Source organism: Electrona antarctica, assembly GCF_951216825.1.
Source record: "Electrona antarctica genome assembly, chromosome: 4".
Classification (NCBI taxonomy): Eukaryota; Metazoa; Chordata; class Actinopteri; order Myctophiformes; family Myctophidae; genus Electrona; species Electrona antarctica.
In genome coordinates, this window is record NC_136809.1 from 3305347 (window position 1) to 3377435 (window position 72089).

Below are 72089 nucleotides of genomic sequence, written 5' to 3' on the forward strand. Positions count from 1 at the left end.
GACCAGAGCATTAGAGCTATGGACCAGAGCATTAGAGCTATGGACCAGAGCATTAGAGCTATGGACCAGAGCATTAGAGCTATGGACCAGAGCATTAGAGCTATGGACCAGAGCATTAGAGCTATGGATCAGAGCTAGGGGTCATCACTGTGTCCTGTACGTCCGAGGCAAACACTTGGTCTTGTCCGAGGCATTTTTTCCCCCCTTTTTTTTTTACACGCCATTATAATGTTCTCATTTCATTCATTATAATGTTCTCATTTCATTCATTATAATGTTCTCATTTCATTCTGATAAGACCCAATTAGCCCTTCGCTAAGTCCCTCCCACCCCAACCCGTCCTTGTCCAATTGACACGTTAGCCGCGAGGAATCAGGACAAGCTGTCCTTCTCCCCCCATAGAGATGCATGTTAAAGGACGGGATTTCTGCAGGGCCTGCAGTATAGGCTATGCACTGGACACATTTGCATGACATTTAAATAAACTAGAAATTCAAGGATAGAAATCTACTTTTAACAACCACCCGGCAGGAGTTGTCATGTTGCACGGTAAGGCCTCAATCACACGTACCAAACAGCAATCAAGCAATCACGTTTTTTTGTTTTTTTTAGGCCACCACTATGCTTTTCCAATGGGAGTCACATGGTTTGACCAAACATTTTTGTTTGAGGGGCAGAACACCACCTTCAATCAGCAATCAAACACAAATGTTTGGTCAAACCATGTGACTCCCATTGGAAAAGCAACAAAAAAACGACCAAACATTTGTTTGATTGGTGTTTGATATGTGTGAATGAGGCCTAAGACTACGGCCATTAGTATTATTGCCGTCACCTGGGTGGGTCAGTCTTTAGCGAAGGGCTAATTACTGAATGTCAGTCTCCAGGTTTTCTTCAGAATATGTACGACACTTATTTTCTACGACATTATGTATGGAATATTAGGAGTCCAACTGGTACTAGTGGTTCTCAAATGTATTATTGGCAAGGAACCCCTTAACTCTGAGAGTGTTCAAATGGAACCAAATGGACCCGTACAGGTCCATTGTGGGTAAGTGGGTAAGCGCCGGCGGGTGTGGGTAAGCGGGTGTGGGTTAGCGGGTGTGGGTTAGCGGGTGTGGGTAAGCGGGTGGGGGTAAGCGGGTGTGGGTAAGCGGGTGTGGGTAAGCGGGTGGGGGTAAGCGGGTGTGGGTAAGCGGGTGTGGGTAAGCGGGTGGGGGTAAGCGGGTGTGGGTAAGCGGGTGTGTGTTAGTGGGTGTGGGTAAGCGGGTGTGGGTAAGCGGGTGGGGGTAAGCGGGTGTGGGTAAGCGGGTGGGGGTAAGCGGGTGTGGGTAAGCGGGTGGGGGTAAGCGGGTGGGGGTAAGCGGGTGTGGGTAAGCGGGTGTGGGTAAGCGGGGTGTGGGTAAGCGGGGTGTGGGTAAGCGGGTGTGGGTAAGCGGGTGTGGGTAAGCGGGTGTGGGTAAGCGGGTGTGGGTTAGCGGGGTGTGGGTAAGCGGGGTGTGGGTAAGCGGGTGTGGGTAAGCGGGTGTGGGTAAGCGGGTGTGTGTTAGTGGGTGTGGGTAAGCGGGTGTGGGTAAGCGGGTGTGGGTAAGCGCGTGTGGGTAAGCGGGTGTGGGTAAGCGGGTGTGGGTAAGCGGTGTGGGTAAGCGGGTGGGGGTAAGCGGGTGGGGGTAAGCGGGTGTGGGTAAGCGGTGTGGGTAAGCGGGGGACGTGCAGAGAGTGTTAGAGGGGCGAAAATAGCTGATCTACAAGCTCTCAACGCGTCGCAGTGCGACGCGTTGAGAGCTTGTAGATCTGCTATTTTGTGGCGCAACCCAGTACTCTTCAGCTAGTGGAGATGGAAACAAAATTGGACCCATCAGGGTCCATTTGGTTCCATTCGTACACTCTCAGAGTTACAGACCTGTCTATCTATTCATGTGTTTCTGGTAATGTTATCGTCATTTTGCATGTCCGCATGCAATAATTATTATAATTTTGACACAAAATGCCCAGCAGAAGCGTTCAGCATGGAGATGACCCGTGTATGGATGGATGTGTGAAATCCCTTCTGGACCATCAGTGACCCGTGGCTCAGCCTCAGTCGGGACAAATGCCTCGGGGGGGATTTTCCAACACAGCCTTAATTGAAAACTGGAAATCTCCTCCGTGTGGGTTTGCTGTTAGAGCTGGACAGACCGAGTTCATCGAGGGCTGCATGGGACGGTAGTTAGTATAAGTAAGCCTTAGGGGCAGGAGCCTATTTTCTGTTTCTGTAGCGTGAGGCAGCTTCATGTACAGTACACCCCCTGGACATGACGATAGTATGTCGCAGGGACTTCAGCCCCCTCTTTTACCCGTCTGTAAAACAACCGAGAGACTGCCCTCTCCAGACCACGAATGAATGCAGCATTTACTGCATGGTGAAAGAAATGCAAATGCCCTCCTCTCCTTTCCATGCCATACCGGACGCTAGTTTTTTATTCCTAGGATAGCTCAGGTTTAGGAGCGCTCGTTTTACTACTCTTTTACTACCGCAGATTTTTTAATAGTTTTTGGATTAAGGTTGGTGAGGGGTACGTTAATAGTTTTTGGATTAAGGTTGGTGAGGGGTACGTTAATAGTTTTTGGATTAAGGTTGGTGAGGGGTGCGTTGCTCCCCTGCTTGCGGTTATGTTTAGGTTAGAGTTAGAGATAGGGTTAGTACTAGTCATAGAGTACTAGTAGGCATAAACACTTGTGTGCGGTCCAAAACACAGCCCAGCGCTTCCTACTCCACTGACAACCAATCACAGCGCTCCAAATTCCCTCCCATCATAGGAATAAAAAACTCGCATACCGGAAGGCAGCATTGAGGAGAATGGCGTTGCGACGCGTTGAGAGCATGTAGATCTGCTATTTTCGTCTTTACGGGATTTCAGCCCCCATGCCCGTCTAACACTCTCTGCACGTCCCCGCTTACCCCCAATCCAACCCTTGATGCTGGGATGCTGAGTGCCAAGCAGGGACTGGTCACTGGTCTCAGGGCGGACACTCTAACCACAAGGCCACTGAGCTGGGACAGTAGTGGACTCAGGGCTCCATTTTCGTCACCGCTAAACCCCTTATCCCTAAACTTCTTTGCCTTTTTTTTTTTGAAAAACATTTTTGAATAGTTAAACTAGCCAATCTACATTGACACGTTGTGAGCTTGTAGATCTACATTGACACGTTGTGAGCTTGTAGATCTACATTGACACATTGTGAGCTTGTAGACTGGCCATTTTAACTATTCAAAAATGTTTTGCAAAAGAGTAAAAAAAAAAGGCAAAGAAGTTTAGGGATAAGGGGTTTAGCGGTGACGAAAATGGAGCCCTGAGTCTAATCTGTGGATCGGTGGCTGGTTTACACTGAAGTCATCGTTGTTTGTTAGTTTTATTTTTATTTTCTGTCAGTGTAACACTGTTACATACTGCGAGGACATGATGTGTATACATATGTATTGAGGATCATTGCATGATAAATAGCCTTATGAAAATTGTCACTATTTCCCTGCAATACATTTATGAACTATCAAAGTATTTGCAGTGTATTCTGTATATGTGTATTTCTTGCATAGTTTAGGAAGTAAGTTGTGGCATATAAGTATTCAGTATACTTTTGTACACCAAATGGGTATGGAGAATTATGCATTATTATTATTATTATATATATTTTTAAGTAACCCGGGACTGGCCTACAATAATCAAGGTCTGTGACTCAGTCAGTCCCCATTGTAGAGAGTACTGTACTGTACTGTACTGTACTGTACTGTACTGTACTGTACTGTACTGTACTCTACTGTACTGTACTGTACTGTACTGTTCTGTACTGTACTGTACTGTACTGTACTGTACTGTACTGTACTGTACTCTACTGTACTCTACTCTACTGTACTGTACTGTACTGTACTGTACTGTACTGTACTGTACTGTACTGTACTGTACTGTACTGTACTGTACTGTACTGTACTCACTTCATGCTGTGCAGCACAGAATAAATACCAGAGATGTTCAAGGTCAACATTGAGATCAGGTTTCTTGGGATGGATCCTGATCCACAGATATCTCCCAAATTATTATATGTCAAAACCAACATCAAAACTGTGTGGGAAGGAAGGGGAGAATGTTTAGGACTGTCACAAAGATGCAAAGTTATATTATAGTATATACTGTATATCTGATTGACTTTTATACCACTTCAATGGTATGAAAGATCTGTTTCTCATGTTATTTCACTAGTGTTTCACTAGCCTGGGCACCATTTCATTTAGGGTATATGATCCTGTCGGGAGCCGATGATATCGTTACGTCATGTTGTAGTGTTGTTTTGTAGTCGACAGGCAGGAACAACGGGGCGGCAACTTCCTTTTCCCTCAAACCGATTTTTCTCAATAAAAGCTACAGGCTACGAGAGCTTATAGTTTTTCATGTCAAGGACCCCCAAATTGACACTATTTAGCACGCGGACCCTCATTTGAAAAGATATGCCAGGGACCCCCATAAGAGAAGATCTTTACAGCTCTAGCAGTGATTCTCAACCTGTTTAATTTCAAGGACCCCCAGTTTGACATGCATTAGTCTACGGACTCCCATTTAATGGCATTTCGATCTCTGGGACCCCCAATTTATATTGTAAAATCAATGTTAATTTAACTCTGAGAGTATACAAATGGGTCCATTTGCTTCTATTTGTACACTCTCTGAGTTACAGACCAATAAGGGTCCATTTGGTTCCAAACTATCATTTAGCTGGGGACCCCCTGGAACTTTCTCAGGGACCCCTGGGGTCCCCGGACCCCACTTTGGGAACCACTGGTCTAGAGCTACATATTAAATCAACACAATCTGTCCCGTTTAATTCCATAATGCTTTCATAATGTATTTCCTTTGACTGCACGTTTATTTATAAATAATTAGTATACAGTAATTATCTCTGCCAGACCATGGCCACCTGGGATACAGAGATTATGTTGTTTTCCATTGTCCATTGTCTGCATTATTTCAGAACACTACCGACAATTAAACCTTGTTGATTAGGTATATATACTTACGGTCAGCCAATGCATATACGGCCTGTAGAGGGCAGTATTGTATATCGACAGTGTTAATTGCATAAGATTGATACTGTACCAGCAGGGACAGTGGCACCTGTTTCTAAGGGCTCCATTTTCGTCACAGCTAAACCCCTTATCCCTAAACTTTTTTTTTTTTTTTGAATAGTTCAACTAGCCAATCTACATTGACACGTTGTGAGCTTGTAGACTGGCCATTTTAACTATTCAAAAATGTTTTGCAAAATAGTAAAAAAGGCAAAGAGGTTTAGGGATAAGGGGTTTAGCGGTGACGAAAATGGTGCCCTTAAATGTCACATAATGCAGGAGGCAGCAGGATGCTGCGTTGTTGAAAACGAGCGCTTCCAAACTCGGACACTAATCACCTGTATGGAATTTCTTGACAGAAAGTATCTCATAATACATATCTACGGTGGATTTTCATGAAACAAACACTTTGCAGAGAGAAAGAGGATAATTCGAGCTTTCCGTACAGCTGCAATGTTGGTGAGTTTAAAGGTATATATTATTTTTTGGATAATCCTCCCTACTATAAAGTGTGCTGACCATATAAGGAGTTCCTCCCTGTCCCCAGTGAGCCCCTGGGGTCAAAAAACCCTAGTTTCGTTTTGGGCTTTGGGTGGCAAAGCCTTCATCCAATCAGGATGAGAGGGGCCTTCCTCCAATCATGATAGAGTGGGACAGGCCTTGGTGTACCTGCTGTTGGTCTGTTGTACTTCCCCCACTGTAGAGCGTGTGCATGTGCACATCTTGTTACCATGGCAGACTGTTTTTTTTCCAAATCACCCAAATCACTGAATGCTCCTTTAATGTTATTTAATCTTAATGTCTTAATGACTTTTCTGTTTGGATGTATGGCCCCCCCCCCCCCCCCACACACACACACACACACACAGTCTCTGTAGGTAAGGCATTCCCGCTTGGATGTATGGGGCTGTCGAGGCCAGAAAGTTGTTTTTCCCCCCCCCACTCTGTAGGTATAAGGCATTCCCGCAGAGCTTCCGGGTACGATGATGATGTCACGCGTTACTTCCCCCACAGTTGGACACTATAGTCCACTCAAATGTGAATCTTGATTTTCCTCCGCAAGAATTGAGATTCTCACACAATTCTCATTTCTTTCCATGAAAGTATTTATTGTCTTTATAGTCTGAAGATTAACTACATTCAAAATGTAGCACCTGGAGCCAATTAACTGCTATGGCTTTAAACAGACAACATCAAAGTGCTCGACTTAAAGGTATATTCATTGATTTCACTTAATTCAAATATCACTTATTTTTTTTGTTTTGTTGTGATAATCATCACAATCATAGAGTGTGCTGACCATATAAGGAGTTCCTCCCTGTCCCCAGTTAACCCCTGGGGGTCAAAAAACCTTAGGTTTCTTTTTTTGGCTAGGTGGCCCAGCCTTCATCCAATCAGGATAGAGAGGGGCCTTCCGCCAATCATGATCGAGCGGGGGCGGGCCTTGGTGTGTGTGCTGTTGGCCTGTCGCGTGTCTTATTTTATTTAGTTTCAGTCACATTTTAGTTACCTGGAATGTGTTAGTGTAGTTTAGTCGACTAAATATCATAATATTTTAGTCGACTAAATCTACAGTTGATTTAGTCAACTAAAATGTATTGTGGTGGGCGTTGATGCCGTCATAATGACTGTTTTTTACACTTGCTGAAAATAGCCGATCTACAAGCCCACATGTGAGCTTGTAGATCGGCTATTTTCAGCATGCAACCAAGTGTAAAATGACTTATACTGGATCTCTTGTCCACTAGTCCAGGGGTTCTCAACGTTTTTGGCCGGGGACCCCCGGAAATGCTTTGGCAAGGTCTCGGGACCCCCGTCCCGCCCCCTCCCGACCCCCAATATAAATTGACTGCTACAATAACCTTAAACCATTTTGGGCGGGAACCCCTTTTGGTGTTTTAAGCATTGTTATAATTTAGCTATTGAAAAATAGCAGATCTACAAGCTCATAGTGCGCCACCGAGTGGCGCGCTACGAGCTTGTAGGTCTGCTATTTTTGGAAAAAAGTGAAAATAAAATTTAAAAATAAATCTTTTCTTTTTTTTCTTTTTTTTTTAAATAATTTGGGGACCCCCTAAAATAATTTGGCGACCCCACGAGGGGTCGCGACCCACGGGTTGAGAACCCCTGCACTAGTCCCTTCCTAACATTTTAGTTTTAAATAGTTTTTATTTGTTTACAAAATTGTCAGTATATTTAGTTTTAGTCATCATAGCTTAGTTTTCATTTAGTTTCCATTTAGTTTTCGTCGGTGAAAAAAGGTAGTCGACGAACATTCTTCGTCTTAGTATTAGTCGACGAAAACAACAATGCTGTCTATAGAGCTACATATTAAATCAACACAATCTGTCCCGTTTAATTTCACAATGTTTTCATAACGTATTTCCTTTGACTGCATGTTTATTTATAAATAATTAGTATACAGTAATTATCTCTGCCAGGCCATGGCCACCTGGGATACGGAGATCATGTTTTTGCCCGCCTTGTCCACAATGTCTGCAAAGTCCATTGTCTGCATTATTTCAGAACACATACCGACAATTTAACCTTGTTGGTTAGGTATGTATTTAGGACACTAGTCCACTCAAAAATTGAGTTCACGATATTTCCATGAAAGTATGTATTGTCTTTATAGTCTGTAGTTGAACTACATTCAAAATGTAGCACCTGGAGCCAATTAACTGCTATGGCTTTAAACAGACAACATCAAAGTGCTCGACTTAAACCTCACTTAAAGTCTCTCTCTTGTAGCAAAAAACGAAAGTAAGTAAAAATGAATTGGACAGCCAACTTAGTGCTGCACCGTTCTTCACGGTCGATTCATTGTGCAGCAGCAGTATTTATTGGACACATACATCAAATGTATAAATTGACTGCTACAATAACCTTAAACCATTTTGGTTTTTTTTCTTTTTTTTTGGAAAATAATTTGGGGACCCCCTAAAATAATTTGGCGACCCCCCGAGGGGTCGCGACCCACGGGTTGAGAACCCCTGTCCTATTGGACACCGGGCAGCTCCTCTACTGTCTGCTCTCTGGCTCAGTATCCTATTGGACACCGGGCAGCTCCTCTACTGTCTGCTCTCTGGCTCAGTATCCTATTGGACACCGGGCAGCTCCTCTACTGTCTGCTCTCTGGCTCAGTATCCTATTGGACACCGGGCAGCTCCTCTACTGTCTGCTCTCTGGCTCAGTATCCTATTGGACACCGGGCAGCTCCTCTACTGTCCTCTCTCTGGCTCAGTATCCTATTGGACACCGGGCAGCTCTACTGAGAGCCAGAGAGCAGACGGCTCAGTATCCGTCGTCATATTCGTTCTGAGCTTGCTGTCGCGCCAGCATAGCCTGTATGAGAGCACTGGACCCCCCCGAGGAGGAGGCGCTCATGGGAGCCGGGTTCTGTGGCGGAGAGGGCACCCTGAAAACACCACGATCCTGGCTCTGTGGCGCAGCAGAGGGCACCCTGAAAACACCACGATCCTGGCTCTGTGGCGGAGAGGGCACCCTGAAAACACCACGATCCTGGTTCTGTGGCGGAGAGGGCACCCTGAAAACACCCTCCTCCTCCTCGTGTTGTGCTCTCCGCCTGGCCTGCATGGCCTGCATCACAGCACTGTCTGTGGACGAATCCGTCGTCCTGCTGTGATAACCACCGCCCTCCGCTCTGTGTCTGGCGGCTTCCATCGCCATGAGCACCGATGACGAGGCGCTGCCGCCGGGGTGGGCGGAGCGGGTGTTATCGCCGGGACGTTCTGAGAAAGCGGGCGTGGTCCTGTAGTGATCCTCCTCCTCCTGCCCCGTCGTCTCGACCCGTTGCCTGGCCTGCAGAGCCAGCGCGACGGCGGTGGAGGAGGAGGAGGACGGCCGTTGTTGCTCTGAAGGGAGGCGTGTCCTGTGAACGGCTCCGTCATATTCGTCGTCGTCGTTGTCGGCGCCCTGACGGGCGAGCATAGCCATGGCCAGGGCGCCGGAGGTGGTGGAGATGTAGGAGGGAACGCCACCGGGAGCGACGCTGCTCCCTCTCTCCTCGTCCGGTTGCTGAGCGGCGATCAGAGCCTGGAGCGTGACGTTGGAGTTGGACCGACCCACCGAGGAGCGGTCGTCACCCGAGCGCCGCTTGGTGTGCTGTTGGGAAGTAGAGAAAATATGAAGATTCGAATACAAAACGACTCGCCAACCTGCCCCGGGCGTCAACATTTTAATATCCAAAGTAACTAGTAACTAAAAGTTTTCAAATAATTGTAGTGAAGTAAAAGTACAAATCTTGGCTCTGAGATGTAGTGGAGTAGAAGTAAAAGTACTGGAAGTTGGAAATACTCAAGTAAAGTACAAATCCCTCAAAATTTTACTTAGGTACAGTACTTAAGTAAAGGTACTTAGTTACTTTCTGATACTTGTGCACATCTGACTCACCTTCTTGAGATTCTTCAGTTTGTTCTTCTTCTTGGGTTGATGTTTCTGGAGGTCCTGCAGCCTCTCCAACAAGAAGGACTTGTCCTTCCCCTCCTGGTGACAGGAAGAAACCACAGAGGAAGACATTCATGAACGACTTGTCCTTCCCCTCCTGGTGACAGGAAGAAACCACAGAGGAAGACATTAATGAACGACTTGTCCTTCCCCTCCTGGTGACAGGAAGAAACCACAGAGGAAGACATTCATGAACGACTTGTCCTTCCCCTCCTGGTGACAGGAAGAAACCACAGAGGAAGACATTCATGAACGACTTGTCCTTCCCCTCCTGGTGACAGGAAGAAACCACAGAGGAAGACATTCATGAACGACTTGTCCTTCCCCTCCTGGTGACAGAAAGAAACCACAGAGGAAGACATTCATGAACGACTTGTCCTTCCCCTCCTGGTGACAGGAAGAAACCACAGAGGAAGACATTCATGAAAGAAATATAAACAAGATAAGTGTGTGTTCTTTAGGCTGCAAGATATGTCGAAAATGTACCTTCATCGAGGTATCATCATGCCAGGTATACATTACATAACAGCAATTAATTATATCGGATATCGATATCGGCCAAAATGTTGTCATCGGCACATCCCTTTACATTACTTATCGCGAGAGATCGGCATATCCCACCGCGTGAGTGGAGATCGCAGTTGAGCACATGGTGCTCGATCCTCTCAACTGTGTGTGAGTGGTGACTGCCAGCAGCAGTGTTAAAGTCTATTAGTGCAGTCGGTGATGAGGTAGAGAGTCCGCAATTTAGCTGATAATGAGTTAATAATTAACCGCACAGACAGGGGGAAACGAAGGTTAATGGTACAGAATGAAGTATTAGTACATATCTGTACTCATGATTTGAACTACATGTACTCTAACTGTCTTGGAAGAGCCACCATCGACTAATCTAATATACGGCAACCTTCCCCGTGTTTCTTCACTGGTCCGATCCAGAAGAACACAGTTTGCCGGCCACTGCTACAGAGCTGACAATGAGGTTATATCTTCCCTTTTTCTCTGGAGTCCTGCCTCAGAGCAGACCAGATGTAGAAAACTGTCGTTCCCTTATGTCACCGCTAGGGACACGGGCATCAGTAAGCAGGAACTGGGGATGGCAATGAAGCACCGGCGTAATATTGTGAAATCCACAATCTCGACCGTGGTCGAACAATGATGATGCTAACTATCTACATGTACTCACATGAACTCAGGGGTGGACTGGCCACAGGACGTACCGGGCATATTCCCGGGCCGGTATATCATAACTTGAGGGGCCGCTCAAGTTATGATAATGCTAAAAACAGGCAGGCACGCCAATAGGCGGCAGGCCACCGGGAAAGGTCCCGGTGGACCCGCGGACCAGTCCGGGCCTGCTGCCATTCTGCCATCATGATAATGTCACTGTACCTGTATATCAGTGAGTGACAAATAAACCCTCTTCTATCTTGAATCCTTTTGCCAGCATCATTCTTGTGAGAGCAACAAAGGGTTGTGTAGCCTAGTTGTCTGTTGGTTTGTATCATTTATGTTGTTCTGTAAAAGTGGTGGTATTAGGGCTTGTGTGTTTGTGTGTGCCTCGACGGAGCGGGCGGTAGAGTTTCTGCTATCTGCACGCTGGTTGCGGTGGGCCGGTCTGGGACAAATTGTCCCAGTCCAGCCCTGAACTATATGTATTCACATTAAGTACATGTACTCACAGGAACTCCATGTACTGTCTATATACTCACATTAACTATCTGCTGTTTGAGCAGAGCGATGAGAAGCTTCCTTCCCTGGGTGAGCTGCCAGAAGATATACATGATCACTCTAAGAGAGAGAGAGAAGATAGAGAGACACTAGATATACATGATGACTCTGAGAGAGAGAGAGGAGATAGAGAGACACTAGATATACATGATGACTCTGAGAGAGAGAGAATATATATATATAGAGAGAGAGAGAGAGAGAGAGAGAGAGAGAGAGAGGAGAGAGAGAGAAGATAGAGAGACAGTAGATATACATGATGACTCAGAGAGAGAGAGAGATGGGAGAAAGAACGTCCATGTTAGACCAGGACAATGGCACACAGCCACATGTACACACACGCGCACACACACACAACCACACGTACATACACACACACACACACACACACACACACACACACACACACACACACACACACAACTACACACTATGGCAGATATACAGCTGACACGCACGCACAACCACACAGTTTTGATATCAATAATCTCCGTCTTTTTCACAATTAGTAGCGTCCTGAGCGCTACTAATTGATAGGGCAGAGAACTCCGTCCTGAGCGCTGGGCGTTACTAATTGATAGGGCAGAGAACTCCGTCCTGAGCGCTGGGCGTTACTAATTGATAGGGCAGAGAACTCCGTCCTGAGCGCTGGGCGTTACTAATTGATAGGGCGGAGAACTCCGTCCTGAGCGCTGGGCGTTACTAATTGACAGGGCAGAGAACTCCGTCCTGAGCGCTGGGCGTTACTAATTGACAGGGCAGAGAACTCCGTCCTGAGCGCTGGGCGTTACTAATTGATAGGGCAGAGAACTCCGTCCTGAGCGCTGGGCGTTACTAATTGATAGGGCGGAGAACTCCGTCCTGAGCGCTGGGCGTTACTAATTGATAGGGCGGAGAACTCCGTCCTGAGCGCTGGGCGTTACTAATTGATAGGGCGGAGAACTCCGTCCTGAGCGCTGGGCGTTACTAATTGATAGGGCAGAGAACTCCGTCCTGAGCGCTGGGCGTTACTAATTGATAGGGCGGAGAACTCCGTCCTGAGCGCTGGGCGTTACTAATTGATGGGGCAGAGAACTCCGTCCTGAGCGCTGGGCGTTACTAATTGATAGGGCGGAGAACTCCGTCCTGAGCGCTGGGCGTTACTAATTGATAGGGCAGAGAACTCCGTCCTGAGCGCTGGGCGTTACTAATTGACAGGGCGGAGAACTCCGTCCTGAGCGCTGGGCGTTACTAATTGATAGGGCAGAGAACTCCGTCCTGAGCGCTGGGCGTTACTAATTGATAGGGCGGAGAACTCCGTCCTGAGCGCTGGGCGTTACTAATTGATAGGGCAGAGAACTCCGTCCTGAGCGCTGGGCGTTACTAATTGATAGGGCGGAGAACTCCGTCCTGAGCGCTGGGCGTTACTAATTGATAGGGCAGAGAACTCCGTCCTGAGCGCTGGGCGTTACTAATTGACAGGGCGGAGAACTCCGTCCTGAGCGCTCAGGGTGTTAACAGCTATACTCACATGACGATGAGCGTGAGCAGGAAGTAGAAGATCTCGCTGCGGACCACGTTGTAATAGATCCAGATGGGCCAATGGGAGCTGGGTCCCTCCAGCTCCAACATCCACACGTTGACGGCCCCGATGGTGCTGTTGAGGCCCCGGAACGGACCGCACTGCTCCGATGGAGTCAGGCTAGAGGAGGAGGAGCAGTGTTGTTTTTGGGCAGCACATTCAGTCATAGTCTCTTGAATAGTTTTAATTTCATTTTTTAGTCACATTTTATAGTCACCTGTGACTGTTTTAGTGTTTAGTTTTAGTCGACTGAATATCATAAGACTTTAGTCGACTAAATCTACAGGTGATTTAGTCGACTAAAATGTGTTTTGGCGGGCCTTGATGCCGTCGTAATGACTGATTTTACACTTGCTGAAAATACCGATCTGCTATTTTCAGCATGAAACCAAGTGTAAAATGACTTATACTGGATCTCTTGTCCACTAGTCCCTTCCTAACATTTTAGTTTAGTTTTTATTTGTTGACGAAATTGTCAATATATTTAGTCTCAGTCATCATAGCTTAGTTTTCATGTAGTTTCCATGTAGTTTACATCAGTGAAAAAGGGTAGTCGACGAACATTTTTCGTTTTAGTTTTAGTCGACGAAAACAGCACTGATTCCTATGCCAGATTTTCCAATACGTTTCCCCAGGCTTTCACTTTTGAGCCGAATGCGAAACGAAAATAAAAGCCTGCGTATACCAAGGCAGTGATGTGTTCAATGTAATGAGTCCCATGATGCAGGGATGGTCTTTTAGATTTAGAGTCCCAGGGACATTTTATGAGTCCCACTTCAACAACGTTAGGAGTCATATTTTGCCATTTTTACAAATTGCCGCATTTAACTCCCATTTCATTTTTGGTTATAATGTGGTTATATTCATGTAGAAAACAGAAGAAGAAATTATTATTATAACTAAAGCTATAGCAAAATAAACTAGAATAAAAAACAGTACAGTAGTACAGTAGTGCATCCCATGGATGCAGAGGTCGTTTTATTGCGTCCCTTAACTATAAACTGTGTTTTGGGATGCAACATGTACCCTATTTTCATCTCTGCAAGGCTATAGGAACCAGCAGTAATGTGGTTCCTATAGGCTATAGGAACCAGCAGTAATGTGGTTCCTATAGGCTATAGGAACCAGCAGTAATGTGGTTCCTATAGGCTATAGGAACCAGCAGTAATGTGGTTCCTATAGGCTATAGGAACCAGCAGTAATGTGGTTCCTATAGGCTATAGGAACCAGCAGTAATGTGGTTCCTATAGGCTATAGGAACCAGCAGTAATGTGGTTCCTATAGGCTATAGGAACCAGCAGTAATGTGGACGTCCTCCATACCTCCAGACAGTGTAATCTCTGCAAGGCTATAGGAACCAGCAGTAATGTGGACGTCCTCCATACCTCCAGACAGTGTAGGCTATAGGAACCAGCAGTAATGTGGTTCCTATAGGCTATAGGAACCAGCAGTAATGTGGACGTCCTCCATACCTCCAGACAGTGTAATCTCTGCAAGGCTATAGGAACCAGCAGTAATGTGGACGTCCTCCATACCTCCAGACAGTGTAGGCTATAGGAACCAGCAGTAATGTGGTTCCTATAGGCTATAGGAACCAGCAGTAATGTGGTTCCTATAGGCTATAGGAACCAGCAGTAATGTGGACGTCCTCCATACCTCCAGACAGTGTAGGCTATAGGAACCAGCAGTAATGTGGACGTCCTCCATACCTCCAGACAGTGTAGGCTATAGGAACCAGCAGTAATGTGGACGTCCTCCATACCTCCAGACAGTGTATAGGCTATAGGAACCAGCAGTAATGTGGTTCCTATAGGCTATAGGAACCAGCAGTAATGTGGTTCCTATAGGCTATAGGAACCAGCAGTAATGTGGACGTCCTCCATACCTCCAGACAGTGTAGGCCACCACAGACAGAGCTCCCACAAAGGAGGGGAGGAAGAGGAGGCCGATGAAGATGGTCTGCATCTGAGCTGCCCGGTTCGATCGCCGTGGCGGTTGGCAGTTCTGGATCAGGCTGACCTGGTGGTGAACGCACGCACGCACGCACACACGCACACACGCACACACACAGCAAACACACACACACACACACATACAGGCATTCGTGAATTGTGTTATTTAGCCAAACGCCCTAATTATTAGACATCCCAAAATACAAACACAGCAAACTCTCCCCATCCCAGACTCCACCCATACATACAAAAGAGACAAGCCAAACAAAACAAAACAAAACAACATTCACATGACCCGTTCCCTCTCTGATACACTGTAGCGGTCTCCATTGGTTATTCTTGCTGTAGCTTATATATTATGTCATTTTAAAGTTCACAAAACCCCCACTTTAGTTAAACACAACATTAATTTAATTTTGTTTTGGGAAACAGCAGTTTGAATAACGGCCTCTGAGGCCATTGAATCTTCATGAAATATTCAGTAGGCCAATTTACTCCTGGGTCAAATTACTATTTTCTAATGAAATCGATTACTTTCCTCGGACGTCTTTTGATCTCATCATGTGACAAATAGGGTTGCCTGAAAAAGTCTTAAACCTTAAGCCTTAAGCCTTTTCCTCTAACCAAATGTATACAAGCCTTCAATATAACGAAAGGATTTTTAATGAATAATTGACCCAGGTCTGCAACAGAGTAATATGAGCCTAGGAGGCTGTGTAGAGGCCCTGGTATCCATCCATGGCATTGTAGTTGACTTTAGCTTTATGTCTTCATTTATGACTATGGCTTTATGTCTTTATTCATGGAGGTTCAGCTTACAGCCAAATTAACTCCCTGACTGTTTTCGTTGACTGAAACTATGACAAAAAATGTTCGTCGACTACCTTTTTTCACTGATGAAAACTACATGGAAACTAAATGAAAACTAAGCTATGATGACTAAAACTAAGACTAAATATACTGACAATTTCATCAACAAATAAAAACTAGACTAAAATGTATAGGAAGGGACTAGTGGACAAGAGATCCAGAATAAGTCATTTTACACTTGGTTGCATGCTGAAAATAGCAGATCTACAAGCGCTGTGAGCTTGTAGATCTGCTATTTTCAGCAAGTGTAAAATCAGTCATTTCGACGGCATCAAAGCCCGTCAAAATACATCTTAGTCGACTAAATCAACTGTAGATTTAGTCGACTAAAATCTTACGATACTTAGTTAACCCAACACCGCTGAAGTGCCCTTGAGCAAGGCACTGAACCCCCAACTGCTCCCCCTGGCGCTGCTTAGTGTGTGCAGGGCGTTGCTGAAAATGAGCACCTGTGCTCAGCTACTTCCCTGGGTAAATAAAGAATAAAAAAACTAAAAAAAAACTAGACTAAACACTAAAACATTCCAGGTGACTAAAATGTGACTAAAACTAAATGAAGACTATGACTAAAAGTCAAATTGATATGTCCTGCCAACAACACTGATGTAGACTACCCTATAGCCTACCTATTCAGAGCATGTCTTTATAGCACATATAGAACACAAATAGGCCAACATTCATTAGATAGACCAGTTTTCAACCAGTGCTTTTCATATCTAGGTCCATTATTTATTTGAGCCACGGAACCACCATTTTCAACAGGCAAACGTTGATCAAAATAACATTCTACATTATCTAATTGTGTAGACTTCTTGTAAATTACGTAATGCAGATGTTTAACAATCTTGAGAGCGTAAAATGAACTCTACGCTCTCAAGAGTTAAAGATCTGTAAGGGTCCATTTGGTTAGCAACTCTCCATCATTTAGCTGCGTGCGGACCAGCTGGAACCCCCTCCAGGACCAGGTGGTTTAAAACCCACTGTACTGGTTTAAGGCGAGACAAGGTAGGCGAATAGGGGAAAAAAAGTTAACTAATAGCTATCACAATGAAACTTCTCCAGTTGATTACTTATATTAAAACTAAGACTTTTTGTATTACAAGTTTTCTGAAATGATATGTTTAAATATGCAAATTAGGCATTATATGCGCTAATTTGCATACATTTCGGGACGATAAATCTGAAGATCGGATAAAGCCAGGTTCAAAATGATTGTTTCATTTTGTTGACATATTAGAGACAAAGAAAATTACAGAAGGGATTTTAGATATCTCTAATTATCACTCCACAAATCAGAAAATAGTGTCAACAGGCATAAAAAACCCAATTTTCGGCATGTTATGGTATAAAATGTGATGTAAATCAGGCTGTGAATGATATATCAACAAACCCATCTGTAAATATCTGCAGAATATAGTTAGGAATAAGACTGGAAAGTTTGGTGTACGTGAGTGCAACTGAAGTGGAGATGCTTTGTCCCAGGTATGAGGAAAACACATTTTGAGTAAACGGCCTTGTATTGTATTGTAAAATTCCAAAACGTTTTATTTGAATTGAGACAAAATATCTCATCCAAACCTTGGCAACAACATATAATGCCATATATCATTGGAAAGGTCTGGACCTCGAGCTGACTGTGGTTTGATCCAAATATGGTCACTTCCTTTGTACCAACAACCAATCATGAAAATTGAGAGGGTGGATTTTCACCCAGCAAAACGAGCTGTCATTGGCTAAAATAAACTACTAAAATAAACATCTAAATCTGTGTTTTGAATGTTTATTTTGCTTTAGTTTGAAAGAAAACATGTTTGGGAAGAAAAAAAAAAAGAGAAAAAAAAAAGAAGAAAAATCATGATTTCACCTATAGTCTCGCCTTAAATGGTTAAACACAGACTCTGCAGTCACACTGAGTTAAATTAACACCCCTTGTGATCTTCTAGTTACCTTCTTCAGGTAAAAAAGGATGAAGAATTTGAGAATCTGCATCACAGGCAACAGAGGAGCGAAGTAGATTCCAATCCTGTACAGGGGAAATAAGCAGTGGTGGAAAAAGTACTCAATTGTTTTACTTAAGTAAAAGTGTAAATACTGCAATGTAGATGTACTCCTTTACAAATAAAAGTCCTGTATTAAAAAATTACTAAATGTAAAAGTAGAAAAATATGGGCTTCAAAATGTACTTAAAGTACTAAAAGTAAAAGTACTGTCCCATTTCACAAGTTCAAATGTGTTCAAACTATTTTGAAAATAACCGAGCTTGTACATCTGCTATTTTCAAATGGACGAAATGTATATAGGGTTGAAGTGGTTAATGTATGTTTGGAAATACTCAAATAAAGTACAAATACATCAAAATTGTACTTAAGTACAGTACTTAAGTAAAAGTACTTAGTTACTTTACACCACTGGAAATAAGTTCCATCATATACTAGCCATGAGTAAAATGATGTCCTATTACTGACAGCTCTGGGTACGAGCTACTGTTGTTCAACTAGACATTATGTTGTTGTTTTCTTACCAGGCCAGAGTCTGTGCGTAGATGAGGTCGAGGACGTTCCTCGCTACGTCAAACTCTGGAACACCAAGACTTGGTAGGCATCTGGTTCCGATCACACTGCACAGGGAAAAAGGCATTGATCCAAGTTCACAGGAACTCAGGTATTTGCAGGTATGACTGAGTGGCACACATTTTCTTCTAAGACTATATAACAGTAGTTTTCATTTTTCAACCAGTGGTCCTTGAGAGGGTTCCAGGTGGCCCCTAGCCCTGGTCCAGGGCGTCAGCGAGTTTTTGTTTATATTCCCCGAAAATAAACAAAACGACGTAACTACTCACCGAAACAAAGCCTGCTAGACCTTAAAGGTATATTCAGTGATTTCACTTAATTCAAATATCACTTATTTTTTCTTATTTTTTGGATAATCCTCCCTACTATAAAGTGTGCTGACCATATAAGGAGTTCCTCCCTGTCCCCAGTTAACCCCTGGGGTCAAAAACCCCTAGTTTCGGTTTGGGCTTTGGGTGGCAAAGCCTTCATCCAATCATCATCGAGTGGGGCGGGCCTTGGTGCACGTGCTGTTGGTCTGTTGTACTTCCCCCACTGTAGAGCGTGTGCATGTGCACATCTTGTTACCGGGTGGACCGGGGTTTTTTTCCAAATCACCCAAATCACTGAATGCTCCTTTAATGTAACAGTCTATTCTCAAAGCTGGGAGGCGTCTCAGGTCCCCAGCTTCTCTCTAAGCTGGGAAGCGTCTCAGGTCCCCAGCTTCTCTCTAAGCTGGGAAGCGTCTCAGGTCCCCAGCTTCTCTCTAAGATGGGAGGCGTCTCAGGTCCCCAGCTTCTCTCTAAAAGCTGGGAAGCGTCTCAGGTCCCCAGCTTCTCTCTAAGCTGGGAAGCGTCTCAGGTCCCCAGCTTCTCTCTAAGCTGGGAAGCGTCTCAGGTCCCCAGCTACTCTCTAAGCTGGGAAGCGTCTCAGTTCCCCAGCTTCTCTCTAAAATGCACTATTTTTGTCATGAAATAAAATGCACCCAAGTGGATCGGCGCAGTCACAACCCGGAAATGCCATAGTAGAAGAAGTTACTCTGTCCGGTACACGGCTTTATTAAAATGGCACAAAGTGCATTTTAGAGAGAAGCTGGGGACCTGAGACGCTTCCCAGCTTCGAGAATAGACTTTCACCTTAAGGTCTAGCAGGCTTTGTTTCGGTGAGTAGTTACGTCGTTTTGTTTATTTTCGGGGAATTCCAAAGCCTCGCACGGCAGTGGGAACATTGCTACAGAGCAGTGGATGGGTACAGTGAGAGACTCGCTGACGCCCTGGACCAGGGCTAGGTGGTCCCCAGCTAATGGACCAGGGCTAGGTGGTCCCCAGCTAATGGACCAGGGCTAGGTGGTCCCCAGCTAATGGACCAGGGCTAGGTGGTCCCCAGCTGGACCATTATATATGTTTAAAGGTATATTCAGTGATTTGACTTAATTAAAATATCACTTATTTTTTTCTGGATAATCCTCCCTACTATAGAGTGTGTTGACCATATAAGGAGTTCCTCCATGTCCCCAGTGAGCCCCTGGGGTCAAAAAACCCTAGTTTCAGTTTTGGTGGCGGGTGGCAAAGCCTTCATCCAATCAGGATGAGAGGGGCCTGTTTTGGGTCTGCGAGGCTAAATGTCATCAAAATGGTGGTCCGTGGCTCAAATGCAGAATAAATAATAGAACATATACCACTGCTATATAAGACATTATCGTAAAACAAATTGTGATACAAACTTTGTCACGCTTTGTTTGCGTAGAATCACGATAAAGGACATCTCATTAACCCATTCTGGACGGGAACCCGTTTTGGTGTTTTAACTAAGCATTATTTAGCTATTGAAAAATAGCAGATCTACAAGCTCATAGCTACGAGCTTGTAGGTCTGCTATTTTTGAAAAACTTTAATTCGACGTTGGGCCTAAATGGGTTAAACTAATAAACTTACATCATAAAAACTTACTTGCTGAGAAACTCTCCAAAGAATGATCCCAGCATGAGAAACAGGAAGTCGACGATGACGAGTCGGTACAGAGCCTGACCAACCACAGACTCCCAGCACTGCAGGGAACGCCACAGAGTGTCAATCACACATAATGACCAACCACAGACTCCCAACACTGCAGGGAACGCCACAGAGTGTCAATCACACATAATGACCAACCACAGACTCCCAACACTGCAGGGAACGCCACAGAGTGTCAATCACACATAATGACCAACCACAGACTCCCAACACTGCAGGGAACGCCACAGAGTGTCAATCACACATAATACCACAGACTCCCAGCACTGCAGGGAACGCCACAGAGTGTCAATCACACATAATGACCAACCACAGACTCCCAACACTGCAGGGAACGCCACAGAGTGTCAATCACACATAATGACCAACCACAGACTCCCAGCACTGCAGGGAACGCCACAGAGTGTCAATCACACATAATGACCAACCACAGACTCCCAGCACTGCAGGGAACGCCAGAGTGTCAATCACACATAATACCAAATGAAAGAAACAACGGTATGTTTAGGTGAGAAAGTGTCATGTTTTAACTTTAAAATAGTAATAATAAAACATACCGCAAACTTGTGTGGAACTTCATGCATCCAATAATAGCAAAGAATCCCCAGAATGGACATCTTCAGGATGACGTTTCTGGAAAACGGGAGATAAAGTGATATGTTTTAATGCCTCTCATTTCTGAGGGAACAAAACAAGACAAAGCTCTTGTGTTGTATTCATTAGAGATGCTCCGATACCTTTTTTTTCTGACCGAGTACTTCATATTCAAGTACTTCAGTTTGAGTACTCGCCGATACAGAGTACCGAGTACCTTTTCTCCAATTTCATTTAATTGTTACACTTAATTGTTGCACTTGTAATGATACTGTAATGGTCAATTACAGTTTACTTAAAAAAAGAAGAAGTAAAAAAAAAAAAAAATGTATAGCCTATAGATAATTCTAAATGATAAAATAATTACAGTAATGTGTATGCGGGCGTATGCCTGTTAATATATTGTGCATAGCCATACTCACTTAGAATTTGATGCATTTTGTGTTGTCATATATTTATCAATAGGCTACACAGTACTTTCTAAAGAAACTCATTTGCCGACATTGACCAGGGCATGTGTGCGTATACAGCAATGAATTTAATGTTTTGGTGTGGGGTCAGAGTATCGGGACCTTTTCCGATACCGAGTACGAGTACCTAGGTAGGGTATCGGTACAACTCTTTTTTTTAATGTTTTATCCCACAATTTTGTAACCCATTTTTTCACCCAGTGTCAATTATCTAATGTAATCCTGGGCTCTACACTTCCTCTGCCAACCTGAGGGGGCAGCGGACTCACCTCATGCTATTGCATGAGGAGTCCAAGCTGCTTCTTTACACCTGACAGGGGAGAGTTTCCCCGGCCAGGACGTAGCGCGTGGAAGGAACACGTTATTCCGACCAGTTCCTTTCCCCTCCATCAGGCGCCCCGGCTGGCCAGGGGGAGGTAGTTTAGAGACCAGGATTACGGCATGTTTTTGTGAGGGTACCTACCCTAGGCCCTAGGGGACACAGGGAGAACATGCAAACTCCACACAGAAAGGCCCTTTCGCCCTTTCGCCATGGGCACTGAGAGAGAGAGAGAGGAGTGTGTGTGTGTACGTGTGTGCGTGTGTGCGTCAATTTAACAAAGGTGCAGACGATCAGAGATCAGCAGAGAGTGATCAACGTTTGCGCTACTCTATGAATTGAAGTGGACTCGGTCCCAGACTTTTTTTTCTCCCCCTGGAAATAAAAACGTCTGGGTTTCCGAGGCTAATAATTGATTGCAATTGATTGTTTTCTGTTTCTCACAGGTGCTGATTGTTGAAGAATGTATGCTCACACACTGATAACAGCATATACAGTGTCCTGACCTGACGATGAGGGCGTAGATCTGCGTGCGTTGGTTGGAGTAGAGACTGACCTGACGATGAGGGCGTAGATCTGCGTGCGTTGGGTGGAGTAGAGACTGACCTGACGATGAGGGCGTAGATCTGCGTGCGTTGGTTGGAGTATTGACTGACCTGACGATGAGGGCGTAGATCTGCGTGCGTTGGTTGGAGTAGAGACTGACCTGACGATGAGGGCGTAGATCTGCGTGCGTTGGTTGGAGTATTGACTGACCTGACGATGAGGGCGTAGATCTGCGTGCGTTGGGTGGAGTAGAGACTGACCTGACGATGAGGGTGTAGATCTGCGTGCGTTGGTTGGAGTATTGACTGACCTGACGATGAGGGCGTAGATCTGCGTGCGTTGGGTGGAGTAGTGACTGACCTGACGATGAGGGCGTAGATCTGCGTGCGTTGGTTGGAGTAGAGACTGACCTGACGATGAGGGCGTAGATCTGCGTGCGTTGGTTGGAGTAGTGCTCCACCTTGTTGAGGAGGGAGTAGAAGAGAGGGACGACCAGGTTGATGAGAGACACCACGAAGGGAACCAGGAGAGTCTCTGCCTCTTGAAGCAGAGTCCAGTTGGTCACGTCGGTAGTCTTCTGTATAACGATAAGAGACATGGAGGTCATACACAGTCTCTGCCTCTTGAAGCATGCAGAGACCAAGTTGGTCACGTCTGTAGTCTTCTGTATAAACATAAGAGACACATGGAGGTCATACACAGTCTCTGGTAGTCTGCTGTATGAAGAGAGACATGGAGGTCATACACAGTCTCTGCCTCTTGAAGCAGAGTCCAGTTGGTCACATCTGTAGTCTTCTGTATAAACATAAGAGACACATGGAGGTCATACACAGTCTCTGGTAGTCTGCTGTATGAAGAGAGACATGGAGGTCATACACAGTCTCTGGTAGTCTGCTGTATGAAGAGAGACATGGAGGTCATACACAGTCTCTGGTAGTCTGCTGTATGAAGAGAGACATGGAGGTCATACACAGTCTCTGGTAGTCTGCTGTATGAAGAGAGACATGGAGGTCATACACAGTCTCTGGTAGTCTGCTGTATGAAGAGAGACATGGAGGTCATACACAGTCTCTGGTAGTCTGCTGTATGAAGAGAGACATGGAGGTCATACACAGTCTCTGGTAGTCTGCTGTATGAAGAGAGACATGGAGGTCATACACAGTCTCTGGTAGTCTGCTGTATGAAGAGAGACATGGAGGTCATACACAGTCTCTGGTAGTCTGCTGTATGAAGAGAGACATGGAGGTCATACACAGTCTCTGGTAGTCTGCTGTATGAAGAGAGACATGGAGGTCATACACAGTCTCTGGTAGTCTGCTGTATGAAGAGAGACATGGAGGTCATACACAGTCTCTGGTAGTCTGCTGTATGAAGAGAGACATGGAGGTCATACACAGTCTCTGGTAGTCTGCTGTATGAAGAGAGACATGGAGGTCATACACAGTCTCTGGTAGTCTGCTGTATGAAGAGAGACATGGAGGTCATACACAGTCTCTGGTAGTCTGCTGTATGAAGAGAGACATGGAGGTCATACACAGTCTCTGGTAGTCTGCTGTATGAAGAGAGACATGGAGGTCATACACAGTCTCTGGTAGTCTGCTGTATGAAGAGAGACATGGAGGTCATACACAGTCTCTGGTAGTCTGCTGTATGAAGAGAGACATGGAGGTCATACACAGTCTCTGGTAGTCTGCTGTATGAAGAGAGACATGGAGGTCATACACAGTCTCTGGTAGTCTGCTGTATGAAGAGAGACATGGAGGTCATACACAGTCTCTGGTAGTCTGCTGTATGAAGAGAGATATGGAGGTCATACACAGTCTCTGGTAGTCTGCTGTATGAAGAGAGATATGGAGGTCATACACAGTCTCTGGTAGTCTGCTGTATGAAGAGAGACATGGAGGTCATACACAGTCTCTGGTAGTCTGCTGTATGAAGAGAGACATGGAGGTCATACACAGTCTCTGGTAGTCTGCTGTATGAAGAGAGACATGGAGGTCATACACAGTCTCTGGTAGTCTGCTGTATGAAGAGAGACATGGAGGTCATACACAGTCTCTGGTAGTCTGCTGTATGAAGAGAGACATGGAGGTCATACACAGTCTCTGGTAGTCTGCTGTATGAAGAGAGACATGGAGGTCATACACAGTCTCTGGTAGTCTGCTGTATGAAGAGAGACATGGAGGTCATACACAGTCTCTGGTAGTCTGCTGTATGAAGAGAGACATGGAGGTCATACACAGTCTCTGGTAGTCTGCTGTATGAAGAGAGACATGGAGGTCATACACAGTCTCTGGTAGTCTGCTGTATGAAGAGAGACATGGAGGTCATACACAGTCTCTGGTAGTCTGCTGTATGAAGAGAGACATGGAGGTCATACACAGTCTCTGGTAGTCTGCTGTATGAAGAGAGACATGGAGGTCATACACAGTCTCTGGTAGTCTGCTGTATGAAGAGAGACATGGAGGTCATACACAGTCTCTGGTAGTCTGCTGTATGAAGAGAGACATGGAGGTCATACACAGTCTCTGGTAGTCTGCTGTATGAAGAGAGACATGGAGGTCATACACAGTCTCTGGTAGTCTGCTGTATGAAGAGAGACATGGAGGTCATACACAGTCTCTGGTAGTCTGCTGTATGAAGAGAGACATGGAGGTCATACACAGTCTCTGGTAGTCTGCTGTATGAAGAGAGACATGGAGGTCATACACAGTCTCTGGTAGTCTGCTGTATGAAGAGAGACATGGAGGTCATACACAGTCTCTGGTAGTCTGCTGTATGAAGAGAGACATGGAGGTCATACACAGTCTCTGGTAGTCTGCTGTATGAAGAGAGATATGGAGGTCATACACAGTCTCTGGTAGTCTGCTGTATGAAGAGAGATATGGAGGTCATACACAGTCTCTGGTAGTCTGCTGTATGAAGAGAGACATGGAGGTCATACACAGTCTCTGGTAGTCTGCTGTATGAAGAGAGACATGGAGGTCATACACAGTCTCTGGTAGTCTGCTGTATGAAGAGAGACATGGAGGTCATACACAGTCTCTGGTAGTCTGCTGTATGAAGAGAGACATGGAGGTCATACACAGTCTCTGGTAGTCTGCTGTATGAAGAGAGACATGGAGGTCATACACAGTCTCTGGTAGTCTGCTGTATGAAGAGAGACATGGAGGTCATACACAGTCTCTGGTAGTCTGCTGTATGAAGAGAGACATGGAGGTCATACACAGTCTCTGGTAGTCTGCTGTATGAAGAGAGACATGGAGGTCATACACAGTCTCTGGTAGTCTGCTGTATGAAGAGAGACATGGAGGTCATACACAGTCTCTGGTAGTCTGCTGTATGAAGAGAGACATGGAGGTCATACACAGTCTCTGCCTCTTGAAGCACCATAGAGACCATGTTTGCAGTGGTGGAAAAAGTACTCAATTGTTTTACTTAAGTAAAAGTACCAATACTGCAATTTAGAACTACTTCGTTACAAGTAAAAGTACCAAATTGAAAATGTACTTGAGTAAAAGTACAAAAGTATCGGCATTTCACAAGTTCGAAATGTCTACAAAATCTATTGAAAGATCTACAAGCTCACAATGCGTCGCGTTGTGATGCATTGTGAGCTTGTAGATCGGCTTTTTTTCAAATGGCCGAAATGTATAGGGTTGAAGTGTTTAATTAAAGGACCACTTCACCACTTTTCAACCCATCTTCATATAATATATAATAATCATGATAAAATGGCACCATTTTTTTCTACTCTAGTCTGTGTCTCATAGGAGGGCTGTGGGCAGTTCAGAAACCCGTCCACCAGTGACATCATCGTTAGGCAGATCTTTTTTTTAACAATATTTTTCTACAAAAATATTTAGATTTTCATTATCGTGAGAACGATGGCTTCCATTTTCGCATTGCAACTTTTCAGGACTAGAAAGCCTGCAGTTTCTAATAGCTTGGATTCCCCATCGATGATGTCACTGGTGGACGGGTTTCTGAACTGCCCACAGTCCTCCTATGAGACACAGAAGGAGTAGAGAAAAATGGTAGCCATTTTATCATGATTATTAGTGAGGACTAGTATATGAAGATAGGTTGAAAAGTGGTGAAGTGGTCCTTTAATGTATGTTTTCTAATCAAAGGTAAAATCTCCAAAGTAACTAGTAACTAAAGTTTTCAAATAATTGTAATGAAGTAAAAGTACAAATTTTCGCTCTGAGACGTAGTGGAGTAGAAGTAAAAGTACTGGAAATTGGAAATAAGATATTATGAATTGCTGTTATGGCCGATAACCGATAAAACGGATGTCGATAATTATGATCTCATTCTGTATTAAAACATTATAATAGTTTTGTCCATTCTGAAAAGGGGCTCATGAACACTGAATTATAAATAAAGCAATGTCTCTTTATTCCAAAACTAGGGATGAAACACCGTTATTGAAATGTTGGCTCATATCACAACATAAACAGCTGAATGTAGTACTTTTATTTAAAAATGTTCCAACTCGTTGACTCTTTTGAAAGCTTCCCCAGAAAACACTGACAATGTGCAGCCTTCATCGTCACAAAAGGTTTTATCAGGCTTTTTTTATTTATTTTTCCAACATAATTATTGACGTAAATCGGGACTTGATCACCCCGGCTGGGTCACCTGAGTGAGGGGTATGATGTTCGCGAGACCCGAAACCCCGATGACCTTGGGATACATCACTGAGGATACGTCCCAGTTGCATCCATGCGATGTATTTTCGTTCTAAAATATCTGCTAAAACCAATATTATTTTGATTTCGATTCGATACAGATATTGCATTTTAAGGGCAATATCGGCCGATACAGATGTGATGAGCAATTAATTGCTAAAGTTACTTATCTTTATAGCAGTCTGTAGACTGCTATAAAGATAAGAGAGAGATGGAGGTCACACTGAGATCATGAAAACAACTCACTGCACCTTGTGCTGCTGACGGTAAATGACCTGCCATTATATTACTGCCAGGAGTGGCTTGTAGGAGTAGGTCATGGCCGTTGACTTATGACCATTATATTACTGCCAGGAGTGGCTTGTAGGAGTAGGTCATGGCCGTTGACTTATGTAACTATGGACTCAGTTTATGACATCTTTATCTATTCTGTCAAGAACACATTCCCGCAGCTGCGCTACTGAATCTGTCAGCATGCGGGCATTCATTGTTGTTAGTGGGAATGAAAACATAGGCGCCCCACCGGAAGAGGAGGGCTGACGGTGGACTGTTTTTTTTCCCCCCTTTTTTGCCGATGGGTTCCCAGATTGCACTTTATCAAATGTTTATTCTGTTTTGCACAGGAACTCTCCATAATTATGCCAATACACATCTCTCTGTTTTTACTAAAACTACAACATGACGTCACTGAGCCGCGGTGGTAAGAGACTCACCGCTCACCCCAACACAAAACTACAACATGACGTCACTGAGCCGCGGTGATAAGCCACTCACCCCAACACAAAACTACAACATGACGTCACTGAGCCGCGGTGAAAAGAGACTCACCGCTCACCCCAACACAAAACTACAACATGACGTCTCTGAGCAGCGGTGATAAGCCACTCACCCCAGTACAAAACTACAACATGACGTCACACTGCGGTGATGAGAGACTCACCGCTCACTGTTTTTACTAAGGTGGTCACCGACTCACCTAGAACTGGAGTATGAATACCTTTATCGTACCATGAGAGAAACAATACTTTGACTATTTTCTATAGCATTATCTTTGTGTTATGTTTATTTTTTATACCTGCTGCTCATACTGGTTGAGGTAGTAGATGCCGGCTCCACAGCCGACGGCCAGACTGGTGGAGAAGAACCAGGTAGCGAGGTGGAGGCCAAAGTGTTTCAGCTTCTCAGACACGGTCAACGTTTCTTCAAGGTTCTTCTCTGCTAGAGACTCCTGCAAGGACAGCGAGGGAAATGTTTGGCACATCTCTCTTCTGGTATTCTTAGATATGGTCGTGGCGGGAAGTTCGGGAACCCCTATGGTGTTTTAAGCATTATGTTATGCTTTAGCTATTGAAAAATAGCAGATCTACAAGCTACGAGCTTGTAGGTCTGCTATTTTTGAAAAATCTTGAAAATGTGGCTCAAATCTTTGAATATATATATTCTTTCAGAGAGAACGTTTTTAACTCAAATCTTTGCTTCTGAGGGGTTCCTGGAACAACATATTTTCAGATGGGGGTCGGCGGCCAATTACATATCATTTTTGGGGTCCTTGACATGAAATATTGAGCACCACTGATACAGAAACATGAGGTTTTTCAGAAAATTCTCATCATTTAGAAGATTCTTTTTAAATTTCAACGTCAGGCCTAAATGGGTTAAAATAAAATAAATCACACCCCTGTGAAATGAGGGGCGCTCTTGTACATCAACTTATGTTAGCAGACATTTGATGTGATTGGTTAGCCTATTTACGTCATATTTAGCGGATAATTAACCAGAATTTCCCCTCAATGTTTTTGGGTGGGGTTGAGAAAATAGACATATAAAGGCTAGATGGCTCAAGGCAGAGTCTCTGACCGGCGGCCATCTTGCTGAGGGTAGTATACCCTTTTTAACTGTCTGTGTCCCACATGGAGATCTCCGTATCTGCCTGTGTCTGAAGAGGGCAAACTGACTGACTGTGAAAAGTGAACTGGTTAAGTAGGCTAATCAATTGTCAGGTGTGGGGTTGCCATGGCAATCAATTGGCTGAGGCAGAGGCTGGAAATTGCACAGGTGAGGGGATTTAGGCTGATTAAGCCCACTGGCGGAGCCTGACCAGAGCCTTTTGTGGTGGTTCTGGAGAACCGTGGGTCCGACCGACTCTGCACTGCACTCCCTGCGGGGGTGTGGAACGCGTGTGGCAAAAGGTTCTCGAGGTACGTGCATTACAACCGTACACACAACACACACACACACACACACACACACACACACACACACACACACACAGACGTGGCACATTTATCGTAGGATGATGAGAAGAGGCGTGCAGACCTTGAGTTGGACAAGGAGGTTGTTCTTGCGCTGTCTCACGGCCCTCTCGTTGGTGACGCTGAAGTCCCAGCTGCACAGGAGCTGCCACGCCCCTCCTGCTGCGTCTGCCAGAACATAGTTCCTCTGGAAAGAGCTGGCCATGCTGGAGACAAACACACATAGTTCCTCTGTAACTAGCCATGCTACATGGAGACACACATAGTTCCTCTGTAACTAGCCATGCTACATGGAGACACACATAGTTCCTCTGTAACTAGCCATGCTACATGGAGACACACATAGTTCCTCTGTAACTAGCCATGCTACATGGAGACACACATAGTTCCTCTGTAACTAGCCATGCTACATGGAGACACACATAGTTCCTCTGTAACTAGCCATGCTACATGGAGACACACATAGTTCCTCTGTAACTAGCCATGCTACATGGAGACACACATAGTTCCTCTGTAACTAGCCATGCTACATGGAGACACACATAGTTCCTCTGTAACTAGCCATGCTACATGGAGACACACATAGTTCCTCTGTAACTGGCCATGCTACATGGAGACACACATAGTTCCTCTGTAACTAGCCATGCTACATGGAGACACACATAGTTCCTCTGTAACTGGCCATGCTACATGGGGACACACATAGTTCCTCTGTAACTAGCCATGCTACATGGAGACACACATAGTTCCTCTGTAACTAGCCATGCTACATGGAGACACACATAGTTCCTCTGTAACTAGCCATGCTGGAGACAAACACACATAGTTCCTCTGTAACTGGCCATGCTACATGGAGACACAGACACACATAGTTCCTCTGTAACTAGCCATGCTACATGGAGACACACATAGTTCCTCTGTAACTGGCCATGCTACATGGAGACACAGACACACATAGTTCCTCTGTAACTAGCCATGCTACATGGAGACACACATAGTTCCTCTGTAACTAGCCATGCTACATGGAGACACACATAGTTCCTCTGTAACTAGCCATGCTACATGGAGACACACATAGTTCCTCTGTAACTGGCCATGCTACATGGGGACACACATGGTTCCTCTGTAACTGGCCATGCTACATGGAGACACACATAGTTCCTCTGTAACTAGCCATGCTACATGGAGACACACATGGTTCCTCTGTAACTGGCCATGCTACATGGAGACACACATAGTTCCTCTGTAACTAGCCATGCTACATGGAGACACACATAGTTCCTCTGTAACTAGCCATGCTACATGGAGACACACATAGTTCCTCTGTAACTGGCCATGCTACATGGAGACACACATAGTTCCTCTGTAACTAGCCATGCTACATGGAGACACACATAGTTCCTCTGTAACTGGCCATGCTACATGGAGACACACATAGTTCCTCTGTAACTGGCCATGCTACATGGAGACACACATAGTTCCTCTGTAACTAGCCATGCTACATGGAGACACACATAGTTCCTCTGTAACTAGCCATGCTACATGGGGACACACATAGTTCCTCTGTAACTGGCCATGCTACATGGAGACACACATAGTTCCTCTGTAACTGGCCATGCTACATGGGGACACACATAGTTCCTCTGTAACTAGCCATGCTACATGGAGACACACATAGTTCCTCTGTAACTAGCCATGCTACATGGAGACACACATAGTTCCTCTGTAACTAGCCATGCTACATGGAGACACACATAGTTCCTCTGTAACTGGCCATGCTACATGGGGACACACATAGTTCCTCTGTAACTGGCCATGCTACATGGAGACACACATAGTTCCTCTGTAACTAGCCATGCTACATGGGGACACACATAGTTCCTCTGTAACTAGCCATGCTACATGGAGACACACATAGTTCCTCTGTAACTAGCCATGCTACATGGAGACACACATAGTTCCTCTGTAACTAGCCATGCTACATGGAGACACACATAGTTCCTCTGTAACTAGCCATGCTACATGGAGACACACATAGTTCCTCTGTAACTAGCCATGCTACATGGAGACACACACACATAGTTCCTCTGTTACTGGCCATGCTACATGGAGACACACATAGTTCCTCTGTAACTAGCCATGCTACATGGGGACACACATAGTTCCTCTGTAACTAGCCATGCTACATGGGGACACACATAGTTCCTCTGTAACTAGCCATGCTACATGGAGACACACATAGTTCCTCTGTAACTGGCCATGCTACATGGAGACACACATAGTTCCTCTGTAACTAGCCATGCTACATGGAGACACACATAGTTCCTCTGGAAAGAGCTGGCCATGCTACATGGAGACACACATAGTTCCTCTGTAACTAGCCATGCTACATGGGGACACACATAGTTCCTCTGTAACTGGCCATGCTACATGGAGACACACATAGTTCCTCTGTAACTGGCCATGCTACATGGAGACACACATAGTTCCTCTGTAACTAGCCATGCTACATGGAGACACACATAGTTCCTCTGTAACTAGCCATGCTGGAGACAAACACACATAGTTCCTCTGTAACTGGCCATGCTGGAGACAAACACACATAGTTCCTCTGTAACTGGCCATGCTGGAGACAAACACACATAGTTCCTCTGTAACTAGCCATGCTACATGGAGACACACATAGTTCCTCTGTAACTGGCCATGCTACATGGAGACACACATAGTTCCTCTGTAACTAGCCATGCTACATGGAGACACACATAGTTCCTCTGTAACTGGCCATGCTACATGGAGACACACATAGTTCCTCTGTAACTAGCCATGCTACATGGAGACACACATAGTTCCTCTGTAACTAGCCATGCTACATGGAGACACACATAGTTCCTCTGTAACTGGCCATGCTACATGGAGACACACATAGTTCCTCTGTAACTGGCCATGCTACATGGGGACACACATAGTTCCTCTGTAACTGGCCATGCTACATGGAGACACACATAGTTCCTCTGTAACTGGCCATGCTACATGGAGACACACATAGTTCCTCTGTAACTAGCCATGCTACATGGAGACACACATAGTTCCTCTGTAACTGGCCATACTACATGGAGACACACATAGTTCCTCTGTAACTGGCCATGCTACATGGGGACACACATAGTTCCTCTGTAACTAACCATGCTACATGGGGACACACATAGTTCCTCTGTAACTGGCCATGCTACATGGAGACACACATAGTTCCTCTGTGACTAGCCATGCTACATGGAGACACACATAGTTCCTCTGTAACTGGCCATGCTACATGGAGACACACATAGTTCCTCTGTAACTAGCCATGCTACATGGAGACACACATAGTTCCTCTGTAACTAGCCATGCTACATGGGGACACACATAGTTCCTCTGTAACTGGCCATGCTACATGGAGACACACATAGTTCCTCTGTAACTAGCCATGCTACATGGGGACACACATAGTTCCTCTGTAACTAGCCATGCTACATGGGGACACACATAGTTCCTCTGTAACTAGCCATGCTACATGGAGACACACATAGTTCCTCTGTAACTGGCCATGCTACATGGAGACACACATAGTTCCTCTGTAACTAGCCATGCTACATGGAGACACACATAGTTCCTCTGTAACTGGCCATGCTACATGGAGACACACATAGTTCCTCTGTAACTGGCCATGCTACATGGAGACACACATAGTTCCTCTGTAACTAGCCATGCTACATGGGGACACACATAGTTCCTCTGTAACTGGCCATGCTACATGGAGACACACATAGTTCCTCTGTAACTAGCCATGCTACATGGGGACACACATAGTTCCTCTGTAACTAGCCATGCTACATGGAGACACACATAGTTCCTCTGTAACTAGCCATGCTACATGGAGACACACATAGTTCCTCTGTAACTAGCCATGCTACATGGGGACACACATAGTTCCTCTGTAACTGGCCATGCTACATGGAGACACACATAGTTCCTCTGTATCTAGCCATGCTACATGGAGACACACATAGTTCCTCTGTAACTAGCCATGCTACATGGAGACACACATAGTTCCTCTGTAACTAGCCATGCTACATGGGGACACACATAGTTCCTCTGTAACTGGCCATGCTACATGGAGACACACATAGTTCCTCTGTAACTGGCCATGCTACATGGAGACACACATAGTTCCTCTGTAACTGGCCATGCTACATGGAGACACACATAGTTCCTCTGTAACTAGCCATGCTACATGGAGACACACATAGTTCCTCTGTAACTAGCCATGCTACATGGAGACACACATAGTTCCTCTGTAACTAGCCATGCTACATGGGGACACACATAGTTCCTCTGTAACTAGCCATGCTACATGGAGACACACATAGTTCCTCTGTAACTAGCCATGCTACATGGAGACACACATAGTTCCTCTGTAACTGGCCATGCTACATGGAGACACACATAGTTCCTCTGTAACTAGCCATGCTACATGGAGACACACATAGTTCCTCTGTAACTAGCCATGCTACATGGAGACACACATAGTTCCTCTGTAACTAGCCATGCTACATGGAGACACACATAGTTCCTCTGTAACTAGCCATGCTACATGGGGACACACATAGTTCCTCTGTAACTGGCCATGCTACATGGAGACACACATAGTTCCTCTGTAACTAGCCATGCTACATGGGGACACACATAGTTCCTCTGTAACTAGCCATGCTACATGGAGACACACATAGTTCCTCTGTAACTGGCCATGCTACATGGAGACACACATAGTTCCTCTGTAACTGGCCATGCTACATGGGGACACACATAGTTCCTCTGTAACTAGCCATGCTACATGGGGACACACATAGTTCCTCTGTAACTAGCCATGCTACATGGAGACACACATAGTTCCTCTGTAACTAGCCATGCTACATGGAGACACACATAGTTCCTCTGTAACTAGCCATGCTACATGGGGACACACATAGTTCCTCTGTAACTAGCCATGCTACATGGAGACACACATAGTTCCTCTGTAACTGGCCATGCTACATGGGGACACACATAGTTCCTCTGTAACTAGCCATGCTACATGGGGACACACATAGTTCCTCTGTAACTAGCCATGCTACATGGAGACACACATAGTTCCTCTGTAACTAGCCATGCTACATGGAGACACACATAGTTCCTCTGTAACTAGCCATGCTACATGGAGACACACATAGTTCCTCTGTAACTGGCCATGCTACATGGAGACACACATAGTTCCTCTGTAACTGGCCATGCTACATGGAGACACACATAGTTCCTCTGTAACTGGCCATGCTACATGGAGACACACATAGTTCCTCTGTAACTAGCCATGCTACATGGAGACACACATAGTTCCTCTGTAACTAGCCATGCTACATGGAGACACACATAGTTCCTCTGTAACTAGCCATGCTACATGGGGACACACATAGTTCCTCTGTAACTGGCCATGCTACATGGAGACACACATAGTTCCTCTGTAACTAGCCATGCTACATGGAGACACACATAGTTCCTCTGTAACTAGCCATGCTACATGGAGACACACATAGTTCCTCTGTAACTAGCCATGCTACATGGGGACACACATAGTTCCTCTGTAACTAGCCATGCTACATGGAGACACACATAGTTCCTCTGTAACTAGCCATGCTACATGGAGACACACATAGTTCCTCTGTAACTGACCATGCTACATGGAGACACACATAGTTCCTCTGTAACTAGCCATGCTGGAGACAAACACACATAGTTCCTCTGTAACTAGCCATGCTACATGGGGACACACATAGTTCCTCTGTAACTGGCCATGCTACATGGAGACACACATAGTTCCTCTGTAACTAGCCATGCTGGAGACAAACACACATAGTTCCTCTGTAACTAGCCATGCTACATGGGGACACACATAGTTCCTCTGTAACTGACCATGCTACATGGAGACACACATAGTTCCTCTGTAACTAGCCATGCTGGAGACAAACACACATAGTTCCTCTGTAACTGGCCATGCTACATGGGGACACACATAGTTCCTCTGTAACTAGCCATGCTACATGGAGACACACATAGTTCCTCTGTAACTGGCCATGCTACATGGAGACACACATAGTTCCTCTGTAACTGGCCATGCTACATGGAGACACACATAGTTCCTCTGTAACTGGCCATGCTACATGGAGACACACATAGTTCCTCTGTAACTAGCCATGCTACATGGAGACACACATAGTTCCTCTGTAACTAGCCATGCTACATGGAGACACACATAGTTCCTCTGTAACTAGCCATGCTACATGGAGACACACATAGTTCCTCTGTAACTGGCCATGCTACATGGAGACACACATAGTTCCTCTGTAACTAGCCATGCTACATGGAGACACACATAGTTCCTCTGTAACTGGCCATGCTACATGGAGACACACATAGTTCCTCTGTAACTAGCCATGCTACATGGGGACACACATAGTTCCTCTGTAACTAGCCATGCTACATGGAGACACACATAGTTCCTCTGTAACTAGCCATGCTACATGGAGACACACATAGTTCCTCTGTAACTAGCCATGCTACATGGAGACACACATAGTTCCTCTGTAACTAGCCATGCTACATGGAGACACACATAGTTCCTCTGTAACTAGCCATGCTACATGGAGACACACATAGTTCCTCTGTAACTAGCCATGCTACATGGAGACACACATAGTTCCTCTGTAACTGGCCATGCTACATGGGGACACACATAGTTCCTCTGTAACTGGCCATGCTACATGGAGACACACATAGTTCCTCTGTAACTGGCCATGCTACATGGAGACACACATAGTTCCTCTGTAACTAGCCATGCTACATGGAGACACACATAGTTCCTCTGTAACTAGCCATGCTACATGGAGACACACATAGTTCCTCTGTAACTGGCCATGCTACATGGGGACACACATAGTTCCTCTGTAACTGGCCATGCTACATGGAGACACACATAGTTCCTCTGTAACTGGCCATGCTACATGGAGACACACATAGTTCCTCTGTAACTAGCCATGCTACATGGAGACACACATAGTTCCTCTGTAACTGGCCATGCTACATGGAGACACACATAGTTCCTCTGTAACTGGCCATGCTACATGGAGACACACATAGTTCCTCTGTAACTGGCCATGCTACATGGAGACACACATAGTTCCTCTGTAACTAGCCATGCTACATGGAGACACACATAGTTCCTCTGTAACTGGCCATGCTACATGGAAACACACATAGTTCCTCTGTAACTGGCCATGCTACATGGAGACACACATAGTTCCTCTGTAACTAGCCATGCTACATGGAGACACACATAGTTCCTCTGTAACTGGCCATGCTACATGGAGACACACATAGTTCCTCTGTAACTAGCCATGCTACATGGAGACACACATAGTTCCTCTGTAACTAGCCATGCTACATGGAGACACACATAGTTCCTCTGTAACTGGCCATACTTCATGGAAACAGACACTTAATGCACGGGAGGCATACTTTGGTTAGACATAGCATTGGTTAGACATAGCATAGGTCCGACTGGATTAAGGTTGGTGAGGGGTGCGTTAAAACGACCGGATTAAGGTTGGTGAGGGGTGCGTTAAAACGACCGGATTAAGGTTGGTGAGGGGTGCGTTAAAACGACCGGATTAAAGTTGGTGAGGGGTGTGCTAAAACGACCGGATTAAGGTTGGTGAGGGCTGCGTTAAAACGACCGGATTAAGGTTGGTGAGGGCTGCGTTAAAACGACCGGATTAAGGTTGGTGAGGGGTGCGTTAAAATGACCGGATTAAGGTTGGTGAGGGCTGCGTTAAAACGACCGGATTAAGGTTGGTGAGGGGTGCGTTAAAATGACCGGATTAAGGTTGGTGAGGGGTGCGTTAAAATGACCGGATTAAGGTTGGTGAGGGGTGCGTTAAAATGACCGGATTAAGGTTGGTGAGGGGTGTGTTAAAATGACCGGATTAAGGTTGGTGAGGGGTGCTTTAAAATGACCGGATTATGGTTGGTGAGGGGTGCTTTAAAATGACCGGATTAAGGTTGGTGAGGGGTGCGTTAAAATGACCGGATTAAGGTTGGTGAGGGGTGTGTTAAAATGACCGGATTAAGGTTGGTGAGGGGTGCGTTAAAATGACCGGATTAAGGTTGGTGAGGGGTGCGTTAAAATGACCGGATTAAGGTTGGTGAGGGGTGTGTTAAAATGACCGGATTAAGGTTGGTGAGGGGTGCGTTAAAATGACCGGATTAAGGTTGGTGAGGGGTGCGTTAAAATGACCGGATTAAGGTTGGTGAGGGGTGCGTTAAAATGACCAGATTAAGGTTGGTGAGGGGTGCGTTAAAATGACCGGATTAAGGTTGGTGAGGGGTGCGTTAAAATGACCGGATTAAGGTTGGTGAGGGGTGCGTTAAAATGACCGGATTAAGGTTGGTGAGGGGTGCGTTAAAATGACCGGATTAAGGTTGGTGAGGGGTGCGTTAAAATGACCGGATTAAGGTTGGTGAGGGGTGCGTTAAAATGACCGGATTAAGGTTAGTAAGGGGTGCGTTAAAATGACCGGATTAAGGTTGGTGAGGGGTGCGTTAAAATGACCGGATTAAGGTTGGTGAGGGGTGTGTTAAAATGACCGGATTAAGGTTGGTGAGGGGTGCGTTAAAATGACCGGATTAAGGTTGGTGAGGGGTGCGTTAAAATGACCGGATTAAGGTTGGTGAGGGGTGCGTTAAAATGACCGGATTAAGGTTGGTGAGGGGTGCGTTAAAATGACCGGATTAAGGTTGGTGAGGGGTGCGTTAAAATGACCGGATTAAGGTTGGTGAGGGGTGCGTTAAAATGACCGGATTAAGGTTGGTGAGGGGTGCGTTAAAATGACCGGATTAAAGTTGGTGAGGGGTGTGTTAAAACGACCGGATTAAGGTTGGTGAGGGCTGCGTTAAAACGACCGGATTAAGGTTGGTGAGGGCTGCGTTAAAACGACCGGATTAAGGTTGGTGAGGGGTGCGTTAAAACGACCGGATTAAGGTTGGTGAGGGCTGCGTTAAAACGACCGGATTAAGGTTGGTGAGGGGTGCGTTAAAATGACCGGATTAAGGTTGGTGAGGGGTGCGTTAAAATGACCGGATTAAGGTTGGTGAGGGGTGCGTTAAAACGACCGGATTAAGGTTGGTGAGGGGTGCGTTAAAATGACCGGATTAAGGTTGGTGAGGGGTGCGTTAAAACGACCGGATTAAGGTTGGTGAGGGGTGCGTTAAAACGACCGGATTAAGGTTGGTGAGGGGTGCGTTAAAACGACCGGATTAAGGTTGGTTGAGGGGTGCGTTAAGACGACCGGATTAAGGTTGGTGAGGGCTGCGTTAAAACGACCGGATTAAGGTTGGTGAGGGCTGCGTTAAAACGACCGGATTAAGGTTGGTGAGGGGTGTGTTAAAACGACCGGATTAAGGTTGGTGAGGGGTGCGTTAAGACGACCGGAATAAGGTTGGTGAGGGGTGCGTTAAGACGACCGGATTAAGGTTGGTGAGGGCTGCGTTAAGACGACCGGATTAAGGTTGGTGAGGGGAGCGTTAAAATGACCGGATTAAGGTTGGTGAGGGCTGCGTTAAAACGACCGGATTAAGGTTGGTGAGGGCTGCGTTAAAACGACCGGATTAAGGTTGGTGAGGGGTGTGTTAAAACGACCGGATTAAGGTTGGTGAGGGCTGCGTAAAGACGACCGAAGACGACCGGATTAAGGTTGGTGAGGGCTGCGTTAAGACGACCGGATTAAGGTTGGTGAGGGGAGCGTTAAAATGACCGGATTAAGGTTGGTGAGGGGTGCGTTAAAATGACCGGATTAAGGTTGGTGAGGGGTCCGTTAAAATGACCGGATTAAGGTTGGTGAGGGGTGCGTTAAAATTACCGGATTAAGGTTAGTGAGGGGTGCGTTAAAATGACCGGATTAAGGTTGGTGAGGGGTGCGTTAAAATGACCGGATTAAGGTTGGTGAGGGGTCCGTTAAAATGACCGGATTAAGGTTGGTGAGGGGTGCGTTAAAATGACCGGATTAAGGTTGGTGAGGGGTGCGTTAAAACGACCGGATTAAGGTTGGTGAGGGGTGCGTTAAAGCAACCGGATTAAGGTTGGTGAGGGGTGCGTTAAAACGACCGGATTAGGGTTGGCGACGGGTGCGTTAAAACGACCGGATTAAGGTTGGTGAGGGGTGCGTTAAAACGACCGGATTAAGGTTGGTGAGGGGTGCGTTAAAACGACCGGATTAAGGTTGGTGACGGGTGCGTTAAAACGACCGGATTAAGGTTGGTGAGGGGTGCGTTAAAACGACCGGATTAGGGTTGGTGACGGGTGCGTTAAAACGACCGGATTAAGGTTGGTGAGGGGTGCGTTAAAACGACCGGATTAAGGTTGGTGAGGGGTGCGTTAAAACGACCGGATTAAGGTTGGTGAGGGGTGCGTTAAAACGACCGGATTAAGGTTGGTTGAGGGGTGCGTTAAAACGACCGGATTAAGGTTGGTGAGGGGTGCGTTAAAACGACTGGATTAAGGTTGGTGAGGGGTGTGTTAAAACGACCGGATTAAGGTTGGTGAGGGCTGTGTTAAAACGACCGGATTAAGGTTGGTGAGGGGTGCGTTAAAACAACCGGTTTAGGTTGGTGAGGGCTGTGTTAAAACGACCGGATTAAGGTTGGTGAGGGCTGCGTTAAAACGACCGGATGAAGGTAGGTGAGGGGTGTGTTAAAACGACCGGATTAAGGTTGGTGAGGGCTGCGTTAAGACGACCGGATTAAGGTTGGTGAGGGGTGCATTAAAATGACCGGATTAAGGTTGGTGAGGGCTGCGTTAAAACGACCGGATTAAGGTTGGTGAGGGCTGCGTTAAAACGACCGGATTAAGGTTGGTGAGGGGTGCGTTAAAACGACCGGATTAAAGTTGGTGAGGGCTGCGTTAAAACGACCGGATTAAGGTTGGTGAGGGGTGCTTTAAAATGACCGGATTAAGGTTGGTGAGGGGTGCTTTAAAATGACAGGATTATGGTTGGTGAGGGGTGCGTTAAAATGACCGGATTAAGGTTGGTGAGGGGTGCGTTAAAATGACCGGATTAAGGTTGGTGAGGGGTGCGTTAAAACGACCGGATTAAGGTTGGTGAGGGGTGCGTTAAGACGACCGGATTAAGGTTGGTGAGGGCTGCGTTAAAACGACCGGATTAAGGTTGGTGAGGGGTGCGTTAAAACGACCGGATTAAGGTTGGTGAGGGCTGCGTTAAAACGACCGGATTAAGGTTGGTGAGGGGTGTGTTAAAACGACCGGATTAAGGTTGGTGAGGTGTGCGTTAAAACGACCGGATTAAGGTTGGTGAGGGGTGCGTTAAAATGACCGGATTAAGGTTGGTGAGGGGTGCGTTAAAATGACCGGAAAAAGGTTGGTGAGGGGTGCGTTAAAATGACCGGATTAAGGTTGGTGATGGGTCCGTTAAGGGTTGGGAGAGGGTTAAGGTTAGGTTTAGGTGTTATCGGACCAATGCTAGTTTGTCTGCCATGGAGACAAACATAGTTCCACTGACTGGAATGAACTGGCCTCATCTCATGGTCATTATCAATCCTGTGTCTCAAAGCAGGCCTGTTTTTTCTTCTTTATTTTGAGCAGTGCTAGCCTGCCTGGCTTTGTGTGTTCCGCCCGTGACGTCATGTGTGTGGCCAAGTCTATGGACTTTTTCCGTACAAACTTTCAGACCATGAAGTCACAACGGAAAATGACGTGTCTTCATGTGACGTCATGATAAATACAAAATATACAATGATAATAAAAGGCACCCCTCACTTCACACAAGTGTGATTTTCTGGCTTTCAGAAATAAATGTGAGTAAAATGTGATTACAGTGTTGGTGTTGGTCTCATGCATGCTGACAGGGGGTTGTTTTCGTCGACTAAAACTATGACGAAAAATGTTCGTCGACTACCTTTTTTCACTGACGAAAACTAAATTGAAACTAAATGAAAACTAAGCTACAGTACAGTATGATGACAAAAACTAAGACTAAATATACCGACAATTTCGTCAAGAAATAAAAACTAGACTATATGTTAGGAAGGGACTAGTGGACTAGAGATCCAGTATAAGTCATTTTACACTTGGTTGCATGCTGAAAATAGCAGATCTACAAGCTCACAACGCGTTGCAGCGCGACGTGTTGTGAGCTTGTAGATCGGCTATTTTCAGCAAGTGTAAAATCAGCCATTACGACGGCATCAAGGCCCGCCAAAATACATTTTAGTCGACTAAATCAACCGTAGATTTAGTCGACTATAAAACTGCATGACATTTAGTCGACTAAAACTAGAGTAACACTAAAACATTCCATGGGTGACTAAAATGTGACTAAAACTAAATGAAAAACTATTCAAAAGACCATGACTAAAACTAAAATCTGCCAAAAACAACACTGCAATGACTGCATGCTGACCTGTAAATGAGCGCCGCGCCACACAGCACCATGTAGGCCGCGATGGTGAAGAAATACGCCAGCTGCATGTTGTAATCCAGACGGCCCGCGATGGTGGCGTTGCTGTAGCCGCCGTAGTACATGGCGGAGTAGTTGAAATAACCCTGTAAGCACATCACAGCACATAATGATGGTGGTGTTGCTGTAGTACAGCTGAGTAGTTGAACCCTGTAAGGACATCACAGCACATAATGATGGTGGTGTTGCTGTAGTACAGCTGAGTAGTTGAACCCTGTAAGGACATCACAGCACATAATGATGGTGGTGTTGCTGTAGTACAGCTGAGTAGTTGAACCCTGTAAGGACATCACAGCACATAATGATGGAGGTGTTGCTGTAGTACAGCTGAGTAGTTGAACCCTGTAAGGACATCACAGCACATAATGATGGTGGTGTTGCTGTAGTACAGCTGAGTAGTTGAACCCTGTAAGGACATCACAGCACATAATGATGGTGGTGTTGCTGTAGTACATGGCTGTGTAGTTGAAATGACCCTGTGGAAACCACAGCACATGAAAGGTTGGGGGCCGAGGACCCCCAGGGGTCCTTACTCCTTAAAGGACAACTTTAGTTTTTCATGTTTTAGGTTGTTATTAGAGAAAGTAAAATTCAATGTGCTGCTTTCTTTCGTTTTAGGGATTTTAGCTGTTTTTGACAGCAGGGGGGCGTGTAGGCATTCGAGCATGGGGCAAAATATGTATTTTTTTTTACAAAATGTTATAGCGATTTCTTATTTTATTATTTACTATAGTCCTACTAGACCCCAAGAAATTACATCTGGCCACAAAAGATCACAGGTTCTACTGAATGTGTCAAAGTGACATATTGAGCCTATGACATACAGTGTGGCTCCCCCCAGTAGGCTACCTTCAGGCGGAAATGAGCATGAAAATGTGGCACAAATCTCTTCCGGGGGGGGGTTAACCTGACTCCGCCAGATGGGGCAGCAGAGTACTCTCTGCTGCCCCATCTGGCCGAGTCAGGTTAGGGGGGGTCCCTGGAACCACATATTTTCAGATGGGGGGGTCCACGGCCAAATACAAATAATTCTGGGGGTCCTTGACATGAAAAAGGTTGAGCACCACTGACATGGAAACATAGGTTTTTCAGAAATCTGTTTTAGAAGCCTTATTTTTATTTATTTTTATCGTCCTCAGGTCTAAATGTGTAAAACCAGAGTCTGGACTCACCGCTCCTGTCAGGATCTCCAGGCCCCTGAAGGAGACGTTGGGGGGGAGGTCGGGCGTGGAGTCGTAGGCGACCAGCGGGATGGTGATGAAGCCGAAGTTCACCAGGAAGGAGAACACGTTGAACATCAGCAGCCACTTGAGGAACAGGAAGTAGGACAGGACGCCGGTGCCGAACTTCCCTCCGATCTCCTTCATGGTGCCCTGCCACAGCTCCAGGGTCTGCCGCGCCAGGGTCACGTTGGAGTGGCACCTGCGGAGGGACTGAGAGGACAGCTGGTCTGAGAACAGTGGTGTTTTTGGCAGATTTTAGTCACCTGGAATGTTTTAGTGTTACTCTAGTTTTAGTCGACTAAAGGTCATGCGATTTTATAGTCGACTAAATCTACGGTTGATTTAGTCGACTAAAATGTATTTTGGCAGGCCTTGATGCCGTCGTAATGAGTGTTTTTACACATGCTGAAAATAGCCGATCTACAAGCTCACAACGCGTCGCGCTGCGATGTGTTGTGAGCTTGTAGATCGGCTATTTTCAGCATGCAACCAAGTGTAAAATGACTCATACTGGATCTCTTGTCCACTAGTCCCTTTCTAACATTTTAGTCTAGTTTTTATTTCTTGACGAAATTGTCGATAAAGTCTTAGATTTAGTCATCATAGCTTAGTTTTAATTTATTTTCCATTTAGTTTTCATCGGTGGAAAAAGGTAGTCGACGGACATTTTTCGTCATAGTATTATTAGTCGACGAAAACAACACAGGTCTGAGAACAGCCATTTTTGATTGATTGATTGAAAAATGTATTAACAGTTTGCAGAATTACAGTACATTATAAGCACAAACTCAATACAAAGGCTGTTAACTGTGAGTGGACGACCCAATTAAGCATAAACCCTGTTAGACTGCAGAGCACACAGCTGGTCTGAGAGGACAGCTGGTCTGAGAACAGCCATAAACCCTGTTAGACTGCAGAGAACACAGCTGGTCTGAGAACAGCCATAAGCCCTATTAGACTGCAGAGCACACAGCTGGTCTGAGAACAGCCATAAGCCCTATTAGACTGCAGAGCACACGGCTGGTCTGAGAACAGCCATAAGCCCTGTTAGACTGCAGAGCACACAGCTGGTCTGAGAACAGCCATAAACCCTATTAGACTGCAGAGCACATGGCTGGTCTGAGAACAGCCATAAACCCTATTAGACTGCAGAGCACACATCTGGTCTGAGAACAGCCATGAACCCTGTTAGACTGCAGAGCACACGGCTGGTCTGAGAACAGCCATAAACCCTATTAGACTGCAGAGCACACGGCTGGTCTGAGAACAGCCATAAACCTTGCTCCATGGTCTGCCTAGCCATGGTCACGTTAGAGTGACACTACCCAGGCTTTCATTTTTCGTGCAGACGAAATGAAAGCCTGGGTATCGAGGCTAGAGTGACACCTGCAGAGAGACTGAAGGCCTATACATAGTCTGGATTTTCGGTGGTGAGGTGACCACCGAACTACAACATGACGTCACTGAGCCGCGGTGAAGAGCAAACCACCGCCACTGCCCCAGCCCTTCTCTCTGTTTTTACTGTGGTCACCTCACCACCGACAATCCAGACTATGAATGAGCCTTGAGAGGACAGCCTGCTTTGACTCTAGAGCGGGATACGGAAATGAGGCTCATTCATAGTCTGGATTTTCGGTGGTGAGGTGACCACCGGAGCTGAAATAACGTTGAGCGGTGGTGAGTAAAAACAGAGAGAAGGGCTGGGGTGGTGGCGGTGGTTTGCTCTTCACCGCGGCTCAGTGACGTCATGTTGTAGTTCGGTGGTCACCTCACCACCGAAACTATTAAGGCTCATACATAGTCTGGATTTACGGTGGTGAGGTGACCACCGGAACTGTACTAACGTGGAGCGGTGGTGAGGTGACCACCGGAACTGTACTAACGTGGAGCGGTGGTGAGGTGACCACCGGAACTGTACTAACGTGGAGCGGTGGTGAGGTGACCACCGGAACTGTACTAACGTGGAGCGGTGGTGAGGTGACCACCGGAACTGTACTAACGTGGAGCGGTGGTGAGGTGACCACCGGAACTGTACTAACGTGGAGCGGTGGTGAGGTGACCACCGGAACTGTACTAACGTGGAGCGGTGGTGAGGTGACCACCGGAACTGTACTAACGTGGAGCGGTGGTGAGGTGACCACCGGAACTGTACTAACGTGGAGCGGTGGTGAGGTGACCACCGGAACTGTACTAACGTGGAGCGGTGGTGAGGTGACCACCGGAACTGTACTAACGTGGAGCGGTGGTGAGGTGACCACCGGAACTGTACTAACGTGGAGCGGTGGTGAGGTGACCACCGGAACTGTACTAACGTGGAGCGGTGGTGAGGTGACCACCGGAACTGTACTAACGTGGAGCGGTGGTGAGGTGACCACCGGAACTGTACTAACGTGGAGCGGTGGTGAGGTGACCACCGGAACTGTACTAACGTGGAGCGGTGGTGAGGTGACCACCGGAACTGTACTAACGTGGAGCGGTGGTGAGGTGACCACCGGAACTGTACTAACGTGGAGCGGTGGTGAGGTGACCACCGGAACTGTACTAACGTGGAGCGGTGGTGAGGTGACCACCGGAACTGTACTAACGTGGAGCGGTGGTGAGGTGACCACCGGAACTGTACTAACGTGGAGCGGTGGTGAGTAAAAACAGAGAGAAGGGCTGGGAAACTATTAGACTATGAATAACGCTTTACACACTTATACGTCTGTATACGTGGGAATTATCGGATGAGGAATCGCAGGCCTTAAACCGTCCAGAAGAAACAAGAGTATTGTGAGCCTCAAGGCAGACTGCGAGAGATGTAAACATTAATGCAAAGTAAGACTTTTGGGGTCAAAAGATGCTAAATGGGGGCGAGGAAATAAAAAGTAAAGTATGTTGCAGTCAGTGTACAGTATAGCTGTCGTGCTCACCAATGAGACGTTCTCCGAACAGTCTGTCAAACATGTCAGCTGCATGCGGGAGCGCTTGGTAGATTTGAACATCAGTACTTGGCTCCTGGAAATAATACGAGCCATTATGACAGTTAAACACAATGATAGGATCATTTAACTACATTTTGGGCGGGAACCCCTTTTGGTGTTTTATAGCATTATGTTACACTTTAGCTATTGAAAAATAGCAGGATCTACATGAGCTTGTAGGTCTGCTATTTTTGAAAAATCGTGAAAATGTGCCTCAAATCTTTGAATATATATTATTACAGAGTGAACATTTTAACTCAAATCTTTGCTTCTGGGGGGGGGGGTCCCTGGAACAACATATTTTCAGATGGGGGTCGTCGGCCAAATGCATTCATATTTGGGGGTCCTTGACATGAAAATGTTTGAGAACCACTGAAACACAGGTTTTTTCAGAAAGCTGTCAGGTTTTAGAAGGCATTTGTAGAAACTCAGGTCTAAATGGGTTAATTACAAATTGTGTGCTTAGTATTATCATGTTGAATTATATGACCTGCCGTAGAATAGATACAACTTTATTGATCCCGAGGGGAAATTCTGCTGTCATAAATACCATGCTGCTGAAAGCAAACTTTAACCAGATAACAAACAATAGACAGACAGTCACACCACCATCATTCATCACACAACTCTACCGTCTAAAACAAATAATCATCACTGTACGTACACTACAGTTTATCAGTTACTTTTAACCAAAACTCCATCACTTGTGGAATGCAACTTTAAACAATAAAGGCGAGGTGTTTGTGTCCATCTGTGTTCTCTTGAAAGCCAAGTTACTGTACATTCATGTGTCTGACTTAATACCTAACATTGCAAAACGTCAAGCCACAAAACCAGTATTTTATGACCCCTATTAGGGTATAAAGTTGAACTAAGTCCATATTGACAATGACGAGGGAGCTTGTAATCTTTAACTTGTGACACAAAAGGGTACCTGATGTGTCTTTTCTCTTCAAAGGTCATCGGGAGGTCTCGAATGGCGCCGATTCGGTCGCGCGTCGACATGGCAACCAGGTCTTTGACTAAGTTCTGTTCCTCTGTAATGAAAGGGATGAGAAGACATGGATAGCTGCTACCAATCTCTGCGTACAGCGCATGAAGAGAGACAGAAGACATGGATATTGGATAGATGCTACCAATCTCTGCATACAGCGCATGAAGACAGACAGAAGACATGGATAGATGCTACCAATCTCTGCGTACAGCCCACGAAGACAGACAGAAGACATGGATAGATGCTACCAATCTCTGGATACAGCGCATGAAGACAGACAGAAGACATGGATAGATGCTACCAATCTCTGCATACAGCGCATGAAGACAGACAGAAGACATGGATAGATGCTACCAATCTCTGCGTACAGCCCACGAAGACAGACAGAAGACATGGATAGATGCTACCAATCTCTGCATACAGCCCATGAAGACAGACAGAAGACATGGATAGATGCTACCAATCTCTGCATACAGCGCATGAAGACAGACAGAAGACATGGATAGATGCTACCAATCTCTGGATACAGCCCACGAAGACAGACAGAAGACATGGATAGATGCTACCAATCTCTGCATACAGCGCATGAAGACAGACAGAAGACATGGATAGATGCTACCAATCTCTGCGTACAGCCCACGAAGACAGACAGAAGACATGGATAGATGCTACCAATCTCTGCATACAGCCCACGAAGACAGACAGAAGACATGGATAGATGCTACCAATCTCTGCGTACAGCGCATGAAGACAGACAGAAGACATGGATAGATGCTACCAGTCTCTGCATACAGCGCATGAAGACAGACAGAAGACATGGATAGATGCTACCAGTCTCTGCGTACAGCGCATGAAGACAGACAGAAGACATGGATAGCTGCTACCAATCTCTGCGTACAGCGCATGAAGACAGACAGAAGACATGGGTAGATGCTACCAATCTCTGCGTACAGCGCATGAAGACAGACAGAAGACATGGATAGATGCTACCAGTCTCTGCATACAGCGCATGAAGACAGACAGAAGACATGGATAGCTGCTACCAATCTCTGGATACAGCGCATGAAGACAGACAGAAGACATGGATAGCTGCTACCAATCTCTGGATACAGCGCATGAAGACAGACAGAAGACATGGATATTGGGTAGATGCTACCAATCTCTGCATACAGCACACAAAGACAGACAGAAGACATGGATAGATGCTACCAATCTCTGCGTACAGCACACAAAGACAGACAGAAGACATGGATAGCTGCTACCAATCTCTGCGTACAGCGCATGAAGAGAGACAGAAGACATGGATAGATGCTACCAATCTCTGCATACAGCACACAAAGACAGACAGAAGACATGGATAGATGCTACCAATCTCTGCGTACAGCACACAAAGACAGACAGAAGACATGGATAGATGCTACCAATCTCTGTGTACAGCACACAAAGACAGACAGAAGACATGTATAGATGCTACCAATCTCTGTGTACAGCACACAAAGACAGACAGAAGACATGGACAGATCATAGCTGCTACCAATCTCTGCGTACAGCACACGGCAGAATGCTGTTTCGACAAAATCAACACTGTTCTGTACAGTGTCCTGTATGCCTGTGCGTGCATAAAGCCTATTTACACGTGTACATTATTATTATTACTTGCGCAAGCAGAGCGCGCAAGTAATAGTTTTCGTCCAGGACGATGTTTGATGCGTATGCGCCGTGCCAGCGTATGACGTAATGACTACTTGTGCCTGATATGGCAGTGGTGCCAGATTACATACATGTATACGTAGGGGCATTACCTTTAATCCTCCCGACACTAAAACATATCGTCATTACGTCCCCATCGAAGACCAATTACACCCTGGCATTGGGTCCTTTAATCCACATCTTTATTACGTCATCATTGAGAGCTAGTTGTACCAGTTATACCCTGACGTCATATGCTGGCACGATACATACGCATCAAACGGGGTGCAAAGTAACCACAGTATACCGCTAATCAACTTACAAATTACATATACATAGAGGCATTTCCTTTAATCCACCCGACACTGATCGACATATAAAAAGACACTAAAAAGGGATCCAGGACAGTTCTAAATCGATAGAACTGTATTTATTTTATAGATAGAAACTTCTACCATACTTCACAATACTACTTTTTTACATGCAAAAACTAGGTACGTAGCAAATAGCTAAATCTAATAATTCAATATTTCAAACGTTCTTTCACAGAGAAACTGAGATTTGACAGTCTGTAGCGGTCGACAGTACCTGCGTGCTCTGCTTGCGCACCAGTAGGCCATGTGCAACAAGCAAGTAGGCACTCGACAGAGTGCAGTTCTAGTTATTATTATCATCACCATAAACAGGCTCTTACCATTTTCCATCTCACTCCTGATGGCGTTCTCAGTGAACACCTGATGGGCGGGGTCACCCTCCGGGAACATGCTCATCCTCCGCATCGCCATTCCTCTCCACCTCATGGTCATGTTACCTACACATGTTACCATACATGTTACCATACATGTTACCATGCATGTTACCATACATGTTACCATACATGTTACCTACACATGTTACCTACACATGTTACCATACATGTTACCATACATGTTACCTACACATGTTACCATACATGTTACCACATGTTACCTATACATTCCTCTCCACCTCATGGTCATGGTACCTACACATGTTACCATACATGTTACCATACATGTTACCTACACATGTTACCATACATGTTACCACATGTTACCTATACATTCCTCTCCACCTCATGGTCATGTTACCTATACATTCCTCTCCACCTCATGGTCATGTTACCTATACATTCCTCTCCACCTCATGGTCATGTTACCTACACATGTTACCACATGTTACCATACATTCCTCTCCACCTCATGGTCATGTTACCATACATTCCTCTCCACCTCATGGTCATGTTACCTATACATTCCTCTCCACCTCATGGTCATGTTACCTATACATTCCTCTCCACCTCATGGTCATGTTACCTATACATTCCTCTCCACCTCATGGTCATGTTACCTATACATTCCTCTCCACCTCATGGTCATGTTACCTATACATTCCTCTCCACCTCATGGTCATGTTACCTATACATTCCTCTCCACCTCATGGTCATGTTACCTATACATTCCTCTCCACCTCATGGTCATGTTACCTATTCATTCCTCTCCACCTCATGGTCATGTTACCTATACATTCCTCTCCACCTCATGGTCATGTTAACTACACATGTTACCACATGTTACCATACATTCCTCTCCACCTCATGGTCATGTTACCTATACATTCCTCTCCACCTCATGGTCATGTTACCTATACATTCCTCTCCACCTCATGGTCATGTTACCTATACATTCCTCTCCACCTCATGGTCATGTTACCTATACATTCCTCTCCACCTCATGGTCATGTTACCTATACATTCCTCTCCACCTCATGGTCATGTTACCTATACATTCCTCTCCACCTCATGGTCATGTTACCTATACATTCCTCTCCACCTCATGGTCATGTTACCTACACATTCCTCTCCACCTCATGGTCATGTTACCTATACATTCCTCTCCACCTCATGGTCATGTTACCTACACATGTTACCACATGTTACCATACATTCCTCTCCACCTCATGGTCATGTTACCTATACATGGACCAGGAGTCCTGCATTTATATCAGGCATTAACTGTCTGCATGATTAACGTTTATACTGTAGCTTATAGGACTGGGTGACAATCGGAGTAATCAATTGCCAGCTGGAGATCAAAATACCTATATTATTCTTTGCAGATTTTTTTTTGTTTTCTTTCCACATGAGAGAGAGTACAGCTTATTTTTGTTTGGCTTCCTTGATCACGATGAAGTTGTTTGGCTTTAATAATAATTGTCTGCTTTGAGTGAGCTTAGTATCTATACACTAATCAGAGAGTAATTTTCATTACATAGTTTGATCAAGAAATACAGTAGGTTTCATATATATATATTTTTTTACATGCAACTAAAACTATTCTGTAAATGGTGTCATGGTCAAAAAAAAAACACTTGTTTTTTTTGGCAGAGGAATGAATGACATTCTGCCACTTTGGATTTAATCAAACAAACTATTAAATAATAAGTACATGGACTTCCCTCCATGCTGTACAAAAGAAATAAAATCCCAAGATGAATGTGTTGCATTACTCTAGTCTACACGTACTCTAACTGATAGCAATGTGGACTAATGTGAGTGCTAAGCAAAGAGCATTATCATTCCCTCTCTGAATCGTAATGCTGTAGGCATGTGAAAAGCTACCTGTACGAGGACATCAGGACAATGCTACTGAATTTTGATACTACCACTACAACGTGAAAGCATGTTAATGGTCAATGACTCGTGTCAACAGATACTACGATGTCTGTTGACACAGTAAACCAGATGTGATAAAACACACATCGCTAGCCTGTATCATATCTAATCCATGTATCTATCTACGGTGTTCGTCCGTCCATCCGTGTGTGTACAGAACACGCACGCACGCACGCACGCACGCACACACACACACACACACACACACACACACACACACACACACACGTAGGCCTATGTACTGTATATGTATTGACACAGTACCATAGCAACATAGCATTTGAACATGGCAACTGTGTCAGAGTTTAAATAGTAGGCTATATAAATCAACATCCATACCTGATGTAGCTGCATGGTGGTGAAAGGGAGGTGCCGCCCGGTCCATTTGGAATGTGCTGTGACCTGGTAACAGAATGAGGGGAGGAATCAGGTACCTGACACAATAATATGTCACACAGAAAGAATGAAGGGAAGGGAGTTATGAGACTGTTGAATGAGGTACCAGAACCAGACACGCATTCTGTCACATAGCAACAGGTAGGAAACCAAACTGAACCAACGGTCTCTATAGTTTAGTCATGGATACAAGAGGCAGCACTACTGTAAATACCATTCACAGTCCATACTACTGTAAATACCATTCACAGTCCATACTACTGTAAATACCATTCACAGTCCATATACTACTGTAAATACCATTCACAGTCCATATACTACTGTAAATACCATTCACAGTCCATATACTACTGTAAATACCATTCACAGTCCATACTACTGTAAATACCATTCACAGTCCATACTACTGTAAATACCATTCACAGTCCATACTACTGTAAATACCATTCACAGTCCATATACTACTGTAAATACCATTCACAGTCCATACTACTGTAAATACCATTCAGTCCACACTACTGTAAATACCATTCACAGTACATACTACTGTAAATACCATTCACAGTCCATACTACTGTAAATACCATTCACAGTACATATACTACTGTAAATACCATTCACAGTCCATACTACTGTAAATACCATTCACAGTCCATACTACTGTAAATACCATTCACAGTCCATACTACTGTAAATACCATTCACAGTCCATACTACTGTAAATACCATTCACAGTCCATACTACTGTAAATACCATTCAGTCCATACTACTGTAAATACCATTCAGTCCATACTACTGTAAATACCATTCACAGTCCATACTACTGTAAATACCATTCACAGTCCATACTACTGTAAATACCATTCAGTCCATACTACTGTAAATACCATTCACAGTCCATACTACTGTAAATACCATTCAGTCCATACTACTGTAAATACCATTCAGTCCATACTACTGTAAATACCATTCAGTCTATACTACTGTAAATACCATTCACAGTCCATACTACTGTAAATACCATTCAGTCCATACTACTGTAAATACCATTCACAGTCCATACTACTGTAAATACCATTCACAGTCCATACTACTGTAAATACCATTCAGTCCATACTACTGTAAATACCATTCACAGTCCATACTACTGTAAATACCATTCACAGTCCATACTACTGTAAATACCATTCACAGTCCATACTACTGTAAATACCATTCAGTCCATACTACTGTAAATACCATTCAGTCCATACTACTGTAAATACCATTCAGTCCATACTACTGTAAATACCATTCAGTCCATACTACTGTAAATACCATTCACAGTCCATACTACTGTAAATACCATTCAGTCCATACTACTGTAAATACCATTCACAGTCCATACTACTGTAAATACCATTCACAGTCCATACTACTGTAAATACCATTCACAGTCCATACTACTGTAAATACCATTCAGTCCATACTACTGTAAATACCATTCACAGTCCATACTACTGTAAATACCATTCACAGTCTATACTACTGTAAATACCATTCACAGTACATACTACTGTAAATACCATTCAGTCCATACTACTGTAAATACCATTCAGTCCATACTACTGTAAATACCATTCAGTCCATACTACTGTAAATACCATTCAGTCCATACTACTGTAAATACCATTCACAGTCCATACTACTGTAAATACCATTCAGTCCATACTACTGTAAATACCATTCAGTCCATACTACTGTAAATACCATTCAGTCCATACTACTGTAAATACCATTCAGTCCATACTACTGTAAATACCATTCACAGTCCATACTACTGTAAATACCATTCACAGTCCATACTACTGTAAATACCATTCAGTTCATACTACTGTAAATACCATTCACAGTCCATACTACTGTAAATACCATTCACAGTCTATACTACTGTAAATACCATTCACAGTCCATACTACTGTAAATACCATTCAGTCCATACTACTGTAAATACCATTCAGTCCATACTACTGTAAATACCATTCAGTCCATACTACTGTAAATACCATTCAGTCTATACTACTGTAAATACCATTCACAGTACATACTACTGTAAATACCATTCAGTCCATACTACTGTAAATACCATTCACAGTCCATACTACTGTAAATACCATTCACAGTCCATATACTACTGTAAATACCATTCACAGTACATACTACTGTAAATACCATTCACAGTCTATACTACTGTAAATACCATTCAGTCCATACTACTGTAAATACCATTCACAGTCCATACTACTGTAAATACCATTCACAGTCCATACTACTGTAAATACCATTCACAGTCCATACTACTGTAAATACCATTCACAGTCCATACTGTAAATACCATTCACAGTCCATACTACTGTAAATACCATTCACAGTCCATACTACTGTAAATACCATTCACAGTCCATACTGTAAATACCATTCACAGTCCATACTACTGTAAATACCATTCACAGTCCATACTACTGTAAATACCATTCACAGTCCATACTACTGTGCCACAGACGTTCTCAAACATTTTCACGTCAAGACAGGAACCCACAGATTGAAAATGGATTTGCTCCGCGGCCCTTTATCTGAAGAGATTTTGTGCCAGCTATAGGGACCCCCGGAAGAGAATAGGCCTATTTATTTATGTTAAAAGATTTCTAAATTATTAAAAAATTGTCCATATTTTCTTTAGGATTTCTCTAACGGCATGAGCTCTGCTTGTAGATCGGCTATTTTTGAATAGCCAAAGTATAACATTGTATATATATAATATTCTGGGGGACCCCCTGACACCCATTCAAGGACCCCGGACCATGCACACCGTTTGTGTAAATCAGTGGTTCCCAAAGTGGGGTCCAGGGACCCCCAGGGGTCCTTGAGGGAGTTCCAGGGGGTCCCCAGCTAAATGATTAGTTATAGTTATAGAACCAAATGGACCCCTATGTGTCTGTAACTCTGAGAGTGTACAAATGGTCCATTTGGTTCCATTTGTACACTCTCAGAGTTAAATTAACATTGATTTTACAATATAAATTGGGGTCCCAGAGATAGAAATGCCATTAAATGGAGGAACGTATAGAGTATGCAGGTCAAACTGGAGGTCATTGAAATTAAACGGGTTGAGAATCTCTGGTAGAGCCGTAAAAATCTTCTCTTATGGGGGGTCTCTGGCAATATCTCTTCAAATGGGGGTCCGCGGGGGTAATTAGTATCAATTTGGACGTCCCTGACATGAAAAGGTTTGAGAACCAACCACATGGTGTGTAAATCACCTGATGCTCAGTCAGCGCTCACACCAAGAGGATCTACTGTCTAAATACTTCCCCATTTAGGCCTGACGTCGAAATAAAAAAAACGTTCGCTCTGAAAGAATATATATTCAAAGATTTGTGCCGCATTTTTACGATTTTTCAAAAAATAGCAGACCTACAAGCTCGTAGCGCGCCACTCGGTGGTGCGCTATGAGCTTGTAGATCTGCTATTTTTCAATAGCTAAAGTATAACATAATGCTTAGTTAAAACACCAAAAGGGGTTCCCGTCCAGAATGTGTTAATGTCAATGAAGTCCACACCCACAACACCAGAGGGAGTTCAACAAACCATGTGCAACCCAGATTCGGCACAAACAAGGGACTAAATTACTTTCGCTCCTATGCCACCAAAATGTGGAACGCCCTACCAACAGTCATTAAGACATGCGAATCCCTTGACTAGCCCCCGTAAAATCTGAATCCCCCACCCCTTTTTACCCTCACTGTATATGTTTCTTTTCCCTTTTTACCTTTTACCTCTATGATGATTTCCTGTTTTGACTATATAGTTGTGTATATTCGTACGTCTCTAATTGTTTTGATTAATTGAAAATGGTGGGCCCTATTGTAAACAAGTGTAATGCTTTATGGTGTCGTCCACTCACAGTTACCAGTTGTTGTATTGAGTTGTACTTGAAATGTACTGTAATTCTGCAAACTGTCAATCAATCAATCAATCAATCAATCAATCAATCAATCAATCAATCAATCAATCAATCAATCAATCAATCAATCAAAAAAACTCACTGCGGTCGTGCTGCAGTGCAGGGCTCTCTGGTCGAGGTGAGATGGTGACGGGCCCCATGGGGAAGCCGTCTCTCTGCCCCCAGTGAGGTGCAGGGCTCTCTGGTCGAGCTGAGAGGATGACGGGCCCCATGGGGATGCCGTCTCTCTCCGTCCAGCCCCCCCATGGTGGGACCGTCTCCGGGGGGGCAGCCGTCCTCCTCCCTCCTCCCTGCCCGGCCTGCTCCGTCGTCCTGGCATATGGGTTACCGACACCGTGCTGCTGCTGGGCGTTCCTGGATGGCAAACATTACGTCATACATGGGATGGGACACTTAAGTACGTACGTTGTGGTCAAAAGGTTAATCCCTAATAGTGGTTACCGTATTATGAGTCAGTTCAGGAAGGAAGTGAACTGAAATGGAAGTTCCCTCCGGGAAAATATCATGCATGTGTGTGTCAATAATATTGTGATGTAAACAACACTCTCTATGATAATGAAATAACACAAATGTAATCTCTGACATGCCAGCGTATAGTGAGAGGTTGGACTTGACTCTAACTGTCTAACAAACATAAACTGAATAGCATGCTTTTACATGATACTACCTGCTGTATGTGGTGTAGCATATACTCTCTGATTAGTGTATACAGTAGGTACTAAGCTCACTCATATACTCTCTGATTAGTGTATACAGTAGGTACTAAAGCTCACTCGAAGCAGACAATTATTAAAGCCAAACAACTTCATCGTGATCAAGGAAGCCAAACAGAAATAAGTTATACTCGTATGTACCTGTACTGTACACAATAAAGTACAACAATAAAGTACAACCTTGAACCTTGAAGAGAACACATCATTATTGATGCATAAATAATGCAATTTACAATCTATCAATTTAGGCATTTGGCAGACGGTCTTATTCCAGAGAGACTTACAGTAAGACGGCCTTATTCCAGAGAGACTTACAGTAAGCAAGAACAACACATGGTAACACATCAATGCATAGAAATAACAACACATGGTAATACATCAGTGCATAGAAGAAATAGTGATCTAGGATGTAAACTAAGAACCTAACATCCAAGGTTCAAGGTTCAAGGTTTCTTTATTTTCTCTCCCCGAAGGAGACATTTGTCTTGGACCCCAAAGACCCGCCCTGCAGCATACAGATACAATACAATACAATACAATACAAGACAACAAAGGCACACAGTGACCCGTACAACATTTAAATACCACACACCAACATACCTAGTGCAAAAGAGGGGAAGAACATCACCTCAAACCCTTCGACCCCTACCCTGTCTGCCCTCTGCAAGGACTCTGTTAAGGAGTGTGATTGACATCCACCCAGTAATATAACAGCGGCAGTTATGCTAAACATTTACATGAAAACATATCAGACCTTCTGTCGACTTCCAGAGTATCGCTCTGATGGTACGCAGGGTTGAACAATCCTCCATGGCCGTACCGTGACATGTGATGACCCTCGATGTGTTCCTTTTCTTACTCAACGTTGATCCTTTCTGCTCTGATCTGCCCCTCGTTGGAACATGGATCGTTTGTCCGTGAAGTCCTACAAAAGTCTACAAGCCATAAAGAACAGCCGTCAGACACTTGTTGGCTATAGCATTAATGGTATCTACAACGATGCCGTATAAAGTATAACAGAGCCAATAAGTATTTGCCATTCTATGACTGATACTTTCAGGATCCATAACAGCTTACTACTACTAGAAGTCATGTCAGGTTCAGTAGTAAGCATCGTGCTATTAAGGTGACAGCAAGAGTGACAGAAAGTTTGTCATGAGGAAACCTGTGTAATTGAACTCTCTGCATGGTCCCATTCTCAGCACTTCATTATTAATTCACACACAGCGGCTAAGGTTTCCAACACCATTAAGTGCGCGGTCATATGGTGCTGTATGACTCAAAGCCCAGTGGATATTATGCATAAACTATATAGGTCTATCTGAAATAACTAAGTCTAAAGTCTAATCTCGTCTAATCAGATCACAAACGTAACTGTTAAACGTTTACAAGAGAAACTATTTGAGTGCACAATAATGCTCACACCTATCCTGCCGTATATGGCACTACACTACACCGTGCATCAGTGATAGTCACTGAGTTTCTTACTTGAAATACTGATCGATAATACAGATCAAGTTCAATTAAATGCCAATCCTGTCTATTCTAAAGATCAGAAATTAGTAATAAATTAGTAGTACTGCTTTCCCGTTCTGCTTACCTGGCTGGTTAGGTTATTGTACTGACACAAAGTTATGTAAACTTGTAGCTCAATTCCAGCAGTCCAGGTTTGAGGATCCACCTGCAGACTGTAGTCAGAGAAACGCTGACACAGGGGACTGAGAAGAACTCTGACACAGGGGACTGAGGGGACTGAGGGGAGGGCCGTCTGGGCTACAAGGAAGTGTAGAGGTTTAAAGTCCATGTGGAATACCGTGGCATGTTTAATGTGGTCACTGGGCAGGAAGAGATAAAAATTAATTGGTGTGAAACAAATAAGACTCATATAGGACAATATTGTACATTGTGTCAATGTGGTAGCTGACTACTGCTGTAAAGTCTGCATTTCCTCCATAAACATAGCCTACTGTATTTCAGTGGTTTCCAAAGTGGGGTCCGGGGACCCCCAGGGGTCCTTGAGGGAGTTCCAGGGGGTCCTCAGTTAAATGATAGCTGGTTGGAACCAAATGGACCCTTATGGGTCTGTAACTCTGAGAGTGTACAAATGGAACCAAATGGACCCTTATGGGTCTGTAACTCTGAGAGTGTACAAATGGAACCAAATGGACCCTTATGGGTCTGTAACTCTGAGGGTGTACAAATGGAACCAAATGGACCCTTATGGGTCTGTAACTCTGAGAGTGTACAAATGGAACCAAATGGACCCTTATGGGTCTGTAACTCTGAGAGTGTACAAATTGAACCAAATGGACCCTTATGGATCTGTAACTCTGAGAGTGTACAAATGGAACCAAATGGACCCTTATGGGTCTGTAACTCTGAGAGTGTACAAATGGAACCAAATGGACCCTTATGGGTCTGTAACTCTGAGAGTGTACAAATGGAACCAAATGGACCCTTATGGGTCTGTAACTCTGAGAGTGTACAAATTGAACCAAATGGACCCTTATGGGTCTGTAACTCTGAGAGTGTACAAATTGAACCAAATGGACCCTTATGGGTCTGTAACTCTGAGAGTGTACAAATTGAACCAAATGGACCCTTATGGGTCTGTAACTCTGAGAGTGTACAAATGGAACCAAATGGACCCTTATGGGTCTGTAACTCTGAGAGTGTACAAATGGAACCAAATGGACCCTTATGGGTCTGTAACTCTGAGAGTGTACAAATGGAACCAAATGGACCCTTATGGGTCTGTAACTCTGAGAGTGTACAAATGGAACCAAATGGACCCTTATGGGTCTGTAACTCTGAGAGTGTACAAATGGAACCAAATGGACCCTTATGGGTCTGTAACTCTGAGAGTGTACAAATGGAACCAAATGGACCCTTATGGGTCTGTAACTCTGAGAGTGTACAAATGGAACCAAATGGACCCTTATGGGTCTGTAACTCTGAGAGTGTACAAATTGAACCAAATGGACCCTTATGGGTCTGTAACTCTGAGAGTGTACAAATGGAACCAAATGGACCCTTATGGGTCTGTAACTCTGAGAGTGTACAAATGGAACCAAATGGACCCTTATGGGTCTGTAACTCTGAGAGTGTACAAATGGAACCAAATGGACCCTTATGGGTCTGTAACTCTGAGAGTGTACAAATGGAACCAAATGGACCCTTATGGGTCTGTAACTCTGAGAGTGTACAAATGGAACCAAATGGACCCTTATGGGTCTGTAACTCTGAGAGTGTACAAATGGAACCAAATGGACCCTTATGGGTCTGTAACTCTGAGAGTGTACAAATGGAACCAAATGGACCCTTATGGGTCTGTAACTCTGAGAGTGTACAAATGGAACCAAATGGACCCTTATGGGTCTGTAACTCTGAGAGTGTACAAATGGAACCAAATGGACCCTTATGGGTCTGTAACTCTGAGAGTGTACAAATGGAACCAAATGGACCCTTATGGGTCTGTAACTCTGAGAGTGTACAAATGGAACCAAATGGACCCTTATGGGTCTGTAACTCTGAGAGTGTACAAATGGAACCAAATGGACCCTTATGGGTCTGTAACTCTGAGAGTGTACAAATTGAACCAAATGGACCCGTACCTTTTGGTTCCATGTATTTGTACACTCTGGGCTCCATTTTCGTCACCCCTTATCCCTAAACTTCTTTGCCTTTTTCTTTTTTTTTTTTTACTATTTTGCAAAACATTTTTTAATAGTTAAAATGGCCAGTCTACAAGCTCACAACGTGTCAATGTAGATTGGCTAGTTGAACTATTCAAAAAGGTTTTTCAAAATAGTAAAAAAAGGCAAAGAAGTTTAGGGATGAGGGGTTTAGCGGTGAAGAAAATGGAGCCCTCAGAGTTAAATTAACATTGATTTTACAATATAAATTGGGGTCCCAGAGATAGAAATGCCATTAAATGGGGGTCCAAAATGCATGTCAAACTTGCCAAGTTTGACATGGTAGATAGATAGATAGATAGATAGATATGACTTTGCTGCCCCCTTGTGGTGTCGCTCCTTCATTGGATCCATGGGGAGTTTGGTGTGGAGTCAGTGGGACATCCAGGAAGTTGTGTTGTTGTTGTCAGACAGACAGTTATCTCTCTACAGGTTGACACAACAACCTACAACACATTCCTGTTCACTGTGGCTTCAGTGGACACTGTTCTTATTTCATGACGACAAGGGAAGATGGAAGACAACTCGGGTAAGAGAGATGACAGGATGACATAACTTTATGGAACATTACTATAGTCTATTACGGGTTGCTAACTAAAGTTGCTAACGAATGTAAGCTAACTGTAGTTTTGGACTGCATGCCTGGTCTAGTACTAACTATACAGAACCAAATAGTGTTCCTATGTTGTGTATAAATGTGTATATTTGGTTTTGCTCAGTCTTCAGCCAGTAGGCCTATATGTTGTCATATATCGTTATTTGACAGTTTTCCTCCAGGGAGGGTCCCGAAATAAGGACTGGCTACTGTAGTCTGACTGTAGGCTATCCTGTTCTGTTCTTTGGCTATATAGAAGTGTCTATTTGTACGTCTCTATGTTTTGATGAATTGAACAAGGTGGACCCTATTGTAAGTAAGTAAGTGTAATGCTTTATTGGGTCGTCCACTCACAGTTAACAGTCTTTGTATTGAGTTGTGTTTGAAATGTACTGTAATTCTGCAAACTGTTAATACATATGTCAATCAATCAATCCCAAACCTTTTCATGTCAAGGACCCCCAAATTGACACTAATTAGCCCGCGGACCCTCATTTGAAAATATATACCAGGGACCCCCATGAGAGAACATCTTCATTAGTCTACGGACGTCACCCCATTTCTATCTCTGGGACCCCCAATTTATATTGTAAAACCAATGTTAATTTAACTCTGAGAGTGTATAGATGGTTCCATTTGTACGCTCTCAGAGTTACAGACCCATAAGGATCCATTTGGTTTCAAACTATCATTTAGCTGGGGACCCCCTGGAACCTCCTCAAGGACCCCTGGGGGTCCCCGGACCCCCCAAAGACCTGGTCTTGTCCCGGACCCCCCAAAGACCTGGTCTTGTCCCGGACCCCCCAAAGACCTGGTCTTGTCCCGGACCCCCCAAAGACCTGGTCTTGTCCCGGACCCCCCAAAGACCTGGTCTTGTCCCGGACCCCCCAAAGACCTGGTCTTGTCCGTGACAAATGTTTCATTTTCTTTTTAACACACGTAAGCCATTATAATGTTCTTATTTTGACCTATTAACCCATTCAGACCTGAGGACGATTCTACAAATGTCTTCTAAATCCTGACAGTTTTCTGAAAAACCCTATGTTTCTATGTCAGTTGTTCTCAAAGAACTATTTCATGTCAAGGACCCCCAAAAATATATGTAGGCTATTTAACCACCGACCCCCATCTGAAAATATGTTGTAACTTGTTCCATAGGGACCCCCCCAGAAGCAAAGATTTTAGTTAAAAACGTTCACTCTGAAAGAATATACATTCAAAGATTTGCGTCACATATTCAAGATTTAAAAAAAATAGCAGATCTACAAGCTCGTAGTGGCACCGAGTGCCGCGCTACGAGCTTGTAGATCTGCTATTTTTCAATAGTATAACATAATGCTTAAAACACCAAAAGGGGTTCCCGTTTTGAAGACAGGGGTTGACACACTAACTTTTGCCCAAGCAAGTAAATAAAAAAATCGGGCAAGTGAGTTTGCTTTCATGCAGGTTGCCCGACAGGCAAGTGCATTCCGTCTTCATTCAATATTTGGCCATTTTATGAAGAACAATAAGAATGCCACCTTTTCTACAACAATAGCATTCTGCTTTATTCAAAATGTCTGTCTGAAGCGAGTGGATTTAAGTTTAACATTAATGTGTTCTGCAAGCGCAAATTTGACCTTTTACACAATGGACGATTAACTTTCCAGGCAAGTGGGCACGACCTTTGGGCATGACATGATGATGTACCTCTGAGACCTTAGTGTCAACCCCTGAAAGACTATAATGTAATTACTGAATGTCAAGTCTCCACGTCTTCTTCAGAATAATAGTATAACAATTATTTTTACATTAGGATTTAGGAGTCCAACTAGTGGTTCTCAAAAATGTTTTATTTGGCAAGGACTCCCTTAACTCTGAGAGTGTACAAAATAATGTTTTATTTTCAAGGACCTCCTTAACTCTGCGAGTGTACCAATGTTTTATTTGCAAGGACTCCCTTAACTCTGAGAGTGTACCAATGTTTTATTTGCAAGGACTCCCTTAACTCTGAGAGTGTACCAATGTTTTATTTTCAAGGACTCCCTTAACTCTGCGAGTGTACCAATGTTTTATTTGCAAGGACTCCCTTAACTCTGAGAGTGTACCAATGTTTTATTTTCAAGGACTCCCTTAACTCTGAGAGTGTACCAATGTTTTATTTTCAAGGACTCCCTTAACTCTGAGAGTGTACCAAATGTTTTATTTTCAAGGACACCCTTAACTCTGAGAGTGTACCAAATGTTTTATTTTCAAGGACTCACCTTAACTCTGAGAGTGTACCAAATGTTTTATTTTCAAGGACTCCCTTAACTCTGAGAGTGTACCAAATGTTTTATTTTCAAGGACTCACCTTAACTCTGAGAGTGTACCAAATGTTTTATTTTCAAGGACTCCCTTAACTCTGAGAGTGTACCAAATGTTTTATTTTCAAGGACACCCTTAACTCTGAGAGTGTACCAAATGTTTTATTTTCAAGGACCTCCTTAACTCTGAGAGTGTACCAAATGTTTTATTTTCAAGGACCTCCTTAACTCTGAGAGTGTACCAAATGTTTTATTTTCAAGGACTCCCTTAACTCTGAGAGTGTACCAAATGTTTTATTTTCAAGGACCTCCTTAACTCTGAGAGTGTACCAAATGTTTTATTTTCAAGGACCTCCTTAACTCTGAAAGTGTACCAAATGTTTTCTTTTCAAGGACTCCCTTAACTCTTGAGAGTGTACCAAATGTTTTATTTTCAAGGACTCCCTTAACTCTGAGAGTGTACCAAATGTTTTATTTTCAAGGACCTCCTTAACTCTGAGAGTGTACCAAATGTTTTATTTTCAAGGACTCCCTTAACTCTGAGAGTGTACCAATGTTTTATTTTCAAGGACTCCCTTAACTCTGAGAGTGTACCAAATGTTTTATTTTCAAGGACCTCCTTAACTCTGAGAGTGTACCAAATGTTTTATTTTCAAGGACCTCCTTAACTCTGAGAGTGTACCAAATGTTTTATTTTCAAGGACCTCCTTAACTCTGAGAGTGTACCAAATGTTTTATTTTCAAGGACCTCCTTAACTCTGAGAGTGTACCAAATGTTTTATTTTCAAGGACTCCCTTAACTCTGAGAGTGTACCAAATGTTTTATTTTCAAGGACCTCCTTAACTCTGAGAGTGTACCAAATGTTTTATTTTCAAGGACCTCCTTAACTCTGAGAGTGTACCAAATGTTTTATTTTCAAGGACCTCCTTAACTCTGAGAGTGTACCAAATGTTTTATTTTCAAGGACTCCCTTAACTCTGAGAGTGTACCAAATGTTTTATTTTCAAGGACCTCCTTAACTCTGAGAGTGTACCAAATGTTTTATTTTCAAGGACCTCCTTAACTCTGAGAGTGTACCAAATGTTTTATTTTCAAGGACCTCCTTAACTCTGAGAGTGTACCAAATGTTTTATTTTCAAGGACCTCCTTAACTCTGAGAGTGTACCAAATGTTTTATTTTCAAGGACTCACCTTAACTCTTGAGAGTGTACCAAATGTTTTATTTTCAAGGACTCCCTTAACTCTCGAGAGTGTGCAAATGGAACCAAATCATTTTGTATGTCTGTGGCAAAAAAAACATGTCCACCAGTCCTCAAGACATGACTGCGATGACCCCTTATCTGGCCTCTCGTTACAAACCGACATATAGCTATTCAAAGTGTGTGTGTGGTTTTTTTCCCTGTCTTTTCAGTGTTCTACACTGCTCATAGCGGGCTGTCCACTAAGAACCCGCTGCTGGACCAGCTCCCCAGCTACCAGTCTCTGCTGTACCGACGGAAGCCTTCGACCGGCAAGAGCACCAAGCAGAGGAGCGGCTCCAGGACCCGTCTGGGGGGCTCCTCCTCGGGCGGTGGGACCCGCTTGGGGGGCTCCTCCTCGGGCAGTGGGAAATGGGGCCTGAGCACCGTCACCTCCACCACCTCCAGACAACACGAGGAGAAGCAGAAGAGCCAGACGCTACAGAGGCCTGTCCGAGAGCAGCCCAAGCCCATGGCCATGAAACGGACAGACAAGTAGGGAGGATTTACAGCATTCCTTTCTGGTGAAATCTGAAATAAAAATACTTGGCTAAAACGCATAACAGCAAACATCAGATTTTTTCCTCTGGGACCCCAATTTATATTGTAAAATCAATGTTAATTTAACTCTGAGAGTGTACAAATGGAACCAAATGGACCCTAACGGGTCCATTTGGTTCCATTTGTACACTCTCAGAGTTACAGACTCATATTTGGTTGCCCATGGCCATGAAACGGACAGACAAGTAGGGGAAGATTTACAGCATTCCTTTCTACCGTGAAATCTGAAAGAAAAATACTTGGCTAAACGCAGCTCTGGTCCACAGCCTCCTGCACTTTACTGCCGTTGCATTGAGGCTATTCTATTTCCTGGCTCGCATGAAACGCGAAAATAAAAAGAACGTTTCACCTACTCACCAATACAAAGGCGGGTTTCTAAAGTCATTAGAAAGCCTACTTTCCTTAGTGGATGCACTCTGAGCCCCCCCTCCCCCCCCCCACAAGTATAAAATGTACTTTTTGGCCATGAATGGGATTCGTTTTCCCCCGGAAAAAATATACTTTTAGTTACTTAGTTTAGTTACTTTTAGATCTGCTATTTTTTGAAAAATCTTGAAAATGTGGTGCAAATCTTTGAATATATATTCTTTCAGAGCGAACGTTTTTAACCCATTTTGGGCGGGAACCCCTTTTGGTGTTAGCATTATGTTATGCTTTAGCTATTGAAAAATAGCAGATAAACAAGCTCATAGCGCGCCACCGAGTGGCGCGCTAGAGAGAGAGAGAGAGAGAGACATCCACCTCATAGAGGGTGAGAGAGAGACATCCACCACTGATATAGAAACATAGGTATTTCAGAAAACATGTAATCCCAACGTGCCTGTGTTTCTGTTTCAGTGTCCAGCGGCTGAAGCAGGCCCAGGACCTCAGCGGCTGGACCAAGTGGAGACAGAGCACCAGGCGCAGCTTCAGGAGGCTGAGAGAGGATGCCCGGGAGTGGCTGGGCTCCCTGGAGCTGTGGAGGGGAGACATCCACCTCATAGAGGGTGAGAGAGAGAGAGACATCCACCTCATAGAGGGTGAGAGAGAGACATCCACCTCATAGAGGGTGAGAGAGAGACATCCACCTCATAGAGGGTGAGAGAGAGAGAGAGAGACATCCACCTCATAGAGGGTGAGAGAGAGAGAGAGAGAGACATCCACCTCATAGAGGGTGAGAGAGAGACATCCACCTCATAGAGGGTGAGAGAGAGAGAGAGACATCCACCTCATAGAGGGTGAGAGAGAGAGAGAGACATCCACCTCATAGAGGGTGAGAGAGAGAGAGAGAGACATCCACCTCATAGAGGGTGAGAGAGAGAGAGAGACATCCACCTCATAGAGGGTGAGAGAGAGAGAGAGACATCCACCTCATAGAGGGTGAGAGAGAGAGAGAGAGAGAGAGACATCCACCTCATAGAGGGTGAGAGAGAGTGAGAGAGAGAGAGAGACATCCACCTCATAGAGGGTGAGAGAGAGAGAGAGACATCCACCTCATAGAGGGTGAGAGAGAGAGAGAGACATCCACCTCATAGAGGGTGAGAGAGAGAGAGAGAGAGAGACATCCACCTCATAGAGGGTGAGAGAGAGACATCCACCTCATAGAGGGTGAGAGAGAGAGAGAGAGAGACATCCACCTCATAGAGGGTGAGAGAGAGACATCCACCTCATAGAGGGTGAGAGAGAGAGAGAGAGAGAGACATCCACCTCATAGTGGGTGAGAGAGAGACATCCACCTCATAGAGGGTGAGAGAGAGAGAGAGACATCCACCTCATAGAGGGTGAGAGAGAGAGAGACATCCACCTCATAGAGGGTGAGAGAGAGACATCCACCTCATAGAGGGTGAGAGAGAGAGAGAGAGAGAGAGAGAGAGAGAGACATCCACCTTATAGAGGGTGAGAGAGAGAGAGAGAGAGAGAGAGAGACATCCACCTCATAGAGGGTGAGAGAGAGACATCCACCTCATAGAGGGTGAGAGAGAGAGAGAGAGAGACATCCACCTCATAGAGGGTGAGAGAGAGAGAGAGACACATTGGCCGTTATTATCACACCACCGTAGGGCATTCAATTCTAGTCATTTTTACTAGTTGACTAGTTGCCTAGTTTACTAGTCGACTAGTTGTTTAATGCCCTACACCACTGCGTTGCTCGATGAAACATATGACCGATTGAAGTGATCGAGTGAAAATGTTTTTTAATTGTTTTATTTTATCCCACGATTTTGCAACCCATTTTTTCACCCAGTGTCAATTATCTAATGTAATCCTGGGCGCTACACTTCCTCTGCCAACCTGGGGGGGGCAGCGGACTGACCTCATGCTTCCTTATATGCATGAGGAGTCCAAGCTGCTTCTTTTCACCTGAAAGGGGGGGGAGTTTCCCCAGCCGGACGTAGCGCGTGGAAGGAACACGTTATTCCGACCAGTTCCTTTCACCTCCATCAAGCGCCCCGGCTGGCCAGGGGGAGGCAGTTTAGAGACCATGATTACGGCATGTTTTTGTGAGGGTACCTACCCTAGGGGGACACGGGGAGAACATGAAAACTCCACACAGAAAGGCCCTTTCGCCAACCCCGCCTCAGGTATGGGCACTGATGACACGGAGGAGGGAACATGCCCCCAGTGCCCACAGCGTCCCCAGCGGGAATCGAACCCAGGACCTTCTAGCTATGAGGCGACAGCACTACCGACCGTGCCACCGTGCCCCCTCGAGTGAAAATGTTTGCTTGAAAATCACTTTCTCTCGTCCTCCCTAACACTACGTTTCATTACAACAGGGATGTTTGGGACAGGGATCCTGTCTTACTTCTCCCTGTGTTTAATCCAACAGGGATCCTGTCTTACTTCTCACTGTGTTTAATCCAACAGGGATCCTGTCTTACTTCTCTCTGTGTTTAATCCAACAGGGATCCTGTTTTACTTCTCCCTGTGTTTAATCCAACAGGGATCCTGTCTTACTTCTCTCTGTGTTTAATCCAACAGGGATCCTGTCTTACTTCTCACTGTGTTTAATCCAACAGGGATCCTGTCTTACTTCTCACTGTGTTTAATCCAACAGGGATCCTGTGTTACTTCTCACTGTGTTTAATCCAACAGGGATCCTGTCTTACTTCTCACTGTGTTTAATCCAACAGGGATGTTTGGGACAGGGATCCTGTCTTACTTCTCACTGTGTTTAATCCAACAGGGATCCTGTGTTACTTCTCACTGTGTTTAATCCAACAGGGATCCTGTTTTACTTCTCACTGTGTTTAATCCAACAGGGATCCTGTCTTACTTCTCACTGTGTTTAATCCAACAGGGATCCTGTCTTACTTCTCACTGTGTTTAATCCAACAGGGATCCTGTCTTACTTCTCACTGTGTTTAATCCAACAGGGATCCTGTGTTACTTCTCACTGTGTTTAACCCAACAGGGATCCTGTCTTACTTCTCCCTGTGTTTAATCCAACAGGGATCCTGTCTTACTTCTCTCTGTGTTTAATCCAACAGGGATCCTGTCTTACTTCTCTCTGTGTTTAACCCAACAGGGATCCTGTTTTACTTCTCCCTGTGTTTAATCCAACAGGGATCCTGTCTTACTTCTCTCTGTGTTTAATCCAACAGGGATCCTGTCTTACTTCTCTCTGTGTTTAATCCAACAGGGATCCTGTCTTACTTCTCACTGTGTTTAATCCAACAGGGATCCTGTCTTACTTCTCACTGTGTTTAATCCAACAGGGATCCTGTGTTACTTCTCACTGTGTTTAATCCAACAGGGATCCTGTCTTACTTCTCACTGTGTTTAATCCAACAGGGATGTTTGGGACAGGGATCCTGTCTTACTTCTCACTGTGTTTAATCCAACAGGGATCCTGTGTTACTTCTCACTGTGTTTAATCCAACAGGGATCCTGTTTTACTTCTCACTGTGTTTAATCCAACAGGGATCCTGTCTTACTTCTCACTGTGTTTAATCCAACAGGGATCCTGTCTTACTTCTCACTGTGTTTAATCCAACAGGGATCCTGTCTTACTTCTCACTGTGTTTAATCCAACAGGGATCCTGTGTTACTTCTCTGTGTTTAACCCAACAGGGATCCTGTCTTACTTCTCTCTGTGTTTAATCCAACAGGGATGTTTGGGACAGGGATCCTGTCTTACTTCTCACTGTGTTTAACCCAACAGGGATGTTTGGGACAGGGATCCTGTCTTACTTCTCTCTGTGTTTAATCCAACAGGGATGTTTGGGACAGGGATCCTGTCTTACTTCTCTCTGTGTTTAATCCAACAGGGATCCTGTCTTACTTCTCTGTGTTTAATCCAACAGGGATGTTTGGGACAGGGATCCTGTCTTACTTCTCTCTGTGTTTAATCCAACAGGGATCCTGTCTTACTTCTCACTGTGTTTAACCCAACAGGGATCCTGTTTTACTTCTCTCTGTGTTTAATCCAACAGGGATCCTGTCTTACTTCTCTCTGTGTTTAATCCAACAGGGATCCTGTCTTACTTCTCTCTGTGTTTAATCCAACAGGGATGTTTGGGACAGGGATCCTGTCTTACTTCTCTCTGTGTTTAATCCAACAGGGATGTTTGGGACAGGGATCCTGTCTTACTTCTCGTTCCTGCGTTTCCTGGTCCTGCTCAACATGGTCATCTTCCTGCTGATGTTCTGCTTCGTCATGCTGCCCATCATCATCGCCCCGCACGCCTCGGGGAACAACACCTTCAACCAGGCTGACGGTAGGTTAGGGGAACAACACCTTCAACCAGGCTGACGGTAGGTTAGGGGAACAACACCTTCAACCAGGCTGACGGTAGGTTACGCCTCGGGGAACAACACCTTCAACCATGCTGACGGTAGGTTAGGGGAACAACACCTTCAACCAGGCTGACGGTAGGTTAGGGGAACAACACCTTCAACCAGGCTGACGGTAGGTTAGGGGAACAACACCTTCAACCAGGCTGACGGTAGGTTAGGGGAACAACACCTTCAACCAGGCTGACGGTAGGTTAGGGGAACAACACCTTCAACCAGGCTGACGGTAGGTTACGCCTCGGGGAACAACACCTTCAACCAGGCTGACGGTAGGTTACGCCTCGGGGAACAACACCTTCAACCAGGCTGACGGTAGGTTACGCCTCGGAGAACAACACCTTCAACCAGGCTGACGGTAGGTTAGGAACAACACCTTCAACCAGGCTGACGGTAGGTTAGGAACAACACCTTCAACCAGGCTGACGGTAGGTTAGGAACAACACCTTCAACCAGGCTGACGGTAGGTTAAGGAACAACACCTTCAACCAGGCTGACGGTAGGTTAAGGAACAACACCTTCAACCAGGCTGACGGTAGGTTAAGGAACAACACCTTCAACCAGGCTGACGGTAGGTTAGGAACAACACCTTCAACCAGGCTGACGGTAGGTTAAGGAACAACACCTTCAACCAGGCTGACGGTAGGTTAGGCCTCGGGGAACAACACCTTCAACCAGGCTGACGGTAGGTTACGTTATAGGGGAACAACACCTTCAACCAGGCTGACGGTAGGTTACGTTATAGTAGACGGTAGGTTACGTTATAGTAGACGGTAGGTTACGTTATAGTAGCTTCATTGTGATCAGTTTCTCCAGCAGTCTGTTTGAGCCGCCCGTTGTTCTAGCTTTGTGCTTGACTATATATTAATTCAATTATACTTAATATTTGTTATGAAGAATACAAGAGCATTACAGAGCAGTGAATGAGAATTAGGCCACCTTTACACGATGACAAGGACTAATAAAAGAGGACAGGAAGCGAAGACCGTACGGTGGACATGCACAGTTGAGACCAAGGAAGCTGAACGCGGAAGTGTTGGCTGCATATAGCCCATCCTTCCAGGGAGTAACATGGAGTCCACCGTACGGTCTTCGCTTCCTAACCTCTTTTAATTAACCTTGCACGATGATAGGAAGTAGAATGGAAGTGGTTCTACGCATGTATGCTCGGTCTATCTGGCAGTGCATCAGCGCCACCTAACCACCTGGCATGCACAGTACACTGCAGCATGTTAAATCACTGTTGCGTCTCCGTGTAAACACAGCATATAACGTGAGAACGCAACGGGACGTTTTCACTACAAACCATTGCCGTGTAAAGGTGGCCTACGTTGAGGAATGGAATGCACACCCATGAAGATGTCTGTTGGTTCTACAGGGACAGTATAACTGCTCCTCTCGTATTTCCGTTAGGATTAATGTTGGGAGGTTTTATCACTGACTCGTGTCTCAACGTGTTCTTAACGTGTTCCTCCACAGGCAGCGTGTGTTACTGACTCGTGTTCTTAACGTGTTCTTATCGTGTTCCTCCACAGGCAGCGTGTGTTACTGACTCGTGTCTTAACGTGTTCTTGACGTGTTCCTCCACAGGCAGCGTGTGTTACTGACTCGTGTCTTAACGTGTTCTTGACGTGTTTCTCCACAGGCAGCGTGGGTTACTGACTCGTGTCTTAACGTGTTCTTATCGTGTTCCTCCACAGGCAGCGTGTGTTACTGACTCGTGTCTTAACGTGTTCTTAACGTGTTCCTCCACAGGCAGCGTGTGTTACTGACTCGTGTCTTAACGTTTTCTTAACGTGTTCCTCCACAGGCAGCGTGTGTTACTGACTCGTGTCTTAACGTGTTCTTGACGTGTTTCTCCACAGGCAGCGTGTGTTACTGACTCGTGTCTTAACGTGTTCTTGACGTGTTTCTCCACAGGCAGCGTGTGTTACTGACTCGTGTCTTAACGTGTTCTTAACGTGTTCCTCCTCAGGCAGCGTGTGTTACTGACTCGTGTCTTAACGTGTTCTTAACGTATTCCTCCACAGGCAGCGTGTGTTACTGACTCGTGTCTTAACGTGTTCTTATCGTGTTCCTCCACAGGCAGCGTGTGTTACTGACTCGTGTCTTAACGTGTTCTTATCGTGTTCCTCCACAGGCAGCGTGTGTTACTGACTCGTGTCTTAACGTGTTCTTATCGTGTTCCTCCACAGGCCGCGTGTGTTACTGACTCGTGTCTTAACGTGTTCTTAACGTGTTCCTCCACAGGCAGCGTGTGTTACTGACTCGTGTCTTAACGTGTTCTTAACGTGTTCTTAACGTGTTCCTCCACAGGCAGCGTGTGTTACTGACTCGTGTCTTAACGTGTTCTTAACGTGTTCTTAACGTGTTCCTCCACAGGCAGCGTGTGTTACTGACTCGTGTCTTAACGTGTTCTTAACGTGTTCCTCCACAGGCAGCGTGTGTTACTGACTCGTGTCTTAACGTGTTCTTAACGTGTTCTTATCGTGTTCCTCCACAGGCAGCGTGTGCAGTTCGTATCCCAGCAGCTCTCGTCGAGGCCTCGTCCTCTACCAC

General features: G+C 44.8%; 2 protein-coding genes across 4 annotated transcripts in view; one reads left to right on the forward strand and one right to left on the reverse strand.

Moving 5' to 3' along the window:
• Positions 1-8392: 8392 nt before the first annotated feature.
• Positions 8393-57210, reverse strand: tmc5 (transmembrane channel like 5; the record flags this gene model as incomplete). The annotated part of the gene is made up of 19 exons (XM_079499460.1): positions 8393-9223; positions 9512-9604; positions 11278-11356; positions 12804-12974; positions 14740-14873; positions 17624-17699; positions 18198-18293; positions 20175-20272; positions 20795-20870; positions 22577-22743; positions 27936-28088; positions 29177-29318; positions 41652-41794; positions 42881-43141; positions 45844-45928; positions 46829-46931; positions 49272-49388; positions 55752-56023; positions 57137-57210. The coding sequence occupies 19 exons, from the start codon at positions 57208-57210 to the stop codon at positions 8393-8395; spliced, it is 3171 nt and encodes a 1056-aa protein (XP_079355586.1).
• A 3258-nt stretch (positions 57211-60468) lies between these two features.
• The window catches only part of tmc7 (transmembrane channel like 7), a 30720-nt gene continuing 19099 nt past the window's right edge, over positions 60469-72089 (forward strand). For 2 of the 3 annotated variants that reach the window (XR_013789858.1, XM_079499215.1), the window contains exons 1-5: positions 60469-60606; positions 64370-64691; positions 65595-65743; positions 69302-69457; positions 72034-72089. The exon at positions 72034-72089 is cut by the window's right edge and continues 30 nt beyond it. Coding sequence is in view for 1 of the 3 variants with exons in the window: in XM_079499215.1 (XP_079355341.1) it covers positions 60591-60606; positions 64370-64691; positions 65595-65743; positions 69302-69457; positions 72034-72089 (699 nt within the window). In the remaining 2 variants the exon portion in view is untranslated. Of the gene's footprint in view, positions 60607-64369; positions 64692-64923; positions 64943-65594; positions 65744-69301; positions 69458-72033 lie in introns of those variants that run through there. The other variant, XR_013789859.1, reaches the window with a different exon arrangement.